At 44.6% G+C, this 72,089-nt stretch overlaps 1 long non-coding RNA gene across 1 annotated transcript; it reads right to left on the bottom strand.

Moving 5' to 3' along the window:
• Positions 1–36,076: 36,076 nt before the first annotated feature.
• Positions 36,077–53,516, bottom strand: LOC140454321 (uncharacterized). Its single transcript, XR_011952656.1, has 3 exons — positions 53,464–53,516; positions 41,466–41,593; positions 36,077–36,198 (listed from the first exon to the last, which is right to left on the bottom strand). It is a non-coding gene; the product is annotated as an uncharacterized lncRNA (long non-coding RNA).
• Between the last annotated feature and the right edge of the window lie 18,573 nt (positions 53,517–72,089).

The raw sequence follows: 72,089 nt of genomic DNA, 5'->3' as shown, positions 1-72,089 counted from the left end.
GAAGGGCCTGTTTCCACACTGTAGCGATTCGATGCACTCTATGCACAACAGGGACAGACGGAGAGAGAGGAGGAGGAAGACTTTGATTCCAAGTTCAATCTATTTACTTCAAAAACAACTTTGCACAGAGATACAGACAGAGGCACACACAATCTGAAATACTGACACTAACACACATAACACATGCCCACAGCGATACGCACGTAGATATAGACATTTACACACAAACATAACCCCATATGCAGACATACACAGTCTTTAATACAGAGATATATACATTTTTTAGAATAGTTGATTAGATTACTTACAGCGTGGAAACAGGCCCTTCGGCCCAACAAGTCCATCCCGACCCGCTGAAGCGCAACCCACCCAGACCCATTCCCCTACATTTACCCCTTCACCTAACACTTCGGGCAATTTGGCATGGCCAATTCACCTAACCTGCACATTTGTTTTGGACTGTAGGACGAAACTGGAGCACCTGGAGGAAACCCAAGCAGACACAGGGAGAATGTGCAGGGAAAATTAATTATTTTTTAGTTAATAAGTTATCATTGGTTAGCTGGAGAAGGCAGGAGAATGGGGTTCAGAAATACTTTAGCCGTGCTCAAATGTCATGGCAGAAAAGATGGGCTGAATGGTCTCATTCTGCTCCAGTGTTCATTGCTCATGTGATCTTTCCTGGAATTGTCTTTCCATGAGGTCAGTGGTGACTGAATTTGATATGTATTTGGTTTAGGAGAGTTAATTGGAATGGGGACAGGTTTGAGGGTCTCAGTGGTCAACATCTGTTTCTAATTGTCGACTCCTTAAACATCAAAAGAGAGGTGATTGGTTTGAGGAGAACACATTTTGAGAATAAGGACCTTTCCATTTCAGACTGAGGCAGGGATGCTCCTTTCTCTTTAGGGTTGTATAATCTGTGGTGTTCTCATCCCTAGGGAGCAGTGAAGACTGGATTACAGAAAACACTCAATGTTGATGAACTGGAGACTCCATGTTTATTGGGAACAGACATGAAAATGATATTAGTTCCAATCACATCAACAATACACATTCTGAATGGTGCAACAGACTCAAGGGGCTGAATATCCAGCTGCTGCTCCTAACTCATGTGTTGTTCTCTCAAGCACTCTGTAATGTTACAGAGGTAAAGAAAGATCCCATTCAGCCAGTCAGCATCATTATAATGAGACAGAAGGAGGCCATTCCGTCCTCTAAGGATTTTCGCATGAATAGATTGAAGTCATCATTCAACTCGCTAAGTTTATTACACAGTGTAGGATGAGGCCATCCAACCTTTCTAGCCTGCTGCCCAGCAACAAGGGACATCCAGTTAACTATCAGGTACTAAACATTCAGGATATTCAGGTTGTAAAGTATTAACTTTGTTGGAGTTCCTCGGGGAGCAGTTGAGATTATCAACTATTTACAATCTATACCAATGACGTGGAGGAGAGGACTGATTGGTTTGGAGCTCAGTTAGCTCATTTACCAAGATAGTCATTTAACTGGACATGGAGACTCTGCAATGTATACAGACGGGGAGGTTAGTGAGCAAACCATTGGCATAAACAGCATAATGTGGGTTAAGAGAGGTCAGTGTTGTGTTGAACAAAGAAAATAACAGTAACCTACTTAAATGGAGAGAAAATTGCAAAACTCATTGGAACAGAAGGATTAGTGCATTCCGGTACATGAGCCACATAAACCGAGTCAGCAGATTCAGCCAATAATTAGAAAAGGATATCGAATGTTGCTGTTTTATGTGAAGGCCATTGGGTATAATCATAAGGATGTATTACTGCATTTGAACATGACAATGCTGAGACTACGTCTGATGTATTGTCTCTCGTAATGAACCCCTAAACTGAAAGAAAAATATGCAATTGGTTTAGAAGCTATTCACTGATGTTTCACTTTTCGCTTTGCTAGAATGAAGGCCTGATGGAACCATAGTGTCATACAGCACAGAAACAGACTCTTCAGTCCAGCTTATCTGCACCAACCAGATATTCCAATCTGATGTAGTAATCTTTGCCAGCATTAGACTCATAATCCTCTAAATGGTTCTTATTCACATGCCCATCCATTGCCTCTTAAATGTTATAATTGTAAAAACCTCCATCACTTTCACTGCCAGCTCATTCCGTACACACACTACCCTCTTTACAGAAAAGTTACCCCTGCAGGAATCGTTGTAATCTTGCCACTCTCACCTATGCCTTCCTCCGCCCTTGGACCCCTCTGCCCTTGGAAAATAACCATATTCATGCCTCTCATGGCCTCAACATGGTCAGGGCACTTCAGGCCTGAGAATACGAGATGTTCACATTGAACCATAAAGGGCCCTGAGGAGAGTGCACTGGGCGTAGCTGAGGAATGAGAGAATAAAACTAAGGGTTTAATTTAATAAAACAATATATGCATTTTAACACAGTACTTTGAAGACATGAATTTATTGTACAATAATTATGACGCCACATATAAAAGTATATACAAATAATAAATTACAAATCACTCCTAAATGGAGCAGGTAACAGGGATGGAGTATGCAATCAGGGGAATGTTTAACCAGACATTACATGGTTTACGTTGGTGTTCAGGTAAGATTATTATATATTTCAGCTCAGAGAGGAAGAAAATGTAACTTGCCTGAGAAGCCACAGCCATTGCTCCATCGCTTTAGCTGTTCATCTCGACAATAACATATAGAACATCGAACATGGAACAATACAGCGCATAACAGGCCCTTCGGCCCTTAATATTATTCCAACCTGTGAACTATTCTCAGCTCGTCCCCCTACACTACCCCAAAATCATCCATGTGCTTATCTAAGGATTGTTTAAATCTCCCTAATGTGGCTGAGTTGACGACATTAGCAGGTAGGACATTCCATGCCCTTACCACTCTCTGCATAAAGAACCTGCGTCTGACATCAGTCTTAAATCTATCAACCCTCAATTTGTAATTATGTGTCCTCGTACAAGCTGACATCATCATCCTAGGAAAAAGACTTTCACTGTCTACCCTATCTGATTCTCTGATCATACTGTATGCCTCTATCAAACCCCCTCTCAGCCTTTCCACATAAGACCTTCCCTCCAGACCAGGCAACATCCTGATAAATCTCCTCTGCACCGTTACCAATGATTCTACATCCTTCCTGTAATATGGGGACCAGAACTGTAAACAATATTCCAAGTGTGGTCTCACCAGTGTTTGTATAGTTGCAACATGACATTGCGACTCCGGAACTCAATCGCTTGACAAATGAAACCTAACACACCTTATGCCTTTTTAACAGAAAGCAGAAAATCTATCAGGCATCTTTACCACTCATGGAGGGTTCCTTTTGAGGATTCATTGGAGTCTCCCCACTGCCAGCAGAGAAGGGAATTCAGCCAAGTCCAACCCCATTGCCAGCAGCATCTGTGTGGCAGAATAACAATTGAGACCATCTCATTTTTCCATTTGCCATGAAATTAACTATGATCTGGACAAAATTCTTCCAAACTAATATTCTGTAGAGTTTGTTATTTTTTCTCTGTTTAATTTCAGACGTATGTGTGTGTGTCTCAGATTTATAGGAAAATAAATAATGATACACATATCGTCAATGTCCAAACTATCTGTCATTTATCTTTCCATCGTTTCTTTGTGTAACTTTGCTTTTGTTTTAGATTATTTATTTTTACAAATTTTAGAAACATGCCTGACATGTTCCGAACACTGTACCTGACCCAGTATGAGACTGATATCATTTGCCATATCACATACTTGGTTACACTGATAATTTGTCGTGACAGATGGACAAGTGGGACTAGAAACAGATACAATGACTCTCCAACCTCGTTAGGAACAGGGATAAGGAGAAATTATCTAAGGACCGTTTGAGTTGGAATTCTCTTCCCCACAGGTCTGTGGTACCTGTGTGTTTGCATTTATTCAAAATTGTGTTAGATGGGCAATTTAGCATGGTCAATCCATTGAAAGTCTTTAGCCTGTGGGAGGGATCTGGCGCACCTGGAGGAAACACTTGCAGACAGGGGGAGAATGTGAAAACTCAATACAAATAGTCTTGAGTGTGGAAGCAAACCAGGCCCCTGGTACTGTGAGACAGCCGTGCAAACCACTGAGACACCATGCCCCCCACTCCCTCCCCCAAACCAGGCCGCTGGTACTGAGAGAGAGCCGTGCGAACCACTGAGAGACCGTGCCACTCCCACCCCGCTCCCCCCAATGAATCACTGTGCTAGGGAATACTGGGGAAAATGAAAATCTGTAATATAAACAGAAAACAGTGGAAAAACAGATGAGAAAGAGAAGCAGAGTTAGAATATTAAGCCTGATATTACCCTATTGGGGAAAATCTCATATTCGACTCAATAAGTTAAATCTGTTTCTCTCTGCTTAGAACCTGTTAAGGTTTTACAGCACTTTCAACTTACTTAGTCTTTTGGACTGTGGATATTCATCTGATCTGAAAGAGAACAGTGAAGCTGCCATTTCTGTTGGCTCTCGAGTATTTGATTATGGCTTCTGAATGAAGAATTTAAAAATATGAGAGTGACTACCATTACGCATAATGAAAATGCTGAACTCCATGACACTGACATCACACAATCAATCATCTGTAAGTAACTAACTGAATTAACGAGTCCAATTGTTATCAATGTCGTGTCATGCTTCTGATGTCACTGGCATCATACTCATCCAGCAAGGTCATACCTTTCCGAAATTTAGATAAGAGTGTACAAACATAAAATATTCTGGTTTTTTTCTTCAACAGGACATATTCATCCAGGGTTTTGGAAGGCACTAGCAAGGGCAGAGTTTATTTGTCGTCACCAGTAGCTCTGCAAAAGTCGCCAGAGAGCTGCCTACTTGACTCTCTTCAATACAAGTAATGCAAATCCACACAGAGCTGTGGTAGGGACATTCCAAGATTTTTAACAAATACTTGTGAAGGAAGAGCAAATTAGTTCCTCGTCAATATGACATGCAACTTGGAAGATAACTTGCAGAAACCACTTTTTCCATTGTTCCCATTTCCAGTGCAGAATTTTCTCTAATTAGATTAACCACAGTTTTGCTCAGGGTCTTTGATTCCACCCTCAGTCAAGTCCCGCTTCGATTGAAAGGGAAGTCACTCTGTCCTCAGCTTAAATTACATGGGAAGATCAGTTGAAATAATAAAGAGCAAAAGAGAAGAACACTGCTTGTTAGAACAATGTCCTCGCAATATTCAAAAGAAAATTGATACATGGTCTACGATTCTGTCAGAAGTTGTTTGTCCTGTTGGTGATGAGGCTGTTTGGTGGACAGAAGAAGCTCCAGTCTGTACCAATTGTGAACAAAGCTATCCTATTCACCGTGCATCAGGCAATGGCAAACATCCTTTTGTCTGTTGCTATTGGACATTGATCATTCCAAACCCACCATTGACTGAAGACCAGTAGAAGCACATAAATCAACAGATTCCAGCATCCAGAGTGAGAGCAAAAAGGGACAGGGAGGATCATGGGAAGTGGTGTGACATACAGTGCGAGAAGTGTAAAGGGAGATGGTCAATGGAAGGATACATAGCATCAGAATGGGCGATGCAAGCGAAGTAGGAGGGTAAAGATCGAATAGGAAGGGAGTATGAGGTGTGCCAGAAGGCGCATTAGTGGCAGGAAAAGCATAGAGCTGGAAAAGTGAGATTGATGGACAATCAACCATCACTGTTCAGGATAATTGGGATGTGGTTTCCTTTGAAAATTAAGAAAAGATTTCTCATACTTTTTTATTAACACTTGATTCTTGTTCATATTGTACATTCACTCTGCATTTCTGTATCTCCATCAAATGCAGACAGCATTTTCTTTTTCCCCAATGCATTATTGCAACATGATGTCACTTTTTAAAACAATATTCAAAACAATGGGTCCTTGTTCTTTTAATTTGCTTCCAATCCAACGTAGAAATGACAATGCGAATTGATCTTCTATAGTGTGTTTATAATGTAGAAATTGATTTGATCTTTACCCTCATCACTCTGGCTCTTTCAAACAAACTTAAGGAATGATCCTGCGTCCATCCTGCAGATGAAAAGAAAAATCTTCAGCTCTGACTATTGCAGCAAATTTCTTACAGAATAAGCTGCAGGTCCACATCACATTGAACTGTCGCAGTGCACAGTGCCAAAAGCTAGTTCAAAATTTATGATATATAAGTCTTAAAAATAATACATGCAGAGGGGTGGAATGTAAAAGCAGAATTCAGCTCCATGTCCAAAATATTATTTGTGGCTTCCTCATAAAAGACCTCAACTGCATCACGCTGTAAATTCACCAAAATATGAAAAACAAGAGACTGGAATTCCCAATTCTTCCTCTGCAACAGATCTGTAGAACACGTAGAAAATCAAGGTTTGTATAAATAGAACGTAGAATATTATAGCGCAATACAGGCCCTTCGGCTCTCGATGTTGCTCCGCCCCGTCATATTAATCTAAAGCCCATCCCACCTATACTATTCCATGTACGTCCATATGCCTATCCAATGACGACTTAAATGCACTTAAATTGGCGAATCTACTACTGTTGCAGGCAAAGCACTTCATACCCTTACTACTCTCTGAGCAAAGAAACTACCTATGACATCTGTCTTATACCTATCTCCCCTCACTTTAAAGTTGTGTCCCCTCGTGTTTGCCGTGCCCATACTTGGAAAAAGCTCTCCCTGTCCACCCTATCTAACCCTCTGATTATCTTGTGTGTCTCTATTAAGTCACTTTTCCACCTTCTTCTCTCTAACGAGAACAGCCTCAAGAACCTCAGCCTTTCCTCGTAAGGCATTCCTTCCATACCAGGCAACATGCTAGTAAATCTCCTCTGCACCCTTTCCAAAGCTTCCACATCCTTCTGAGAGTGTGGTGACCAGAACTGTACACAATACTCCAAGTGTGGCTGTACCAGAGCTTTGTACACATAACCTCCTGGTTCCAGAACTCAATCCCTCTATTAATAAACGCCAAAACACGGTGTGCCTTCTTAACAACCCTGTCAATCTGGGTGGCAACTTTCAGGGATCTGCGGACATGGACATCGAGATTTCTCTGCTCATCTACACTCCCAAGAATCTTACTATTAGCCCAGTACTTTGCATTCCGATTACTCCATCCAAAGTGTATCACCTCTCAGTTGTCCACATTAAACTCCATTTGCCACCTCTCAGCCAATCTCTGCATCCTATCTATGTCTCTCTGCAACCTACGACATCCTTCGTCACTATCCACAACTCCACCGACCTTAGTGTCGTCCACAAATTTACTAACCCACCCTTCTAAGCTGTCATCCAGGTCATTTATAGAAATGACAGGCAACAGTGGACCCAACACCAACCCTTGCGGTATGCCACTAGTAACTGGACACCAAGATAAAAATGTTCCATTAGCTACAACACTTTGTTTTCTTTCAGTAAGCAATTAGTGTTCCAAACTGCTATGTCTCCCATAATCCCATTCCTTTGCATTTTGTACAATAGCCTACTGTGGGGAACCTTATCAAACGCCTTGCTGAAATCCAATTCCTCCACATTAACCAGTTCACTCTCATCTACCTGTTTGGTCACTTTGTCAAAAAAATCAATAATATTCGTTAGACATGCCCTACCCTTCACAAAACCGTGCTGACTGTCCCTGATCAGATTATTCTTTGCGAGATGGTTATAAATCCTATGTCGTATAAACTTTCCCAACACTTTACCAGTAACTGAAGTGAGACTCACTGGTCTGTAATTACAAGGGCTGTCTCTCCTACCCTTTTTGAACAAGGGGAACCACATTTGTTATCCTTCAGTCCTCAGGCATTATTCCTGTAGACAATGATGATTTGAAGATCAATGCTAAAGTGCGCAATCTCTTCCATTGCTTCCCAGAGGATCCTAGGATAGATCCCATCCAGCCCAGGGGACATGTCTATTTTCACACTCTGCAGTATATCTAATATCTCTTCCTTGTGAACCTCAATCCCTTCTCATCTCGATGCAAGTATCTCTGGATCTTCCTCGCCAACATTTTCATTTTCAGTCGTGAACACTGTCGAAAAATATTTATTTCATGCTTCCCCTATCTCCTCTGACTCCACACACAACTTCCCACTATTATCATTGATTGGCCCTAATTTAACTCCTGTCATTCTTTTATTCCTGACATACCTATGGAAAGCCTTAGGATTAACCCTGATCCTATCCGCTAACAACTTCTCATGTCTCCTCCTGGCTTTTCTCAGCTCTCTTTTTAGGTCTTTCCTGATTTCCTTGTAACCCTCAAGCGCCCTAACTGAGTTTTTACATTTTGTCCTAATATAAGCCTTCTTCTTCTTCTTGACCAGGGATTCCACTTCCTCAGTAAACCATGGCTCATGCATTCTATATCTTCCTCCCTGCCTGAAAGGTGCATACTTATCTAGGACACACAGGAGCTTTTCCTTGAATAAGCTCCACGTTTTTAATGTGGTCATCCCCTGCTGTTTTCTTCCCCATTCTATGGTTCATAAATATTTCCTAATTGCATCGTAATTTCCCTTCTCCCATCTGTAACTCCTGCTCGGTGGAGTACACCTATCCCTTTTCATCACTAAAGTAAACCTGACAGAATTGTGATCGCTATCTCCAAAATGCTCACCTACTTCCAAATCTAACACCTGGTCAGGCTCATTGCCCAGTACTAAATCTAAATTGGCTTTGCCCCTTGGAGACCTGTCTACATACTGTGTCAGGAAGCCTTCCTGCTCACACTGGACAAAAACTGACCTATCTATAGTACTCGTACCTGTAGTGATCACAGTCAATATTTGGATAGTTGAAGTCCCCCATACCAACTACCCTGCCTCTCTCGCTCGTATCGAGAATCATCTTTGCTAGCCTTTCCTCTACATCTCTGGGACTTTCCGGAGGCCTAAAGAAAACCTCCCAGCATGGTGACTTCTCTTTTCCTGTTTCTAACCTCAGCCCATTCTACCTCAGTTAAGTAGTCCCCAGACATCCTTTCTACACCTGTAGTATTGTCCCTGATCAACAATGCCACACCTCCCCCTCTTTTACCATCTTCTCTGTTCTTACTGACACATCTGAATCCCGGAACCTGCAACAGCCATTCCTGTCCCTGCTCTATCCATGTCTCCGTAATGGCCACAAGATCAAAGTCCCAGGTACCGACCCTCACTGCCAGTTCACCCACTCTATTTCAGATGCTCCTCACGTTGAAGTACACACACTTCCAACCAGGTTCTCACTAGCCATTTTCAGATACTTGATTTTGGAACTCCCTACATTTATCCTCTTCTGTACCTGTCCTACAATTTTGGTTCCCATCTCTCTGCTCTATTAGTTAAATCCACCTTCATTGCTTTAGCGAATTTTCCACCTTGGATTTTGGTACTCCTGTGGTTTAGATGAAGATCATCCTGCTTGCAGAGGTCTCACATACCCCAGAAGGAACTCCAAGTATCTAAAAACCCAAAACCCTCCCTCCCGCACCATCTCTGTCGCCACGTGCTCAACTCCTTTCTCTCCCTATTCCTCACCTCACTAGCACGTGGCACGGGCAGCAAACCAGAGAAAACAACTCTGTTTGTCCTAGCTCTAAGTTTCCATCCTGACTCTCTGAGTGTCTGCCTCAAGTCCCCATCTCTCTTTCGAAATATGTCGTTGTTGCCAATGTGGATCATGACTTGGGGCTCCTCTCCCTCCCCCCCCGAAGAATCCCAGAAACACCATCAAAGACATCACAGACCCTGGCACCCGGGTGGCAACCAACCAACCATGAGTCTCACTCACCCCACAGAACCTCCAATCTGTCCCCCTAACTATCGAGTCCCCAATGACTACTACTCTGCTCCTCTTCCTCCTTCTCTTCTGAGCAGCAGGTGCCCCACTGCTTTCCCCTGGTAAGTCATCTCCCCCAACAGTATCCAAAGCAGTATACTTATTGTTGAGGGGAATGGCCACAGAGGATCCCTGCACTGCCTGCCAGTTTCGTTTTTGTCCTCTAACTGTCACCCATCTGTCTTTTTCTTTCATCTGGGGAGTGACTACCTCTTTGTAAGTCCTGCCAGTAACCCCCTCTGCATCCTGAATGATCAGAAGTTCATCCAACTCCAGCTCCAGTTCCCTAATGCAGTTTGAGGAGCTGGTGTTGTGTGCACTTCCCACAGATGTAGTCAGCAGGGACAGTAGTGGTGACCCTTACTTCTGACATTCGGCAAGAGGAACATTCCATTGCCCTAAACTCTATTCCCACTGTTCTAACTCCCGAAGTGACTACTAAAAAAAAGGATTAGGAAATTACATAGTTACCTTGTCAATCTGGCTGCCACAACTTTTTTTAGGTTAGAGGAGGAGGATGGATGGGAGATAATACCCGAGTAGTGTCTCGGGCAATGAAACCACGCAAAAATAAACTGATCTACTTACCCTTCCCAGAAGTCCTTTGCTCGCTCCTCCCTCACTGGGCTGAAGGTAAGAAGTTTAAATATACTTACCGGCCTTCCCGACAATCACCTTGCACCAACGTCACCACCTCCTGCCTCCCACCTCTCGCTGCTCCGAACTGTTGATGAAATGAATGTGGGAGATGGAGGCGGGGGCGGGGGTGGTGTTGGAGAATGATAAACAATTTTGTGGATGACACAACGATAGGCCGGATGGGTCACAGTGAGGAGGAATGTGTTAGGTTGCAGGAGGGTACAAACCGATTGTTCAGATGGCCAGATCAATGACCGATAAAAATTAGCACTAAAATTTGTGAGATGCTGCACTTTGGAAGAGGTAACAAGACAAGAGAGAACTCAAACCATGAAGATAGGATAGTCTTGCTTTTGGAGCAGAGAAGGGTGAGGGGTGAACCTGACAGAGGTGGATAAGAACATTAGAGGTATGGGCAGAGTGAACAGACAGCAGCTGTTCCCCTTAGTCAAAGGGTTTAAAACAAGGGACATATGTTTGAAACGAAAGAGAAGATATTGAGAGAGGATTTGGGGAATCCGTTTTGAACCCAGAGGATGGTTAGTGTGTAGAATGCATTGCCTGGGAGACTGGTTCAGGAAGGTAACCTCAGAAACTTTATAAAACACGAGCATCAGCACTGGATGGTGCAGACTCGATTGGCCTTGTCGTTATATATGATTCCATGTGGTGGCAGACATGAAAGCTCTGATACATTCTGAAGCACCAACCAACGGTACTTGTTGGTTTGTTGTGGCGAACTGTGCTCAGTAAGTGGCGAGATAACAAATCAACACCATCCCATGGAGTATCAGCACTTACTCAACCTAGGACAGCCCAGCCAATCTGTTAAAATATCCAGGATAAATCACATGCACAGTGCAAGCATCGTCCCTCCAAAGCATTAACATAATTCCAACTGTTTGACACCATTATTTTAAGGACACCAATAACATAAACACAGATTTCCCTTCACTACTATATAGACTTGTGTCTGTAAGGTTGCTATTTCTCAGAAAAAATAATAAACGCCATCCTATATATTCGCTTTGACAAGGATTCCTTTTTCCTCTTTTCCTGCGAGCTGTTCATCACAGCATGACGGCTTGTGTAACACTCCATCCACCACCAGTAATATTTACTCCCAGCTAACCCAGCACATGAGATGCACTGCTGGCACTCCCTCCCACCAGTCACTTGGACGGACCAACATCAACTGGACTGAAACGTCTCAAGGGCAGTTAATGCTGGTCTAGTTCCATTAAAATCCCAAATGAATTGAAACGACAATCTGAATTTCTATTATTATTGAAAAACTGAGTCTTTTTTTATTCATTTGATGAGTTTGGCACTGTCTTTATCGTTGTGTTATCTATGTCCATGATACAATTTTGTACACATATTAAAAGAACAAAAAACGGTCAGGTCACAGATAGAGTCATAGAATCGTAGAGATGTATAGCATAGAAACTGTCCCTTCGTTCTAACCTGCCCATGCCGACCAGATATCTCAACCCAATCTAGTCCCACTTGCCAGCACCCGGCCCAATCCCTCCAATCCATTCCTATTCATACACCCATTCAAATGCCTCTTAAATGTTGAAATTGTATGAGCCTCCAACACTTCCTCTGGCAGCTCATTACATAAACGTGGCACTCTCTGCGTGAAAAAGTTGCCCTGGCGTCTCTTTTCTATCTTTTCCCTCTCACACTAAATCTATGCCCTCTAGTTCTGGACTCCCGACCCCAGGGAAAAAAAGTCTTTGTCTATTTATCCTATCCATGCCCCTCATACTTTTATAAATCTCTATAAGGTCACACCTCAGCTTCCGAAGCTCCAGGGAAAACAGCCCCAGCCTATTCAGCCTCCTTCTGTAGCTCAGATCCTCCAACCCTAGCAACATCCTTGTCAATCTTTTCCGAACCATTTCAAGTTTCACAACATCTTTCCGATCGGAAGGAGACCAGAATTGCACGCAACATTCCAGTAGTGGCCTAACCAATGTCCTGTACAGCCGCAACATGACCCCCGAACTCCTGTACGCAGTACTCTGACCAATAAAGGAAAGCATACCAAACGCCTTCTTCATTATCCTATCTACTTGTGACTCCACTTTCAAGGAGCTATGAACCTGCACTCCAAGGTCTCTTTGTTCAGCAGCACTTCTTAGGACCTTACCATTAAGTGTATAAGAAGACATTGCAGCTTTTAAGCAAAAACGACCAGGGCATAGTAGGCGACAGGTCTTCAGATAACTGGGAATAATGTACATTGGTGTTTTCTGGCTGGAGTAGATGTATTGGGCTGAAGGGGCCTGTTTATATGCTGTATGACTATCACTTTAATTGTTGAAAACAAAGAATGTAGTCTCACTATTTGCATAGTTTGTGAGCATCAAGTGCTGAGGAATGCAATCTCCAAGGTCACACAGCACACCGACCTGAAGCTATCAAATGGTTCAGAACCCTGTTTCTCTCTTTGTAACGTACCTGTTAGTGTTCCTGCACCACAAGAATCCCTGGAGTGTATCACAATATTTTGAATAGAAAGTACACATTGGCACAGAATGCTGGCCTTGCTAATGAAGCTCACCTCACAACAAGAACTGAAAGGAATGAGCAGAATTAAAGCAATCCATTCGACCCAATGTGATTTCTAAAGCAGTTTCAAGGCAGGCTTTCACTTTGCCCTATGCTCCTGACATTTCTCCAAAATCATGAAACATCCCTGAGTGCTTTTGAGTGCTGTTTAAATGTCACATATGGGCAACTGTGCCCAATAATCTGAAAGGAAATGTCTCCATGTTCATGAGAATCATCTCATAATTTTTTCAGTAAATAAATTTAACAGAAATGCAGAAATTAGCATCAGGAGTAAGTCACCAATGCGATAAGATCGTGGATGATCTGATTGTGACATCAATCACGCATTCCTCCTTTGCCCTTACAATGTTAGTGCGTCATTCTTAGACAAGAATCTGACTGCTTCTGCCTTAGGAATGTTCAATATTTTATCCTCCATTGCTCTCTGGGAAGAGAGTTCACAAATACCCTCAACTTTGAGAGGATTAAAACATCCAACATCTTCTTAACTGAGATAACCTTCAGTTTCATAGTCCATCCACTCCTGGTAATCTCTCACACCCACCACCCCCCTCCCCCCCTCCACACAAGCTGAAATATTGTTCCAGAATTCAACTTGAAAAGAATGCCTGGAATATTCTGGGGTCACCAAGATCACATGTAGTTCGCCTAAACTCCAGCAGATCCAGAGTCAGTCAGTTCAAGATTTAACTTGAAGTAAACGACCCACACAGGAGTCAGTTGAGTGAATCTTCTCTGGACTGATTTGCGGGTCAGTATGACCATTGTTCTCTCGATATAGTCTCGCCACTACTCTGCAAAAGTGTAGAAAATCGACCCTAATTTTGAATGCATTCTGTTTCAGAAAATGTCTACATTTATCTTACCTCCCTCAAACCTTTATGCACACATGAAGTTTTTATTTTGTAATCCAGGTGCCCGCTTCTTCCGCGCCTCAAGCCAATCTCTCCATTGAAATAATACACTGCCTTTCGATTCAACCCGCCAACATTTTTGAGTGCACAGACATTACATCATACGATGCTCCATACAACAATATTTTTCTGTCCACTTGACCCAGCTTAATCTCTTTATAGACACAAGTCCTCTTCATAGGATTCTTTTCTAACAGTTTCAAAAGTCTACATTCTTCCAAAGCACACACAGAATATTTGGCCAAAGAAATAGATTGTGGCCACATTCCAATGGAATTGACAATGTAATATTTTTAGTTAATGTCTAAACTATGAACATATGACAATGGTAAAGTGTTTTGCAGTCCCATCACTTAGTTCCCAAAACTCAAAGTCGGGACAGATGGTGTAGAATCTGTGTGGTTAGAATTGACTAACGGCAAAGGTGAAAAATCATAGTTGGAGTTATGTACAGGTCCACGAACCGTAGTTAGGAGCAGGGGCGGATGTCAAATCAGGAGGTAGAAAAGATGTGTAGGAAAGGCAAAGTCACAGTGATTGGGAGGATCTCAATATGCAGCTGGACTGGGAAAATCAGGTTGGCAGTGGTTTGCAAGGAATGGAATTTGTGGAATGCCTATGAGATGGCCTTTTGGAGCAGCTTATGATGCAGGCAACGAGGGAACGGGTAATACTGGATTTAGAGTTGTGCAATGAGGCAGACTTGATAAGGGAGCTTAAGGTAAAGAAAGCTTTATGAGCCAGTGATCATAATAGCATTGGACCTACTCTTCAATTTGAGAGGGTGAAGGTAGAATCAGAGTTAACAATATTACCGCTGAATAAAAGCAACTACAAAGGCATGAGGGAGGAACTGTGGTAAATTGACTGGGAGAGTAGGTTAGCAGGAAAGACAGTGGGACAGCAATGGTGGGAGTAATTGGGAGACACAGCAGAGACTCATCCCAAGCTAAAAGAAGCATGGTATAGGGAGGATGAGGCAACAATGGCTGACAGGGGAAATCATGGTTCGGGTAAAAGCAAAAGTGAAATCAGATAACATGGCAAATGGCAGTGGGAAACCAGAGGATTTGGAGGTTTACAAATACCAATGCAGGGCAACAAAATAAGAAATAGTTGGAAGAAGATTAAATATGAAGGTAAGCTAGCCAGTAATATAAAAGACTGTAAGAGATTCTTTAGATATGTAAAGGGCAAAAGAGAGGCAGAACTGGACATTGGTCGTGGAATACAACGCTGGAAATATAGTAATGGGGAACAAATAATGGCTGAGAAACTGATCAATTATTTCACATCACATTTCACAGTGAACGACACGAATAGTATCACCAAAAGTTCAAGATAGCGAGGGGACAGAGCTTATGAGGAGAAGTTGCTCGAAAACCTAAATGGGAAAATAAACTGGACCAGCTGGACAATATCCCAGAGTTCCAACGGAGATAGCTGAAGAAATAATGGAGACATTTGTGGTGATCTTTTATGAATTTCTAGAATCAGGGAGAGGCTCAAACGACTAGAAAGTTGCAAACGTGACAGCCTCTTTAAAAAGGGAATAAGGCAAAAAAGGCAGAAAGTGACAGACCAATGAGCCTAACCTTGGTCATGTGTAAGATCCTGGAATCCTTTGTGAAGGATGAGATTCTGAATACTTGCAAGTGAATTGAAAAATTGGTCAAAGTCAGTATGGGGTAATTAAGAGGACGTCATGCCCCATATATCTGTAAGAGTTATTTGAGGATGTGAGACAAGTGAGACAAAGGAAAGTCAGTGAATGTTATCCACCTGGACCTCAAGAAGGACTTTGACAAGGTGGCACACAGGAGGCTGCTGAGTACATTAAGGCCCCATTTAGTTCGAAGTACGTTACTAGTGTGTGCAGAAGCTTGGCTGTCTGGCAGCAAGTAGAGAGTGGGGGTAAAAAGGTCCTTCTTGGGATTGCAACCGATGACAACTGTTGTTCCGCATGGCTCAGTGTTGGGACCACAACTTTTTAGTTTGTGCATTAACGATCTACATTAAGGAACTGAAGGTATTCTGGTGAGGTTTTTAGATGATACAAAGGTAGGTAGAGGGACAGGGCAGCATTGAGATGGCAAAGAGGCTGCAGAATGATTTCGACAGGGTAGGAGATTGGGCAAAGAAGTGGCAGATGGAGTACATCTTGGGAAAGCCTGATGTGATGCACTTTGTGAGGAGGGAGATAGGCATGGACTATTTTATAAATTGAGAAATAATTCTGAAGTCTGAAAAGCAAAGAGAGTTGCGGGTTCTAGTACAGGATTGTCTCAAGGTAAACTTGCAGGTTGAGTCAATAGTTAGGAAGGTGTTGCATCTGCCGGACAGTTTGCTTAAATTCTTCCATTCAGCAGACGAACTGAGTCAACTCTTACAAATAATAATACTTGTTCATTGAGCACACTCAAAGTTAGTCCAATAAAGGTTACTGTAAAGTAATGAAAAATACTGCAAACTGTCTTTATTTTAACTTAAGTTTGACTGATTGTGTACCACCACACTAGAACTTGGCCGGGCTCCACGTGGTGATGCCTTCTTATTCTTCCGATGGTCTTGGAGTTGTTTTCTTTCTCAGTGTTTATTCTCCAGTTGCCGCACTCTGTGCAGCTTTGAGGTGATTCTTATTTTTCCAAGTCTTCAAGCCCTTGGGAGGGTAAGGAGGATCTGCCAATGGAATGATCAAGTTCATTTACCCAGATCAATCAGACTCAACCAGGGTAAGGGGTCAGCATATTGATGGCCCAAGGGCCACATTCCATTGTACCATTGAAGTCCAATTTCAGGTGGGTATTGCAGGGTCTGTAGCTGTCGGGTTTTTTTTGCAAACAGTCTGTGAGTAGCTGCAGCTTGTCTGGATTCTACAGCATATGGATTAGCAAAGAGTTTACTCAAGGCTGGGATCCATTTCCCAGCATGCTTTAGCCATTGTTCATTTTTCGAACTCCGTGGTAAGTTTATTAATGGCCATCATGTGTTCATTGTTCCTGGTGGTCTATCTGGTCAGAAAGACAAATACAGTGATGGCATTCATTTTGAGAGGAATTTAATATTAAAACAGAGATGGATTGATGAGGTTTTGCAAGGCTCTGATCAGACCATATTTGGAGCATATTGCAATAGCATCATATAAGATATATCTAGACAGATACATGAATGGGCAGGAAGCAAAGGGATACAGACCCTCAGAAAATATGCGACAGATTTAGACAGAGGATCTGGATCGGTGCAGGCTTGAAGGGCTAAAGGGCCTGCTCCTGCGCTGGAATTTTCTTTGTTAGTCGTTCCTTATTTTTCATTCTAAATATTGCAAGTTTTCATCTTATTGTATGTTACAATTAATAACATAAAACATTTATGTAGTTGACAGTGCATGTTAAATTATTGTCATTTCTAAATTAGAGTCAGAGAGTCATAGAGATGTACAGCATGAAAACAGACCCTTTGGTCCAACTCAGCCATGCCGACCCAATATCCCAACCCAATCGAGGCTCACCTGCCAGCTCCCGGGCCATATCCTTCCAAACCCTTCCTATTTATATACCCATCCAGATGCCTTTTAAATGTTGCAATTGTACCAGCCTCCACCACTTCCTCTGGCAGCTTATTCCATACTTGTACCACCCTCTGCGTGAAAAGGTTGCCCATTCAGTCTCTTTTATATTTTTCCCCTTTCACCCTAAACCTCTTCCTTCAAGTTCTGGACTCCCCCACACCAGGGAGAACACCTTGTCTATTTACCCTATCCATGCCTCTCATGATTTTATAAAACTCGATAAGGTCACCCCTCAGCCTCTGACACTCCATGGAATACTGCCCCAGCCTATTCAGGCTCTCCTTACAGCTGAAATACTCCAACCCTGGCAACATCCTTGCAAATCCTTTCTAAACCCTTTCAAGTTTCACAACTTCCTTCCGATAGGAAGGAGACCGGAATTGCACACAATATTCCAAAAGTGGCCTCACCAACTTCCTGTACAGCCACAACATGACCTTCCAACTCCTGTACTCAATACTCTGACCAATAAAGGAAAGCATACGAAACGGCTTCTTCACTATCTTATCTATCTACGACTCTACTTTCAAGGAACAATGAACCTGTACTCCAAGGTCTCTTTGGTCAGCAACACTCCCTAGGACATCACCATTCGGAGTATAAGACCTGCTAAAATTTGCTTTCCCAAAATGCAGCACCTCACATTTATGTAAATTAAACTCCACCTGTCACTCCTAAGCCCATTGACCCACCTGATCGTGTTGCAATCCGAGGTAATCTTCTTTGCTGTTCAATGCACCTCTAATTTTGGTGTTATCTGTAAACTTACTAACTATACCTCTTGTGCTCACATTCAAATCATTTATATAAATGACGAAAAGTAGTGGACCCAGCACCGGTCCTTGTGGCACTCCACTAGTCGCAGGCCTCCAGTCTGAAAAATAACCCTCCACCACCACGCTCTGCCTTCTACGTTTGAGCCAGTTATGGATCCAAGTGGCTACTTCTCCCTCTATTCCATGATATCTAACATGACTAACCAGTCTCCCATGGGGAAACTTGTCGAACAACTTACTGAAGTTCAAATAAATCATGTCCACCAATCTGCCCTCATCAATCGTTATTGTTACTTCTGCAAAAAATTCAAAGAAGCTTGTGAGACATGATTTCCCACGCATAAAGCCATGTTGACTATCCCGAATCAGTCCTTGCCTTTTCAAATACATGTACATCCTGTCCCTCAGGATTCCCCCCAACAACTTGCCCACGACCGCAGTCAGGTCTATAGTTTCGTGGCTTGTTCTTACCAACTTTCTTAAACATTGGCACCACATTCACCAACCTCCAGTCTTCTGGCACCTCACCTATGACTAGCGATGATACAAATATCTCAGGAACAGGCCCAGCAATCTGTTCCCTGGCTTGCCACAGAGTTCTCTGTACAACTGATCAGGTTCCAGGGATTTATCCACTTTTATACGTTTCAAGACATCCAGCACATCCTCCTCTGTAATAAGAACATTTTGAAGATGTCACCATTTATTTCCCTACGTTCTATATCTTCCATGTCCTTTCCAACAGTAAACACTGATGCGAAATACCCATTTAGTATCACCCCCAACGCCTGCATTCCACACAAAGGAGTTGAAGCCGATCTTTGAGGGGCGCTATTCTTTCCTTATTTACCCTTTTGTCCTTAATGTCTTTGTAAAATCCTTTTGAATTTTCCTTAATTCTATTTGCCAATGTTATCTCATGTCCCCTTTTTCCCCTACTGATTTCCCTCTTAAGTATACGGGCGGCACGGTGGCACAGTGGTTAGCACTGCTGCCTCACAGCGCCAGAGACCCGGGTTCAATTCCCGCCTCAGGCGACTCTCTGTGTGGAGTTTGCACATTCTCCCCGTGTCTGCGTGGGTTTCCTCCGGGTGCTCCGGTTTCCTCCCACACTCCAAAGACCTGCAGGTCAGGTGAATTGGCCATGCTAAATTGCCCGTAGTGTTAGGTAAGGGGTAGATGTAGGGGTATGGGTGGGTTGCGCTTCGGCGGGTGCGGTGTGGACTTGTTGGGCCGAAGGGCCTGTTTCCACACTGTAAAGTAATCTAATCTAATCTATATTCATATTGGTCTTTTGTACTCTTCTAAGGGTTCCCTGGATCTACCTTGTCTGTACCTGTCATATGCTCCCTTCTTTTTCTTAACCAGACCCCCAATTTCTTTAGTCAAGCAGCACCGTAACAGAAATATACTGTCTCTGGACTTCGTTACCTAATTTCTGAATGCTTCCCACTTTCCAGCTGCCCCATTATCTGCGAACATCTGCTTCCAAACAGCTTTTGAAAGTTCTTGCCTAATATCATCAAAATTAGCCTTACTCCAATTTAGAACTTCAACTTTTAGATCTGGTCTATCCTTTTCCATCACTATTTTAAAACTAATACAATTGTTGGCAGATAGCTGAAGCTCACACACTTCGGTCAGAATTAAATCGATTGATTATATTTAAATGTGTCAGAATGATAATCCTATCTGATTGTTCAATCGTTTGCTCACTCTGAATATGCAATCAGTCAGAGGTCAACCACTTTATAAATGATATAGCCACAATGTATGCATTTGAATACTGGCATTTAGTGTGTAATTGTGATCACCAGAATAATCAGATCACATTTTCTTTTTGGTATAAAACAAAACGCACACTCTTTACTTTTGTATCATAAAAGGTTGTTACCTGTTTACATTTTAGTTCCAACAATATAGAACCAACTTAATTGTTTTCAGAGATGATGCAATTATTGTTCAGTTGAATAACTGTAGTTCATATCTCATCATTGCCCAATTCATAAACATGGCTAACTCCTGATCATTGTTCAGGTCAGTCAACCCAGCCCATTGCAATCAAAACCGACATTAAAAATGGATTCCAAAAGGCCTGAATTCAGGCACCGTGCTGCTGGACCTCACAGCTGCCTGTGACACTGAGTGAGATACTGGCCTGTTCCAGAATCTGACCAGAAAGATTCCAACCTGGGTCAGGACAATCATTCAAACATTCCTTAAAAGTAAATCATTTGGATTCCACCTTGGGCAGGAGGAAACTAGCCAACAGGCTATCAGTCATTATTCCTGATGAAGGGCTTTTGCCTGAAACATCGACTTTCCTGCACCTCGTATGCTGCCTGACCTGCTGTGCTCTTCCAGCACTGCTCTAATCCAGACTCTGGTTTCCAGCATCTGCAGTCCTGGTTTTTACCTATCAATGTTCTCAGTGTAGTTAAAAATACTGTCTAAATTAGATACCAATGTTTGATCAGGAACCAGATCTTACAAATTCATCTTCAGTCAGGGCATGACCCAGAGAGCAGTTGTATGGACATGGAGTGTCTGAATCACATGGTCTTGCTTATGGTGCTGACATCTGGCATGTTGCCCATATTTTCTACATCTGCTCCCTTGTCCAGACGCTGTGTGAACATGTTCACAATTGACAGTTTTCTGCAGCATCTTGTGTCTCACTGTGAATCCTCTGAAATTATATCCAATAAATGTACCTTCACATTCACCAGTATCAAAATAAAATTGTACCTGCCTGTGGATGGTCAGATATTAATACATTGGTCACCCAACAGAATGTATCTGAAGAAACCAGGAGCTAACGACAAACCAAAAATCAGTTTAATAACTAAACTTGGTGGATTTTGTCTGGTTGAGGTAACCACACATATTGTACTGGCACTCAGCTGACTGTAACCATGCACACCATAACTGGAAGTCTTGGCCTTACGCCCCTTCCAGCTTCCTGACCTCACACACCTCATTCCCTCACACATTCACCAACTGATGAGAATCCACCAGCTGAGAGAAACTTGGAACATAGAACAGTACAGCACAATAAGGGCCCTTCAGCCCTCAATACTTTGCCAACCTTTTATCCTAATCTAAGATCAGACTAACCTACATAACCTTCAATTCACTAGCTTCCATGTGTCCATCCAAGAGTCTTCTTAATTATCCCTAATGTATCTGACTCTATTTCTATCACTGGCCGTGCATTCCACCCCCACCACTCTCTATGTAAAGCAGCTATCGCTGACATCTCCCTAAACCTTCCTCCAATCACCTTAAATTTACGCCCCTGGTAGATAGCCATTTCTGCCATGGGATTAGACTCCCATGTCCAATCTTTGACTCTCAACTCTTGTACACATCTATCAAGTCAGCTGTCATTCTTCTTCGCTCCAGGGAGCAAATCCCTAGCTCTCTCAAACTTTCTTCTAAGACATGTCCTCCAGTCCAGGCAGCATCCTGGCAAATCTCATCTGCACACTCTCTAAGGCTTCCACATCCTTCCGATGATGAGGCAAACAGAACTGAACACAATATTCCAAATGTGTTTGAACCACAGCTTTATAGAGCTAAGCATTAACCTCACTGCTCTTAAACTCAATCCCCCGCTAATGAAAGCCAACACCCCATACACCTTCTTAACAACTTTATCAACTTGGGTGACAATTTTCTGGGACCTATGGACATGGACCCCAAGATCCCTCTGTTCCTCCCCATTGCCAAGAATTCTGCCTATATCTCTGTATTCTGTATTCAAATGCAACTTTCCGAACAAAATCACTTCACACTGTTTAAGGTTGAACTTTATCTGCCAATTATTAGCCCAGCGCTGCATTCTGTCAATGTCCTGTTGCAACCTACAACAGCCCTCCACACTATCAACAACTCCATCAACCTGCACGTCTTCGGTAAACTTACTAACCCACCATTCCACTTCCATATCAAAGTCATTTATAAAAATCACAAACAGCACAGGTCCTAGAACCGATCCCTGTGGAACACCACTGGTCACTGAGCTCCAGGCTGAATACATTCCATCTGCTACAATCCCTCTGTCTTCTATGGGCCAGCCACGCCCGTATCCAGAGAGCCACATTTCCCTGCGTCCCATGCCTCCTTACCTGCTAAATGAGCCTACAAAGGGGAACCTTATCAAACGCCTTGCTAAAATTCGTGTTCACCACAGCTACCGGTCTACCTTCATCAACATGTGTTTTTCACATCTTAAAATAATTCAATAAGGTTTGTGAGGCATGACCTCCTATCTCTAATCATATTATCATTTTCTAAATAATTGTAAATCCTGTCTCTCAGAAGCGTCTCCAATACTTTGCCCACCACTGATGTAAGACTGACTGTTCGGTCATTCCCAGGGTTATCCCTATTCCCTTCCTTGAACAAGGGAATAACATTTACCACACTCCAATCATCTGGCCCCACTCTAGTGGACAGAGAAGACACAACGATCACCACCAAAGGCACACCAATCTCTTCCTTCACTTCCTGGAGTAACCTCGTGTATACCCCATCTGGCCCAGGGGATTTATCTATCCTTATGTTTGTGCTTCAATCAGGCTGTACTTCCCCTCAACTTGTCTACACCCTGTACAACCAACTGATTGAATGCTTTCCATTTCAGTGCTATATACAGTGCTGCCTTTCTGAGCAAGTACGGTTCCCCAACGTCCTGCGAATCACGGAATCAAAGAAAACGTAATGCACCAATCCCTTCCTGATAAAGAGCTCATGCTCGAACCGTCGACTCTCTTGCTCCTGGGATGCTGCCTGACCTGCTGTCCTTTTCCAGCACCACACTTTTCGACTCTGATCTCCAAGAACTGCAGTCCTCACTTTCTCCATTACTGAGGGCTGTCCCTCTGCACACGGAGCAGGGAATTAACCATGAAAAATCATTGCATGTGGAGCTGACCGCTCAGTTCTGGAAAGTTTCACTTGATGAATACATTTTAAAAAAAAAGAAATTACAAATCAACAAATGTCCATTCAGTCCCAGAGTTACAATTTTGGTTCATGGTTTGGGCAGCCTGATAACAAATAGTGAATGATTGAGGAACTCCGGGGCACAGAGTATTCCAGGTGTTATATTCCAGCTTACATTAATGCTGGGAGTACTATCAAACAGACTGTTGTGATCATGGCATGAGTTGACATGGAACGTTTTTGCCATCACAGAGACCTGTTTGAGAGGGGTCAGGGCTAACAACTCAGTATTCTGTTGTACTGGAACTATAGTCAGGACAGGAGAGGGTGTTAAAGAGGAGGTGGTGTTGCATTATTAATTAAGGAACAGTTACTGCAGTAAGGAGGGACAGTACCTTGGACGTGTCTTGAAATGAGGCTTTATGGATCGAGGTTAGGGTCCAAAAGATGACAGACACAATGCTGGGGATATTTTAAAGAGCCCCAGAAAGATGAAAATGCAGAAGCAAATATATAACCAATTCACTGAGGTGTGAAGGAAAGCAAAAGTCCGAAGATGTTACAGAGATAGGAATGAAAGTCTGGAGATGTTACAGAGAGAGCAAAACAAGGTTCTAGATGTTACAGAGATAGGAAAGCAAGACTGTAGATGTTATAAAGAGAGGAATGCAAGGCTAGAGATGCAACAGAGGTAGGAAAGAAAGGCTGAACCTGTTACAGAGAGAGGATAAGAAGGATGGAAATGTTAGAGAGAGAGAGGAAAGCAAGGCTCTAAATGGTACAGAGAGAGGAAAGCAAGGTGCGAGATGTTACAGAGATAGGAAAGCAAGACTGAAGGTATTACAGAAATAATGTGGCCTGTGCATGCTAGAACAGGTTAGTGAGGTATTTTTGAACTCCTTCACAGGATATGGGGAAAGGTGAAGCAGCTGGAGTTTAGAGAGATAGAGAGGGGTGTAGGGGCTGGCGGAGTTTACAGTGAGAGGTGGGGCTGTAGTATGATATAAAGCTTGTAGTAATACGGAATGTTACTGAGATACAGATGGATGTAGCGGCTGGAGGAGATGACAGGGTAAGATCCAGAGATACACGTAGATAGTTTAAAAATTGAATTGTGCAATGTCTTAATGGAGAAAATATTGTAGAAATCTGTGGAATATACAAGGCACTTGGAGGAACTGAAGGAGTGAGACCTTGGACTGTCCAATCACAAGAGTTATAGATTGAGTGTCATACAGCACAGAAGAGGCCCGTCGATTGACAGTGACAGAAATGTAAAAGCCCTGCAGAAACTGGAAATCCCTTCTTCCTAACGTCTGGGGGCTAGAGCTAAATGTGCGAGAGGCGTCCTACAGACTCCTCAAGCAACAATGTGACATAACACAGCCTCATGTGTCAGATCAAACACAGACACGGAAACCTCCTGCTGACTCCCTTCCCTCAGCTGATGGATCAGTGTCCCTCTACATTGAACACTTGGAGGACACACTGACAGAGTAAATGAGCTGGAGAATGTATACTGGGTGGGCTATTTCAAATCACCACCAAGAGGGGCTCAGCAGCAGCATTCCTGATCGAGATGGTCGTGTCCAAAAGAACATAGCTGCGAGACTGGGTCTGCATCGGGTGGGGAGGGAGCGACTGACAGGGAGAAACATACTTGACCTCATCTTCACCACGGTTGCAGAGACATTGATCAATGCCTATATTGGGAACAATGACTACCGCACACAGCATTTCTGGAGACAAAGAGCCATTGTGAATAGTGTGTGTGTGTGTGTGTGGGGGGGAGAGGGGGGGGGTGGGGGGGTGGGGGGGGCGGTGCAGTGTGTGGTATGTGTGTGTGTACACACTTGAGCGCACATGTGAGAGATGCTATCACCATGCTAAACGGGACAGATTTCGAAGAGATCTGGAACTCAACACTGGCCTGTGTGAGGTGATTCGGATCATTACCAACAGCAGCAGAATAGTACTCCAGCACAATTTTCACTATCACTGCTTGGCATATGGTCCACTTTACACTGACCATCAGGCCAGGGGATAAACCCTTGTTCAATGGAGAATACAGGAGGACTGGCCAAGAGCAGCGCCAGGTCCACCTCACAATGAGGTAACGTTACCAACAGCACCCACTTACTCACCAAATAGCATAAACAGCTAGTGACAGACAGATCTAACCAAAAAATCTGACCTAATCTCCACAATCCTGTCACATGCAGTCAGGTTAAATGGTGGTGTCAATCAAACAACTCACTGGAGGAGGAGGATCCCCACATATCACCTTTCTCAATGATGGAAGAGCCAAACACAACAATAGAAAAGTTAAGGCTGAAACGACCACAACAATGTTCAAGCAGAAGTATCGATAGGAGGATCTATTTTAGTCTACTCCATATGGCAGTCTTCAGCTAATTCGATTCACTGTGTGTGGTAATTCCAAACGGCTGGAGGGATGGGGAATGCAAAGGCTGTGGGCCCTGATAACATTCCATTCAAGCTGTTCCTGCTGGGATACAGCACTGGCAACACCTGTCAATGTGGGAAACTATCCGGGTGTGTCCTGTACACACACAGACAAACCATCAGATAATCAATGACTGCCCCATTGCTCTAATCCCCATCAATAATAAAGGGATGGAAGATGTCACCCACAGTCGGATCAAGCAGCACTTCCTCAGCACCCACCTGCTCAGTGAAGCTCAGTTTGGGCTCTCATCCTTTGGGCTCATTGAAGTCTTGGTTTAAAGATGTACAACAAGAAAAAACACTGCTGAATTCTAGAGGTGAGGCAATAATGACTGCACTTAACATCATATAACTGTATTTGGCCAAGTGTCGTATCCAGGATTAACGGCAAAACTGGAGCAAATAGGAATCATTTGCACTGGCTGAAGTTATACCTGGTACAAAGGAAGGTGGCTGGGGTTGGAGTTGGAGGAGAGCAGCCATCTCAGCTCCAGGACAGCTCCGCAGCAGTTCCCCTGTGTTGATGATTGAGTAAGCCTGTAGATAAGAAATGGTAAAGTAAGGTACCATACTCTTACAGGATGATAGGGCTGCTCTCTCGTTAGACAAAGACGACTGGCGGTAATTTAACTGGACAGTCATAATGCCTCAAGTAAGCGAGATGTTGGGTAGGACAGCCCTTTTCAGTCACCTCAGTCAGTGCAGCATTGAACCCACACTGTTAGTATTAACCTGCATTACAAACTAGTCGTCCAACTGATTGAGCTAACCAAGTCCTCACTCAGCTCCTTGGGTTAGATATTGTAATATTATTCCATTTAGATATGTTGGTAAACACCTCTGGAGCAGCTGGAACTAGAAGCAAGCTTCCTAGCTCAGAGAGATGGACAGCATCAGTGAGCGATAAGAGTAGTCTCTGCCCTAGGCCCAATAATTTTCAGCTGCTTCATAAATGACTGAAAAATCACAAGTGGGGATGTTTGCCAATGATTATGCAACGTTCAACACCATTCGTGATTTACTCAGATACTGAAGCAGTCCTTATCCAAATGGAACAGGACCTGGAAATATGACAATCCCATTTCCATTACAGATGTGCCAGACAACGATGACTTCTAACAATGGAAAATTGAACCACATCCTCTCAAGTTCAATGCCACCACCATCACTGAACACACACCAATCAATATCGCGGAGATTACTGTTGACCTGAACTGGAATGACCATATGATTTCATTACCCATTTCTGTGAAGGGTATATGCTGAAACATTGCCTCTCCTGTACCTCAGATGCTGCCTGACCTGTTTTTCCTTTTCCAGCACCACTTTCTGAAGCATATTGGCTACAAGAATATGTCAGGGACTAGAAATCCTGCAGGAATTACTCACCTCAAAATTTCCAAAAGCCTGTCCCCTATTGCTAAGACACATGTTGAATGTGTGTGTGATTAAATACTTCCATTTGCCTGTGTGAGTGCAGCTTCACCCCTCATCCCCTGAGGCTCAGTAGCAGCAATGTCTGCCATCTAAACGTTGCTCTGCAGAAATTTACCAAGGCTCCTTACAACCGACCTCTGAACCCCCGACCATCGAGAAGGACAAGGGAAGCAGATACATGTGACCCCCACCGTGTTCGCGTTCTGTTCCAAGCTCTCTACCATCCTGATTGAGAAGTATATTGCCTTTGCTTCAGTGTCACTGTTTCAAGTTCCCTATCTATCAATAAATGCCGTTCCAATCACATTTAGTGAATAATTAACATTAAAAAAAATTGTCTAGACCTGGGTTTTGAGAGTTCCGGCTGGTTTTTCCAGGCAGTACCTTACTTGTTGTGAACAGCTGAAGGGATATGATGTTTTGAAACAATCTCTCAGTCTCTCAGAGGCATGGCCTACATACTGAGCACCACAGAATCTGGCATTTTCATCCCATATCACTGACCTCTGAGATAGACAGAAGCAACTGAAAACGTACTCATATTTGACTGGAACAGGTTTAAACACAGTGATATTGTTGCCACGAAAATGATTATGAGTGAATATTAGCAGGGAGAAAGTGAGGACTGCAGATGCTGGAGATCAGAGTCAAAAAGTGTGGTTCTGAAAAAAACTCAGATGTTCAGGCAGCATCTGAGGAGCAGGAGAATTAACTATTAGTTAACAATATTAATACAAGGGAAAATACAAAGTCCTTGTACAAAGTCCTTGTACTTAATAAGTTTGGTCTTGGGTGTGGCAATGAGACTCATCATTTCAATGCTACTTACTGTGAGTTTTCATCATATTGTTGTTATAACAGTGTACTGAATAAATGGTTGGATTTTGTGCTTGTTGGACAATCTAAAAGTTGGTATTATGAAAGGATATCGGACCTTCAGGAAAGAGACTTTACTTAATGGCTGTTAACGGTGAGAACAAAGCTGCAAACACTTACACAGTAATAACCAGCTCAAGTCACACACAAGGTCGTTGGGCTGGAATCACGCTGGCCATCAATGGAGCTGCACAGTTCTGTTTGGATACTGACATTGTGGAGCTAATATACACTGGATATGGTTTATGAGGGATTCAATGTAAGATGCCATGTGCTGCAGGAGTCCATCACCTTTATAACACCTTCATTCAGGATCAGGTCCAAGGTGCAGAATTACAGAGTTTAGGTGGCACACAAGAAGAGATATACTTGCAAGACATGGCTGTTTACAGGTCGTTGTTATAAATATTGAACTGTGTCTGGACCAGCGCCATGCGCTAGTCCATTGACCAGTCTGCCCCACTCACATCTCCCCGTTGTTCAGGTATGTCTCTAACCAGTCTATTGTGAGGGATTGCGTGAGTAACTGCCCAGCTCCAGTTTGGAAGCTCTCTGGACAGATTTTGGAGATGGCCAGTGTTTTGGAGGTCGTGGTGAGGCCCAATAACACTGTGTCTGAATTCAGGCTTTTCATCAAAGTTATTTTCAACAGCTTTGCTGCCTGCAAGATAGTGTGTTCACTGATCTGAACATGAATCGGCTGTTTACTACAGTCACCGAATTGTGTAATAGTTAGCTGTGTGCTCTGGTAATTCAATTATTGTTCACTTCAACAGTTCTCAACTGAAAAATAATGATGTTTGGTTTATTTTAAAATATGCAAGAAATAAAGTGATATTAACGCTTCATTACAGAAAATGTGAAAGTGACCTGTTATATATTTCCCATGTACTAATCAAGCAACAGTCAGATATTGTCCGTAAAGCAGGATTCTGTGAACAGGACTTTGTCCCAGGCAACATCACCACCCTCTCTGGTAGGTTCTGTCCCACTGACAGGACACAGCCAGGCAGAGGGGGACAGCTCCTTGGTATATAGTCAATATAGGGTGGCATGGTGGCTCAGTGGTTAGCACTGCTGCCTCACAGCATCAGGCAGCAGCAGAATCATACTCTGTACAGCTCAATCACTCTTCAACTTCACAGCCAGACAGACCTCCCACTGTACAGTAACCATCACGGCCCATCATATGTCCCACTCTACGGGAACCATCAAGAGTGGCATGGTGGCTCACAGCGCCAAGGTCCTGAGTTCAATTCTGGCCTCGGGCGACTGTCTGTGTGGAGTTTGCACATTCCCCCCCCCGTGTCTTCATGGGTTTCCTCCCGCAGGCCAGGTGAATTGGCCATGCTAATTTTTTAAGTGTTTTAGTCAGAGGGAATTGAGTGTCCGTGGGTTACTCTTCACAGGGTTGATGCAGACTGGTTAGGCCAAAGGGCCTGTTTCCACACTGTAGGGAATCTAATCTACTCTGCAAGGTTCAAGTCAGGAATATGATGGAATAATCAATTGTCTGAATGAGTACAGCTCCAACAGTATTCAAGTATGGACTTACTAGCAACAGGCAACACAGTTGCATGGGGAGGATCATGTCTCACAAACTTAATTGAATGTTTTGAGGAAGTTACAAAATTGATTGATGAGGGCATGGGGCTGAATGTTGGCCGATTGGACCTTAGCAAGTCCTTTGATATGGTTCCTTATGGCAGGCTCATGCAGAAGGTGAAGTGAAGTGGGATCAGCGGTCAGTTAGTAAGGTGGATAGAGAACTGCTTGGTCATAGAAGACAGAGTAGTGGTGGAACAGTATTTTTGTGACTGGAGATCTGTAAATAGATTGGCGGAGTTGCAGATTGGGTGGATGATTGCCAGAGAATACAGCAGGATGTTGGTCAGCTGCAGACGTGGACAGAGAAAACACTGATGTTACTTTATCTGGACAGTTGCGACGTGATACATTTTAGAAGGTCGAATGCAGGAGAGAAGAATAAAGTGGATGGAAAAACTATTAATTGCATCAACATCCGAAGGATCTAGGTGTACAGTTCCACAGTTCCCTGAAAGTGGTAACACGGGTGGAGAGGGTGATCAAGAAGACTGACGGCAAACTTGCAGACAGGCATCGGAGCATGCAGTATGAAAATTAGCAGTTCATATTGCAGCTGTAGAGAAACTTAGTTTGAGTTACATTTAGAATTATGTGCTCAGTACTAGTTGCCACACGATGCTGAAGTGTTGGAGAGGGTATGGAAAAGTTTTACCAGCATGTTGTCTGGTTTGGTGGGTATTACCCAGAAGGAGAAATTGAACATGCATGGTTTATTTGCACCTGGGTATCATTGGCGATGGGGCTACCTGATAGATATTTACAAAATTATCAGAGGCATAGATAGAAGGACAGCTAGAGGCTTCCCCCCACCAACCCCCCCACCCCCCACCCAGAGTACAAATATCAATTACTCAGGACCGTAGGTTTTAGGTAAAAGGGAGAAAGTTCAGGAGATGTGAGCGGTAAGGTTTTTTTCTGCTGTTCCAGACAGAACGTGAAAGTGCCTGGAATGCACTGATAGAGGGGAAGAAGCCAATATAGCAAGGTTTAAGAGGGATCTTGGCACAAGTATGAATAAGTAGGGAATAGAATGACATAGAAGGTATTGGAGCAAAAACTTTTGTTTTAACTTTAGAAGGTCATCCTGTATCAATGCGGGCTTGCTGGGATGAAGGGCCTGTTCCTGTGCTGGACTGTTCTTTAAGACAAGATTTGAGCACGGGAGTGGCGAGATGCTCATTGAATGACTACTGATTATCAACAGCCACATTATTGTGGATCCCTCCCCTCATCATCTTGAAGCTTCAGATCGTTTCCCATGTGGGGAAACTGAATATTGAGAATTTGACATGAATGTCAGAGCTGGTACCTGGTGAAGCCACCCTGACCCTCGCTCCTGCAGACTTCTGTCTTGGACACCAACGTCTCAGGGGAAACTGCATGAACAGAAGCTGCATGTCCTCCACACCCACCAATGCTGACATCTGACACATGCCAGCCTCACCATGCCATCCCAGCACATCTCCGACCCACTGACAGTACACTTCTGCACTTCAATGCTGCAGCTCATGGTGCACTCACAACTCTCATTGCAATGCTGCTACAAGGACACTGTGCTCAGGGACACACACCCAGCTCATGGGCTGTCCCTCTGGGCTGCTCACTCCGTATTTGTCCGCACACAATCCTGCTGCAAGGACACTGTGCTCAGGGACACCCACCCCACTCATGGGCTGTCTCTCTGGGTTGCTCAATCCATGTTTGTACACATTCACTTTGAACTGACTTGAATGCTCACAGCATTATTGCCTTGCCTTACCCTGCCTTTAGCAGCGTTTTTCCTCAGCTACAACTACCAGGATCACCCATCTGCTGTGTTGTCTTGGTGTTTAGCAGAGACACAAACCCAGGAAGCTTGATATCATTGTCCACAGTCAGTCATGGTGCCCAGCAGTGAGTCAGGGGGAGTCTCAGATCCCAGTCTGGGAGCTTGGACATGGTCAGTCACGGTGCCCAGCACAGTGAGTCAGGGGGGAGTCTCAGATCCCAGTCTGGGAGCTTGGACATGGTCAGTCACGGTGCCCAGCACAGTGAGTCAGGGGGAGTCTCAGATCCCAGTCTGGGAGCTCGGACACGCTCAGTCAGCCTCTCGTGGTTGTTAGGGTCAGGATCCTACCCCTGTGAGGGGGTGAGGAGATGAATGTTAGGCTGCCCCACATCCCTCTTCGCTCTTTGTGCCCTAGTGTGGGGGATGGTTCCTTCTGGAATGTGAGAATTACCAAGTAGGATTAGGGAAATGGAAGTGGTTAGTACAGCTGTTAGTGCTGGCACAGCTGGGGGGAAGGTGTCGAGGTGTTCTGAGTGAGTGAGTGGGCAGCACAGTCACCAGGCAGAGTTGGGCAGAGGGGCAGAGAAGAGATTACAGAGAGACTGAGAGAAGGTGCTGCATTCACTGAGGGTGGGAGAAAATGAGCCTTGGTGGGAGGTGGGTGCAGTAACAGAGAGAGAGTGAGGGTGAGGTCACAAATTTCAGATGGTGGCACATACCCTGGTGGAGTGGAGGAGGTCACTGACCTCCTTCCTATACTGCTGGGTATTCACCCAGAAGGCTGGTACCTCACTGACATAGGGGTCAGCCCCGGACGAAGCTGGCAGGGTCTGGTGTCATAGCTTCCCCTGCCAGCCCTTTAGGAAGATGATGTCCCTCTCCTGCACCATGCCATCCACCAGAAACTCAGGGCTTGGCCACAAAGTGGGGCCCCAGTTTTACCCCCTCTGCCATGTCCAGGACAGTTTCAGATTCACAATCCAAGAGTAAAATGACTTTTTAAAGATGGCTCTGGGAAACTGGGAGGCAGGTGCATTCTGGGATATCCTGGCAGAGGACAGTTGTTGTGACAAAGGGGAAAAAACATCGCGTTAGTGTCAGATGAGAGGAAGACCACGCGGGCAGGGAGGGTAGTAAATGAGGCAGATTGGGGATGGTATCATGAGAAAGTGCAATTCACCTTGTGGAGAGAAACCCTCCATAAAACCTGATTAAAATGAGACTTGACCAAATCATTAAATGGTTTAGGCCTCTGTCTGTCTGGATCAAAATAGGGATGAAATATTGGGAGCAACAAACTTGGAGTGGACAAATATACAGGAGATTCAAATCCTTAGAAAGAGGCAACACAATGTTCCAGACTGTTAAAAGGAGCTGGGGAAAATCCCCGGCCTTATAGTTACCTACATTATCCAATCCTCACTGGATGCAGGGATGGTGCCGGAGGCCTGGAGAATGGCTAATACCGCAACTTTGTTTAATGTAGAGCAAGGGACTGACTGAATAGGTCGCAGCTGGAATTCTGAGACAGTGGACAAACGGTCACTTAGGAAGTCCCAGGGCCTCCAGGACAGTCGGTCTGGATTTGTTCAAGGAAGATCATGTGCAATTAATCCGACTGTGTCGGTTTGTGGCACTAACCTGTAACTGCATGTGAATTTCTTGGATTTGACGAGAGATCCCATGGCAGACTGTTTAAAAACAGAAACTATAGGATCCAGGGTAATGGAGCAAACAGCCCAGAGAAGTGCAAGGCAAGGCATTTGGGGACATCAACAAGAGAGAGGAATACACAATAAATGAGAGTATGGTCAGTGTGGGCAGGTAAATGAAGTCGGTAAAAACAATGACTGCAGATGCTGGAAACCAGATTCTGGATTAGTGGTGCTGGAAGAGCACAGCAGTTCAGGCAGCATCCAAGTAGCTTCGAAATCGACGTTTCAGGCAAAAGCGCTTCATCAGGAATAAAGTCAGTGAGCCATGAAGTAGGCTGGACACATCAATAATCTCGTTAATGGAGCAAATGGCATCATTTCCTCTGTCAGCCAAAGTGCAGAATTTCAGAGCAGGAAGCTTATGCTGGAACTGTATAAATAATGAGCTCAATCACAGCTTGGGGACTGTGTGCATTTCTGGTCACCCCATCACATGGGAGGATGGAATTGGACTGGAAAGGGAATAGAGGAGATCCCTTACCCTGTGACAGTAGAAGTGCAGTTATGGGGAAAGATTGGAATGGAGGATACTGAGAGGAGATTTGATTGGGGTGCACATAATGTCAGGAGGCTGGATAGAAAGGGAGAGAATACCTTGTTCCTGTTGGAGAGCTCAGTTATCTGTGGCGAATACTTAATGTATGTGGTTGAAATAGTAGAGACGTGATGAAGAAAGTGGTGATTTCACCCAGAGCTTGGTCGGGATCTGGGAGTCACACATGGAAGCGGAGTGGAGGCAGAAACTCTCAAACCATTTGAAAAAGGTGTCGGGATCTGCACCTGAAGTCCTACACTGTCTGGGGAGTCAGAACTTGGGCTTTAAAAAACAACATTACATCTTGTCCAACGCAGACAGTGGACAGAGGTATCGCCTCTATACTGTGCTATTTTCTGAAGTTTGCAAAGGTGATCAATATCTGATAGGATTAATATGCAGGGATGAGGGGTGAGGGCAGGGAGGAGCAGTGTGTAAATTGATGAGCATCACAATAATACTGATCCCATCCTTTATACACAATGCTACTTCACTGTGTTGGCCTGTTTATCCTTCCTGTAGAAATGAGGAAAAGGTTTGATTATCTAGGTCTGTCGTGGTCACACTACAGTCCCATCTCCATCTGATCTGGTTCACACTATTTAAAGCTACCATTTCACTGGCCTTGTTGAAAAGTTCCCAGCTTCATTCTTGCCCCATTGAAGACTGTTGTCAGTCAACTAATGTTTCTCACTCTCAATTATTGCATTTCATTCGCTACCACTATCCTGAACTTTACAATAAAATGATTGCTGCGCCCCAAAATGTTCCCCTACTGACACTGGATCCACTTGCCCCACCTCTTTCCCAAGGACCAGATCCAATAGTACATGCTCTCTTGGGTTGGATACATACACCTGCAGTCAGCTCTCCTCCATGTAATCCAGGAACACTTGACCCTCGTGACCTTTCACCACCAGTATCCCTGTCTATATCTGGAAACATTAATTTCCTCAGTATAACTAATCTGTAGTATTGTCATCGCTCTCAAATGACCCTGCGTATTTATTGTCTCCTTCATTTCTTTGGTCCTGGCAGACAGACTGTACCTCACAGTTTAATTGCATACTTTTTGTTCTGTAGCTCCAGCCAAATTCTGTCCTTGGATGGATCCTCTTTCTCTTGGACGCCTTAACTAACGCTAATCTAAACCAATACTTCTACCTTCATTCTTTCCCTTCCCTTCTATCATTTTGGAATCCTTTATACCCAGCAATATTTAACACACAGTTCTGCCATTCCTTGAGCCAGCTCTCGGTGATCAGTACATCAGATTTCCACACACTAATCTACATCTGGAACTCCCTACATTCCGAGTATTTATGTTCATGCAGAGTACGTCAGATTAAGGCTTCCTTTCTTACTCCATCTTCCACTGATAAACTTGTTGTTGTAAATTAGTACCAACTGTAGCTCCCATTATTTTGAGAATCTTGATAGTCTCCTCTACTATTCCTTTTTGGATCCTAAGCACACATCAAGTTATTTTCAATCCCTCCCACACAGCCCACAATGAATTCAGTCCCAGCTCTGTCACATTAGCCCATCCAGCTTGTCCAGTTGCTGCCTTCCACAGAACCAGTCCCAATGTCCCAGGAAGCTGAAGCCCTTCCTGCTACACCATCGTTCCAGTCATACTCTCATCTACCTAAAAAAGAACCACAACAACGAGCACCCGAGCTACAAATCTTCTCCCAAACTTTGAATTTATTATTGGCTCACAATTTCACTTCTCCCTCTTATTTCTGTGCTCAACCCTTATTTCAGAAGTTAAAAAAAATTGCTAACTTACAGCAATTAACTGACAGTTGCTAATACCGGTGTATTTATCAGCCAATGAACTTGCAGATTTTTCTGTGATGGCTCTTGCACTTCTTTCAAACTCAGTGCAGGGAGGTCCCAGCAGCAGAAAGTTGTCTCTGTGACTCCCAGGTACGTGTAATCTTCCAGCTCCCACTCCACTCTGCTCCCTCACAGGGTCACCGTCTCCGTGACTCCCAGGTATGTGTAATCCTCCAGCTCCACCTCCAGTCCACACCCCCACAGGGTCACCGTCTTTGTGACTCTCAGGGACGTGTAAACCTCCAGCTCCCACTCCACTCTGCTCCCTCACAGGGTTACCGTCTCTGTGACTCCCAGGCATGATTAGGCCTTGATCCACAGTGTTGATTTATATCCTCCCACTTTGCTGCCTCTGTAACTCCCAGGTGTGAGTTAGCCTCATGCTCCTGCTCCAAGTTGTTCTGTCACATGGTCACTCCCTCTGTGATTCGGTGCTGATTTCGAGGCTCCTGCTCTGCTGTTTCTCCAACTCCAAGTTCCCAGTTGGCCTCGATCCTCGTTGCGGATGTATATTCTCCCGGTTAGTGCTGCTCTCTCTCAGGTTCCCTCCATTTGTGACTCCCAGGTAATGGTAGGCCTCAAGCCTCAGCTGAGGTTTATAACATCCCATTCCGCACTGCTCTCTTATAGGATTGCTGTTGTGCCTGGAAGACAGTGGGAAAGAGGAGGATTAGACAGAGCAGAGGGTGTTACAGTGATTGAGCGAGCTGTATGGGATGGAACAGGTTGTCTGGGGAGCTAGGCAGACCTGCAGCAACTAAAGAAGTTTGCTGGAAGATACAGTGAGAGTTTCAGGCATTGAAGAAGCCAAAGGAAATAGAGAGATAGTGGCTTGTTCATGACGGTGCTTTGTAGAGCCTAAAAGGCTTTTTCTGAGCTGCTGACAGAAATGTGTAGACTCCAACAAATGCAAATTGACAGCCAGCAAGTGGTGTAAGATACTGGAGACTGTTGAATGTTACAGAGTTAGAAGACTTGCAGCAACTGGGCGGAATATACACTTTTGGAGAACTTGTGGTGTTCAAGGACCCTCAGGACATGAGGAGGTGCAGAGAATGGGAGCGTTCCAAATATGGGATTATAGGGGCTGGAAGTTCTTAGTTGGATAAGGAGGATGGAAAGTGCCAATTTAGCACACGCAACCATTGTAATTATAGAGATTTAGGAAGGGAACCTGTGCTGTCATTGAATACAGTCATGTGGAGAGTTACAGAAGCTTAAGGGTTTACAAATTTAAAAAGGGATAGAGTTGAGGTGATCAGAAGTTTAAACAAGAATAAAGAAATTTTAGAGATGTCAGGCACAGATGGGAATGGATGAGGTGAGATATTGTGAGGAACTACAAGAGTTATAAGTCGGGGAGGATGTCAGATATAAAAGGGAGAGCTGCATTGTCTGTATGCAGTTACAGACGTGAGGAGTGTTGTAGCGCCTGCTGGAGGGGACACAGATAATAACAGTTCCAACTGCTGATGCAGTGGCTCAGGAAGGCAGCTCCCCACCACCTTCTCAGGGACAACTCCAAATCAACAATAAATGCTGGCTCAGCAAACAAAGCTCATCTTCATGAATGAATGAATAAAATATCTACAAGTAGCACTGAGATCACTCAGGAAGTCTCTTTCAACAGCATTTCACAAACCTGGAACAACTATATCCTGGAAGGACAGGAGCTCCAGGTGCACAGGAACACCAGCATTTCCAAGGTGCCCTCCAAGGCACGCTCCATCCTCCCAGCACTGTGTCTGTCCCTACACCCAAAGGACTGCAGTGGGTCAGGAAGGCAGCTCCCCACCACCTTCTCCAGGGAATTACAGATGGGAAGGTAATGGGGAAACTCTGCTGTTTACAGCCAGACAGAAAAATAAATCCAGCAGTGGGTGTGAAATGAAATTTCCGTTTCACAACAACATGCTGAGCATGGAGAGAGGATTTGTCTGATTGGCACAAGGCAGAGAGTGTGAAGAAAGGGGTCTCTTTTTCACGATGGGAACTGGTGATGAGAGGAGTTCTGCAGGGGTCAGTGTTGGGACTACACTCTACACGTTATTCATTCAGAGTCTGAACAAAGGATGTGAAGGGGTACGAGAAATGGGTTTCCAAGAAAGATCTCAGGGATGGAATTTGTGTCATATGAGGAGCAGGTGAAGTCTCTGGGTCTGCACTTGATGAAGTTTCAGAGGCAGTGGCAGAATCTCATTCAAACTACAGAATACTGAGGGGCCTGGATGGAGTGGACGTGGGCAAGATGTTTCCACGAGCCGGAGAGACCAGAGGCCAAGGGCACAGCTTCAGAGTGAAGGGACGACCCTTTAGAATAGAGATGTGGAGGAATCTATTCAGCCAGAGGGTGATGTTTCTGTGGAACTCACTGCCTCATGGGGCTGTGGATGCGAAGTGATTCAGTGTATCTTACTCAGAGATAAGCAGGTTCTGGATGAATAAGGAGTTCAAGGGTTACAGGGAGTGAGAGAATGGGATTGAGAAACAATTCATACACAATCAAATAGTGGAATAGACCTGATGGATTGAATGGTCTAATTCTACCACTATACATGATGGTCTTATGGACTGTGTAATTAGTATTTTTGGCATATCGTTTAACATACATTCCAGTACTTTCGTGATTATTGCTGTCACCTCTTGGTTTCAGATCAACTGCAGAAAGCTACGCTATGGTGTAACTTGGGAATCCTGGTGTATAAATCTCAGAAAGGTAGCATACAGGGCCAGCATGACATAGAGAATGTAAATGGAATGCTGGCATTGATTTCAAAGGGAATGGAGAATAAAAATAGGAAAGGCTTGTAACAACTATAGAATACTCCTGTCAGCCCGCACTGAGAATACTGTGAACAGGTTTGGTCCCCTATCTGGAGGGAAAATGTCCTTGCATTGGAGGCAGCCCAGAGAAGGTTCACCAGGCTGATCTTCAAAATGGAGGGATATTGATGAGAAGAGGTGGACAAGGTTGAACTTGCAGTCATTAAAATTTAGAAAATGAGGCAAATTTATTGATACACCAAAGATTCTTGTGTTCTTACAGATTCGGTACTGAGACATTTTTTCACTGAGCAAGGATCTGTAACCGGAGATAAAGGGGAATACAGACACCAGAGAAGCTAACAGAGAAAAGCTGGGCTGTAGAGACTGGAGGATGTTACAGAGTTTGGTGATTTGTGATCAGGTGGTTATCGGGCTGAAAGATGTCAAATAGAGTTACAGGATTATCGGTTCTGAAGGATTTACAGAGATTGGGAGGAATATAGGAACTAGAGATTACACAGAGGCACTAGAGAGTAGATAGATGGGGTGGTATTGGAGCTACAGGAGTTTAAAGAGAAACGGAGGATTGGAGGGACTGGGGAGTACACAGTTGGAGCTGCAGGAGTTTATAGAGACCGGGAGGATTGTTGGTGCTGGTAATTACACTGACATGGGCAAGAATTGGAGCTGCAGGAGTGAGTGAGATAGGGAGGTTTGAAGGGGCTGGATCAGTTCGCACAGCCAGGGAGAAGTGTAGGGATTGGAGGAGCCAGAGATGCTGAGGGTTGTAGGGCTGCAGGAGTTCAGAGAGTTATTGAGGACTGTACAGGCAGGTTTACAGCATTCCCATCAGTTACACAGAGATGTGGAGTGCTGTTCTGGAGTGGGTTACAAAAATCAAGAGGGTTGCAGATACTGGAAGATATTACAAAGACAGTAAGCTGTAGTATTTGAGGAGGTTACAGCGACAGGATGCGTTGAGGAGTTGGAGGCTGCTACAGGTGTTAAACATGCTGCAAAGGACCAAAACCTTACATCGATCGGGGGATTGGAAGCTCTGGAGATAAAGAATGAGAATTGCAGTAACTGAAGAATATCACAGAGATGGAGAGTAACATATGAGTTTGAGGAGTTATAACATGAGATGGGCTGTATTCAATGGAGTCAGGGAAAATACAGGGAGATCTGAAGGGACAACAGATGATCAAAAGGACGGTGAGGCTTCTCACTGTCGGATTGGGTCAGTTTACGCAGGTATGGGATATTTTATGGAATTGTGTTACTTACAGAGATTAAGAGAGTTGTATAGAATTGAGGAAAGAACAGAGATATGGAAGGCTGTAGTTAATGAAGACTTTTGTTGATGTCAGATGCTGAGGTTCTGGAAAGAATATGGACCGGCAAGCTGTACAATCTGTTAGAACTTACAGAGACAGGAACAGCAATAGATCCTGGAGACACAAACACAGATAGGGAGTATTGCAGACACTGGAGGAGGTTCTGCTTTAGGGATGGTTGTAGGGGAGTGTAACATTTACACAGATAGGGGTGTAAGAGCTGGAGAAGGTTATGGAGATGATTAGATTGGTGGGGAGACCAGAGGAGTTTACATTGGCAGGGCGGGTGATAGCGACGGGAGGATGTTACAGAGATAGTAAGTCTTGTAGAAACTGGTCGGGAGAGTCACAAGCATTGGATCTGGTTCCACAGATCGGTGGTTTTACAGGGTCCTGAGAGGATTACGCAGATAGGGAGGTTTGTAGGATGTCCACATTTTCAGAGTGTTTCAGGAATGGAAAAGTTTACACAGTTAAGGAGGGATGTTGGAGCTTTGGGAGTTCACAGAGACTTGGAGGTTTGAAGGTGTTGGGGCTGATTATGGACAGATGGATATATTTAGGGGCAGTAATATCGCACGCAGAGGGAGAGTTTAGATTAGATTCCCTACAGCATGAGCACAGGTACTTCGGCCCAACAAGTCCACACCAACTCTCCAAAAAGTAATCCACCCAGACCCACTTCTCTCCGACAATGCACCTAACACTATGGACAATTTAGCATGGCCGATTCACCTGAACTGCACATCTTTGGACTGTGGGAGGAAACTGGAATACCTGGAGGAAACCCACGCAGACACAGGGAGAAGGTGCAAACTCCACACAGACAGACAGTCACCTAACGCTGGAATCGAACCTGGTTCCCTGGTACTGTGAGGCACCAGTGCTCACCACTGAGTCACCGTGCTGCCTAAATTGCAGAATTACACAAAGGGAGAGTGTTTGAGGTGCTGGGAGGACTGTAGGGAGTGGACGAGCAAACAGAGATGTGGAGTGTGCTGTGGCTTGAAAAAGGTCTGGAGGTGTTCATATCGGTAATGAGGTCGGTAGGGTTGTGAGAAGGTTACGGTGGTTATGTGGTACTATAGGCCAGGAGGCAGGAGTGTGATCGGACCAGCAGAAGGTTACAGTGATATCATGTTTTCTTGGGGCTTGAGAAAAGTACACAGGTGGGTGTTTTGCTCTAGGCTGGAGGATTTTACAGAGACGGGGTTACTGTAAGTATTGTGCAAAACTATAGAAATGGGAATTATTGTACTGAGTGCAGGATGAGATTACTGAGATTGGGCATGCTATCGACATTGGAGCAATTTACATGCAGGGAGAGTCATCAGCATCGGAGTAGGTTTCAAATATACAGCGGGAATTTGGGAGGAGTGGAGGTTATAGAAATAAGAAAATTTCTAGGAATTACAAGCATTCAAGACATTGGCACAAACAAGTTAGACCAAAAGGCATGTTTCCTTGTTGTATGACTCTATCACATGACAATAGATAGCATGAGGAGGGAATATAGAACAGCAAGATCCCAGGTTTCAATACCATCTCTTTAAGGGAGGCCTGCTTTCCCCTCTGTTGCACTGATCCTAACTAAGACATCACAGGCCTGAATTGATAATTGTCAACTTATTGTATTGACACAAGAAGGCTCTGCACAGCAGAGATGAAAATTAACAAGACGGTGGGGTTTGAGCCTGGGACCATCATGCTCTGTGTTTACCCTTCAACACTGTATCTGTGTCATGTCTTCTAGACCAAAGTTCAATCCCTTAAATGCACTCTGCTCTGTTCACTGTGAGAGATCTTACCTCGCTGCAGGATTTACTGAAGGCTCCAGATCTCACTGTCCATCTCTCTGGCTGACCAACTGTCTTCAGTGTGGTGATGGACGAGACAGGAATTGGGAATTCTGTTGACTCAAGAGCATCCTGAGTATCTACAGGAGATAGAGAAACAGACAAAATAGGAATCTAGACTGATGCAGTGAGGGTTACACATGGAGAATGGCACTGAGTGCAACAGAGATCTGGAAAATCGCAGTCTCCATCCCTGGTCTGTGTTGCCTCATCTCCCTGGAGTGGAGAATTCTGTTGGCTCAGTTAATGCTGTCATTCCATTTGCCTTGTTGCAAATGCATGGCGCGTGTCACTGAGAGATGGCCTTTGAGGGATGGTTAGAGGTCACAGATTGGGAGAGATGTTTGGGGGCGCGACAATGTTGCAGGGTTAAACATATTTACAGTTGCTACAGATTGTTCGCAGGAGAAAACATTTTATTGTTTGGGGGAAGTTAGAGAGATAAAGCGTCTTTGATTAGACTTCAGAGATAGGGATGTGTATAGGGTTGTGGATCGTTACATGGACTATGTTGATCAGGGCGTAGAAACATTCACATAATTCCAGGATGTGGTACATTTAACAACAGTTGTGGGATCTGGAGAATATCACAGTGATAGGGAGGATGGTATGGACTGGAGAATATTATAGGGAAAGGGTGGGTGGTATGGACTGGAGAATGTTGCAAGCACATGGAAGATGATATAAGCTGGAGAATGCTGCAGCAATAGAGAGGAGTATATGGACTGGAGGATGTTGTACAGACAGGGATGAAGTTGTAGACTGGATACAGTTAGAAGGAGAGGTGAATTTATTCACTGGAAGATATATCAGAGAGAGTGAGTGAGTGCTGCAAGATATGACAGGGATAGGGAAGCTTGTCGAGACTGGAGGAGAGAGTGATAGAGAGTCTTGTGAGAGACCAGATTCACTTATGAACATAGGATGTGCTACAGTGAGCAGAGCCTTTTGCAGATATAAATGAGGAAACAATGGCCAGATAACAGTCACACCTATACATAGGTATATAGGAACTGAAGGAATTGAAGAGATTACACAGGCTAGGAGTGTTGTATACAGTGGAGGAGATTAACCTGATAGGGAAGCTTTTAGAGACTCAACAATGTTAGGAAATAATGGGGGTTACAATGGTGAGAGCAGGTTTCAACAATTCGGAGGATATAGACCTGAAGGAGCTTTAACAGATAGCGATGGTACAGTAAAGGGAAATGTAGTGGCTTCCCTTTCATAAGCAATCCATAAGCACTTAAAACAGCCTGTTTGACATGTGCATTATCATTCGACCATTCATCAGACAGCGCTGCAAATACTTCACTGGTTCTGCCTACCAGCTTAGATTGAACTCGCATTACCCAGAAGACCTCGGGCCACTCTCCCTGTCTGTGCAACTTTTCAAATGAAATACAGAGTTCCTTGACAGTAGAGTCACAGGTAGTTAGGATAGTGAAGAAGGCGCTTGGTATGCGTTCCTTTATTGGTCAGAGTATTGAGTACAGGAGTTGGGAGGTCATGTTGCGGCTGTACAAGACAGTGGTGAGGCCACTTTTGGAATGCTGCATGCAACTCTGTTCTCCTTCCGATCGGAAGGATTTTGTGAAACTTGGAAAGATCCAGAAAAGATTTACAACAACGTTGCCAGGGATGAGCTATAGGGAGAGTTTGAACAGGTGATGGTTGTTTATCCTGGAGAGTCGGAGGCTGAGGGTGACCTTATAGAGGTTTATAAAATCAAGAGGGGCATGGACAGGGTAAAGAGACAAAGGCTTTCTCCTGGGGTGTGCGAGTCCAGAATTATAGGGCGAGGTTTAGGGTGAGAGTAGAAAGATAGAGAAGATAAAAAGGGGCAACTTTTTCACGCAGAAGATAGTACATATATGGAATGAGCTTGCAAAGGAAGTGGTGGAGGCTAGCACAACTGTAACAGTTAAAAGGCATCTGGATTGGTATTTGAATAGGAAGTGTTTAGAGGGAGATGGGCCGGGTGCTAGCAGGTGGGACTACATTGGGTTGGGATATCTGATCTGCAGGATGGGACCATGAATGGGTAGTGGAACCTGGAGGATGTTATGATTTGAACCACAGGTAATGTTTGATTGGATCTTTCAGCCAATCTTACAGATGGTACAATTGCAACATTTAAGAAGCATTTGGATGGATATATGAATAGAAAGGGTTTGGAGGGAGATAGGCCAGGTACTGGCAGGTGGGACTAGATTGGGTTGGAATATCCTGTCGGCATGGCTGGGTTGGAATGAAGGGTCTGTTTCCCACGTCCCTTCCAACATTTGTACCATCCTCCAAGTTCTGCAGCCCTTCATACCTCGTAACATTGGCCAGACTCTCCAACTCCTTCTTCCTCTGCAATGTTCCCCAGAAGGGCACTGGAGGATGGTGGGGGTTACAGAGATATGGAGGGGCATCAGGACGGGAGGATTTTGCAGAAATTAGGAACATATGGACTTGAGGAGGTTTCACAGTTTATGAGTGTTGTAGGGACTGGAGGAACTTACAAAGATAGGAATAGTTTTAGATTGGAGGATTCTGCAGAAAACCTTTACGTGGTTAAAGGCAGAACTCTTAGCAGCGTGCAGGAACAAAGGGATCCTGTGTCCCTCAGGTTCCCACCCAAGTTGACAGGCTGTTAAGAAGGTGGATGGTGTGTTGGCTTTCATTAGCAGGGGGATTGAATTTAAGAGATGTGAGATTTTGCTGCAGCTCTACAGAACCCCAGTTAGACCACACTTCGAATATTGTGAACAGTTCTATTCGCTTCATTATAGGAAGGACGTGGAAGCTTTAAAGACAGTGCAGAGGAGATTTAGCAGGCTGCTGCCTGGACTGGAGGGCATGCCCATAGAAGGTAGGTTGTGGAAGCTAGGGCTTTTCTGATCACAGCGAAGGAGGAAGAATGGTGACTTGATAGAGGTGTACAAGGGAATGAGAGGCATAGATAGAGTGGATAACCAGAGACTACTTCCTATGGTGAAATGGCTATCACAAGGGGACATACGTTTAAGGTAATTGGCAGAAGGTTTAGCTTAGATATCAGAGGGAAATGGGCCAGGTGCTGGCAGGTAGGTTTAGACTGGGTTGGAATATCCTGTCGGCATGGAAGGGACTGGTACGTTATTTACACAGAGTGTGGTGGGTGCGTGGAATGGACTGCCAGCCGTGGTAGTAGATTCAGATACATTACAGACATCTAAGCAACTCTTGGATAGGCACATCAATGATAGTAAAATGTCAGGTATGTAGGTTCGTTTCATCTTCAGAGTAAGATAAAAGGTCAGCACAATATTGAGGGCGGAAGGGCTTGTACAGGAATGTGCTATTCCATGTTCTAAATAGCAAGGGTTATGATGGCAGCAAGAGGTTTCGGGAAGCGGGAGAGGATGCGATCTGAATGAAGTGACACAAATAGGAGGCGTTGCTAAAGTTGTATAAGGTAACAGAGACAGCAATGGTCTGATCTGGATCAAATGACCAGACTGCGAGAACTGTGGGGACTGGAGGTGCTTTCACAGGGACGGAGGAGCATAGAGCCACAGGAGGTTACAGAAATGTGTAGAGCTGTCGGGCCTACAGGAGTTCATGGAGATGGGGAGGTTGGGAGGAATGGAGCAGTTTACAGGGATAAGGATGTTGGTAGGATGGGGTGTTTTACACAGACAGGAATGTTTCAGGTGAATGGAGCTGAGTACAGAGGTAAAGTGGGTTGTACAGATTGGAAAAACAACTAGACGTATGGAGGGTAGTCGGGACTGAAGATGTTTATAGACACAGGAAGGCTTAGGTTCTGCAGGTTATTTAGACAATGAAGGTGCGGAATCAGACAGATTCTCCAAGTGATAAAGACAGCAATTTTGGTTGGAGACAGTTTAACAGATTTCGGAGCATTAGTAACCTCCTCCAGTTTGGTCAGAATGGGAAGGGTTGTAGGGGAGGGTGATGTTTACACATGTAAGAGCTGGAGAAGATTGTGGAAATGAGTAGATGGATGGAGACACTGGAGGAGCTTACATTGACAGGGTGGGTGCTGGCAATGAAAAGATATCTCATCGATAGTGGGTCTTGTAGGAATTGTATTGAAAGAGTCACAGGCATTGGAATGACTTCTGCAGATTGGGAGTATTACAGGGACTGAGAGGATTGTAGAGTCTCCACAAATTGATCATGTCTTTAAGAATAGAAGAGTTTATGTAGATATGGATAGCTCAAATTCAATGCATGCGGTCTTCATTTCAAGAACAGAGCCTTATTATCCCCCATCAGCCAAGGATCCCTAACCCTGCCAGCATTTCCCTTTACACCAATGGGACATACTGGTCCTGGATTCTTGAGATCACGCTTTGAAAAGCCTCCCATTTGCCAGTTGTTCCTTTTCCTTCAAACAGACTCACCCATTGGATTAGAATCATAATGTGGAGGTGCTGGTGTCGGACTGGGGATGTACAAAGTTAAAAATCACCCGACACTCGGTTCCAGTCCAACCAGTTTATTTGAAAGCACTAGCTTTCAGAGCACTGCTTCTTCATCAGGTGGTTGTGGAGCACAATCCTAAGGTACAGAATTTATAGCAACAGGATGGCAGTGTCATGGAATATAATATCAAACAAATTTAGTTTAAGCCTTTCATCTGTTACAGTGATCACCAGCGCTTCCAAAGCGAGTTGGATTATAACTGGGCGTTGTGCAATTTTAAATTCACAGCATTGACGCTGGCCAGATCCTACAGAATGGCCCCAAACCTGGCCCTGTTCCAGTTTTCCTCTTCAATCTGTGGACCTGCTGATCTTTTTCCATAACTATGTTAAAACGAAGACAGTTGTGGGCACTGGACCCCAAGTGCTCTCTGAATGACACTTCAGTCACTTGCCCGACCTCGTTTTCTGAGGGGAGGTCCAGTGTTGCACCTGCCTGAGTAGAGTAGGGCCCTCTGCATATTGATTTAGGAACCTTCCTTGGACACATTTGAAAAATTGCTCTCCGTCCAGGTCTTTTTATACTCGAGGTGGCCCAGTCAGTACAGGGAATATTAAAATCTCCAGCCTGCACTCCTCTATTATTCCTATAGTTATCTGCAATCTCTCTACACATCTGCTCCTCTGGTATCTGTTGGGTCTACAACAGTCTACAATACAATCCCAACAAAGTGACCCCCCCCCCCCCTTCTTCTTTCTAACTTCTAACCATGTGGAATTTTAAATGAATATAGGTTTTAAATTTATGGATTGTTAAATCCAATTTAAGTATTGATAAAAATCCAAACCCTTGACCTTCAGAGAAAGACAACAGTTCACTCTCATGTGGTCTGCACGACATCCCCACAGCAAAGTGTTTGCCTCTCAATGACCCTGTGAAATGGGCGAGCCAGCTGCTTAGCTCAAGGGCAGCAAGGGATGGGCAATAAAGGCTAGTCAGACAGAGACACCCACATCCCATACCTGATTTTTAAAAAATCCATTCAGATTGGTCCCAGCACAGTTCCAGTGGAACAATGTCCTGGCCAATCACGTTGGTAGATTAATGGACAGGGCTTTAAACTGACAGAGAGGATACTGGGACAGGCTTCAGGTGAAAGGAGCTTTCCAAATCCAAAGAGAAAACGTGAAGCATCAGAGCAGCATGGGAATGTGACCGAAGACAACAGAAAGGAACAGGATGGGACAAAGTTTAACTAAAACTGTAGAACAGTAAATCCATTTGTGACAGGAAATTGTGGGAACGAGTAAGTTATGTTTTTTTTTCTTAATGGACAAAGTCTCTGCAACCAGGTAGATGGATTTGTGACACAGAGATAAAAGGGATTTCGACACCAGAGAGATGTGGTTACAGGGCGAACAAAAGGGGGAACAGAAATATTCAATGGTTCACAACCTTGTGCAAATTCAGGCAAAATGGACGACACTAGCAATAATGGGTAAGAAAGGCATTACAGAGAAAGCATTTGGCAACAGATCATGAAGTAGAGTCAGTCTGAATGTAAATTCTGGCTCCTACTTGCCAAGGACACAAGCAGCAGAACAGTTTTAGACCACCCACCGAACAGCATTTCATGGCTCGTCACTGCAATAAATAGGAATTTATTGGAATTTTTAATACAGGCATGGTGAACATTTAGTGAAACGTCAATATTCGCAAAGTCTGGGACAATCACACTGACAACAGTGATATTGGAAGAGGAGTTCAGAGAATTTTCTTTTCAGTGTTTCTTAGAATAACACATTGTGCAACTGGCGAGGGACGTAACTGTCTCAGAGAGACTGTTGTGTGATAAAACATCGTGAATGAGTAATGTTCACCTGGAGAGATCCTCAGGGAAATTGTGATAAAGTGCAGTTTAAAGAAATATAAAGTTTTAAAGTTAATCACAGAAAGGACAACTAGAAACAAAAATAGCCAATTACATGGGTATGAGAGGAGAACTGACCAAGTAAACAGGCTAAACACACTGAAACATGTGTCTGGAAATGAACAGTGGAAAACATTTGAAGGAACAGTGTAAAACACTCAACAAAAGGACATTCCACTGAAACAGACAAAACCTCAGCAGGAAATCCCCACCAATCCCTCAGGCAGGACAAAATGGATAATATTAGATTATGAGGCTGAGAAGATCACCACAAAGTACTTAAAATCCTGAAGTGAGAGAGAGTTTTAGGAGTAAGTTTTAAAGGGATTGCAATGGGTCTGCTAGCAGGAGGAGGGCAATGGGAAGGGGAATCGTTATCAGGGTTTATTGACACGATAGGAACAGGGAGAGGTGAAGGTGCTGGAGGTGGTGAGAGAGTTACAGAGAGTGGTCAGGGCCTGAACGGTGTTACAAAGCCAGTACGAATTGCAGCAGTTGGAGGGGTTTGCAGAGGTAGTGAGGGACATATGTATTTTTATTTATTCAATCATGGGATGTGAGTGTCACTGCCTGGACCAGCATTCTTTGACCCCATGCGTATTACCCAGAGATTGTTGGGCCCTGGTGGCTAAATATAATACTTTGCTGGCCACAGGTGAAGGGCTGAATGACTGGAGGATCGCTAATGTGGTTCCTTTATTCAAGAAAGGCAGCAGGGATAGGCCAGGTAATTACAGAGTAGATAGTCTGACAGCAGGGGGAGGGACATTATTGGGAAACAATTGTGAGGATGAATCAACACTTGCAAAGGTAAGGATCAACTCGGTTTAGTCATCTCGATTTGGCAGAGGGAGATACTGTCTGAGGAATTCAGTTCAGTTTTATTGAAATGGTGCTTAAGTATATTGATGAAGGCTGTGCAGATGATGTGGTTTACACGGACTTGAATAAGTCCTTAAACAAGATCCAACATGGAAGGCTGGTCCAAAAGGACTGGGTTCCAAGGCTAGTTGGCAGATTGGATGCAAAATTGGTGGATAGAGTATTTTCACCAGCGGGTGTACCACAGGAATCTGTGCAGGAACCATTGAATATTAATAACTCGGATGTGAAAGCAGAAGGTATCATTAGTCGGTTTGCAGATGACATGAAAGGTGAGGGTGTTGTTCACAGTGAGGGGAATGGTCTCCGTCTGCAGTCTGATGTTGATTGGATGATAATCTAAGCAGAGTTTAGTTCTGATCGAAGTGAGGTAATACTCTGTGGAAGCTACGATAAGCGAAGTACAGACATAATAAACGGTAGGTCCTTGTGGAGTACTGAGGAATACAGGGACCATGGTGGACAAGTCCATAGATCCCTGAAGGTGTCAGCACAGGGAGACAGGGTGGGAAAGGCACCTCAACTGCGAGCAGGAGAGGGACCCATATCCTGGTGGGGTGAATTGCTAGAGCTGCTTGAGAGGATATAACCCAGTCTGCCAGCGTATTGGACCTTAAATAAACGTAAGGGCAGAAAGTAGATTGAGGCAGGTACACAATTTAAAGACAGCAATTTCAGCAGACAAGGCAGGCAAGAACATAGCAGGGAATGTGGGAAAACTGGTTATTAAACTACATTTATTTCAATGCAAGGGGCCAGACAGCTAAGGAAGATGAACTCAAGGCATGGATTGGAACATGGGACTGGGATATTATAGTTATTACAGAAACACAGCTGAGGGAAGGGCAGGACTGGCAGTTCACTATTTCAAGGTAGAGATGCTACAGGAAGGGGAGGCAAGAGAGGACGTGTGGGAATGGGTTTTGATTGCATGAATCATCACAGCAGTACTTAGAGAGGATATTCCTGTGGGATCGCCCAGTGAAGCTATGTTAGTGGAACAGAGAAATAAGAATGGGTCATCACTTTGATACGATCGGACTGCTGACCCTGAATAATCTGTGGCAGACTGAGGAACAAATATGTCGGGACATCTTAAATATCAACCATAATAATAAGGCTGTTATGGTAGGGGTTTCTGAACTTTCCAAACCTAGACTGGGACTGCCAGTGTTCAGTGTTTGCAAGGGAGGTATTTGGTAATTGTGGTCCAGAAAACTCCCAATCAATATGTAAATGGCCTGAAAAGAGAAAGGGGCAAGACCTGACCTCCCTTTGGGAAACAAGGTAGGGAAAGGGACTGAGATGTGAGTGGGAAAGCATTTTGCCAAAGTGACCACAGTTCTATTAGTTTGAAAATAGCTTTGGAAAAGGACAGGCCTGGTCCACAAGTGCAAGTTATAAAATGGAGCCTGACCAATCTTCATCGTATTAGCCAGGAACTTTCAAAATGTGATTGGGGAAGGGAATTATTTACAGGGAAAGGGAAGTTTGACAAGTGAGAATATTTTAAAAGTGAGATAAACTGATCGATCAGCGCTCGTATTTTCCTGTTTGTGTGCAGGTCAATGCTGACAGCATTCAGAAACACTGGCTGTCTATTGAAGGTCTGGTCAAGGAAAAGGGGGCACATGTTAAGTATAGCCAGCTGGATCAAGGGAATCCCTGAGGATATACAGGGGCTGTAGGAATACACTTTGAGTAGAAAACAGGAATGGAGGAAGGCTAAATTAAATAGCCTCAGCAGAGAAGGAAAGGAGAATCCAAAAGTGATTGTATCAGTATATGAAGAGTGTATAAGTAACTCGGGACAAAATAGTGTCAAGTAAAGATCAATGAGGCCATCGATGTTTGGAACTGCAGGATATTTGCTAAGATCGTAAACTATATTTTCACTCCAGAACTTACTGTGGAGAAAGACTGGGGAACTCAGGGAACAAGAGTAATACATTAGACCACACTTGGAGTTCTCTGCAATTCCAGTCTCTCTGCTGCAGGAAGGATGTTGTGAAACTTGAAAGGGATCAGAAAAGATTAACAAGGTATTGCCTGGGTTGTTGCTGAATAAGCTGGGGTTACTGTCACTGGAGAATCGGAGACTGAGGGATTACCTTACAGAGGTTTATATGAACATGAGCGGAATGGATAGGGTAAGCATTCAAGGTCTTTTCCCAGAAGGTGGGGAGTCCAAAACTAGAGGGCATAGGTTTAAGGTTAGAGGTGAATGGTTTACAGAGGGACTGAAGGGACAGCTTCTTCATACACATGGTGATGTGTGTATGGAATGAACTGAGAGAGAAAGTAATGGAGACTGATACAATTACAACATTGAAAAGGTATCTGGATGGGCATCTGAATAGTAAGGGTGTAGACGTATATGGGCCAAATGTTGGAAAAGGGAATGGATTTATTTAGATCTTCTGGGAACCCTGGACGAGTTGGGGACCGAAGGGTCTGTTTCTATGTTGTATATCTCTATGACTTGAAAAGAGTGCATGTTATAAAAGAGGTGGTGCTGGAGGTTTTAAAACACAAAGCTATGGCAAGTCCCAGAACCTGATTAAGTGTATCACAGGACACGGTGGGATGTTAGGGAAGAAATTGTGGAGCCCCTAGCAAAGGTATGTGTACTACTGACAGCCATGTGTGATGGGCTGGCAGGGTGGAGGGTGGCATCATGGACAGTGAAGGAGGTTTTCTGAGATTACAAAGGGATCTTGATGAAGGGAGTGAATGGGCTGAAAAACTAGAGATGGAATTCAATCTGAATAAATACGATGTAATGCATTTGGTAAAACAAACAAGGGTAGAGCTTATACAATTAATGTTCGGGCCTCTGTTCGTGTTTTAGAGCAGAGGGACCTCCGGGTTCAGGTATATAATTCTTGAAGTTTGAGTTCTGAAAAATGGCTGGATAGGCTGAGTCTTTTTTCACTGGAGCCTGGAGGTTGAGACATGACGCTATAAATGTTTATGAAACAAAATGAGGTATATAGATCAATTTAATGGTAGTTGCCTTTTCCTCAGGATGGGGGAGTCTCAAGAGGAGGGGCCACATTTTTAAGGTTAGAGGAGAGAGATGTTCAAAAAAAAGATATGGGGCAATTTGCTACACAGAGGGTGGTTTGAGTGTGGAATGAACTTCCTGAGAAAGGGGGTGATGTGGGTACAATTACAACATTTAAAAGATATTTGGATAAACAGGTGAACAGGGAAGGGTTGGAGTGATATGGGCCAGCAACAGGCAGCTGGGAAGAGTTTAGTTTGAGATGATGGTGGGTATCAACTGAAGGGTCAGTTTCCATGCTGTATGGGTCTATGACAAGAATATGGTTTGATTCCATTATTGAAGAAAGGATCAGGGCTGGGCCCACTGATGTGCATCACCTGCATAAACAATTTGGTTGAAATTATAGGAGTGATTGTGCGAAAGTTTGTTGATGATCAAATGAATGGTGTCGTGGGCAGTAAATACGGTTATCAAAGGGGATCTTGACCAACTGGGCCAGTGGACCAAGGAATGAAAGATGGAGTTTAATTCAGGTGTTGGATTTTGTTAAGACAAACCAGGGAGGACTAACACAGTTAATGGAAGGGCTCTGGGCAGGGTTGTTGAACAGAGAAAGAGAGAGAGAGAGAGAGAGAGAGAGAGAGAGAGAGAGAGAGAGAGAGAGAGGGAGAGAGACCGGGGGTGCAAGTTACATTGTTCCTCGGAAATGGCATCACAGGTGGACAGGGTGGGGAAAGCGACATTTGACACATTTGCCGACATTGGCCAGCACTTTGTTACATACGTTGGAGATATTTGTAATACTGTCCTAAATATTTCCCTTGGGCAGAGGAGGCCACGGGGCGACCCTAAGAATGGTGAATAACCAAGGGTAGGTGAGTCCAAAACTAGAGGGTATAAACAGGAGGTGAGAGAGCAAGGATTTAAAGAGGGAGCTGAGGGGGAACATTATCCACAGAGGATGGTGCAGAGACCGAACAGACTGCCTCAGGCACATGGGAGAAACAAGAACAATTACAGCATGGAAAAGACAGTTGGGCAGGTACATGAAGAGGAGAAGGTTTGAAGAGATAAGGGCCAAATGCAGGCAAATGAGACTCATTCAGTTTAGGTAACATGGGCAGCATTGCGGAGTTGGACCACAGGTTCTGTTTCCGTGCTGTATCGCTCTGTGACCAGTTAAAGAGGATTACAGTACTGAAATAAAGCATGTTGTAGACACTGAAGCAATTGACAGAGATAGGGATGGTAGTCTGGAATGCAGTACGTTTCAAATATGTGGAGGGAGTATCGGGAATGGAGCAGGTTACAGGGACAATTACTGTTATAGGAGTTAAAAAATGACTGAAGACAGTGGTGCACAAGCCATGCCATAGATACAGTGTTGCAGAGTAATGAGTCTTAGTGCAGTGTTGGAGAGAGAACACAGAACAGAAAGATCACAGGCAGCATTCCCAACCTCTCGTCGGAGGCCTATTCACCCCTCTGTTGTCCTGATGCTCACAAAGACAGCACAGGCCTGGATTGATAACTCTGAACTCCCGAAGCTGTCTCAGTGCAACATAAGTTAAAGTAGACGTGGTGATTGAGCACGGGGTGTGTCTATACTGTGCTCCCCATCCAGCACTGTATCTTTGTCATGTCTTGTTAGCGATGTTTGGAGCCCTCTCATTGCTCTCTGCTCTGTGCACTGTGAGTGATCTTACCTCACTGCAGGATTTATTGAAGGCTCCAGATCTCCCTTCACTTTGTCTTTCTGGCTGAATAACCATCTTCAATGAGGTGATGGATGAGACACACAGCAGTTGGGAAGTCTATTGAGTCAGCAACTTCCTGAGTACCTACAGGAAGAGATAGACAGAATGGGAAATTAGACTGATGCAGTGAGGGTTACACAAGGAGAATGGAAATGAGCCCCACAGATATCTGGAAAATCCCAGTCTCCATCCCTGGCCTGTGCTGTTGCGTCTCTCTGGAATGGAGAATTCTGTTGGCTCAGGATCTGGAGTAGCTGCAAGAGAGAGACACTGACAGAGGCAGCAATTAGACCCTCACAGTGAGGGATACCACATGGAGAGAGACTGAGTGATACCACCAGAGTGCTGGAAGACTTCAGGATCACACAATCATGTTGGAAGAATCGGTTTAGCTTCATGTGTCAGTGCTCAGGGATGAGCAACCAGTGAGCAGGTGAAGTCCCAATCCCTTAGATTAGATCCCATACAGTGTGGAAAAAGGTCTTTCGGCCCAAAAGTAACCCACTCAGACCCATCTCCCTCGACCTAATACACCTAACATTATGGGCAATTTAGCATGGCCAATTTGCCTGACCTGCACGTCTTTGGACTGTGGGAGAAAACCGGAGCATCGGGAGGCAATTCACATAGACACGGGGAGAATGTGCAAACTCCACACAGTCGCCCCCGGCTGGAATCAAACCTGTGACCCTGGTGCTGTGAGGCAGGAGTGCTAATCACTGAGCCACCGTGCCACCCAATTGTCCTTTCGACAACGAGATCAGATTATCCTCACGTGGTACCCACATACCTCACGTGGCACGACATACCCACAGCAAAGTGTTTGCCTCTCAATTACCCTCTGAAATGGCCAAGCAAGCTACTCAGCTCTCGGGCAGCTAGGGCTGGGCAATAAAGGCTGGTCAGTCAGAGACACCCACATCCCCTACCTGATTTATAAAAAAATCCAATAAGTTGGTCCCACTGGAACTGTGCTGGGACCAGGGTCCTGGTCAATCATGTCAGTAGGTTTATGGACAGGGCTTTAAACTGACAGAGAGGATGCAGGGACAGGGTCCAGGTGAAAGGAGCTTTCAAAATCCAAAGAGAAAAGGTGAAGCATCGGAACAGTATGGGGATGTGGCTGAAGACAATCAGAAAGGAACAGGATGGGACAGCGATTAACTAAAACTGTACATCAGTGAATAGGTTTGTGACAGGAAATTGTGGGAAAGAGTCAATTATGGTTTTTTTGAATGGATGAAGTCTTATCAATAAGGCAGATGGATTTGTGACACTGAGATAAAAGAGGTTTAGACACCAGAGAGATATGGTTACAGGGTGAACAAAAGGTGGACGTAAATGTACAATGGATCACAAACTTACGGAAACTCAGGCAAAATGGGTAACACTAATAATAATGAATAAGAAAGGCATTACAGAGGAAGCATTTGGTCAGAGATCATGAAGTAGATTCAGTCTGAATGTTAATTCTGGCTACTACTTGCTAAGGACACAAGCAGCAGAACAGTTTTAGCCACCGAACAGACATCACTGCATTACACAGGAACTCATTGGATTTTTTTTTTAACAAACACATTGTGATAATTTTAGGAAACATCAATATTCACAAAATGTGGGACAGTCACACTGGCAAGAGTGATATTGGAAGAGGAGTTCAGAGAATTAGTTTTCAGTGTTTCTTTGAATAACAAACTGTGCAACTGGCGAGGGACATAACTATCTCAGAGCGACCACTGTGTGATGGAACTTCGTGAATGAGTAATGTCACCTGGAGAGATCCTCTGCGAAATTGTGATAAAGTGCAGTTTAAAGAAATAAAAAGTTTTAAAGTAAATCACAGAAAGGACAAGCTACAACTAGAAACAAAAATACCCAATGACATGAGTTTGAGAGGAGAACTGACCAAGGTAAACAGGCTAAACAGACTGAAATATGTGCCTGTAAATGAACAGTGGAAAACATTTGAAGGGACAATGCAAAATACTCAACAAAAGGACATTCCATTGAAACAGACAAATCCTCAACGAGAAATCCTCATCGGTCCCTCACTCAAGTAAAAAGGATCATATTAGATTATCGGGCTTAGAGGAACACCAAAAAGTACTTAAAATCCTGAAGTGAGAGAATGTTTTAGGAGTAAGCTTTGAAGGGATTGCAAAGGGTCTGCTCGCAGGAGGAGGTCAGATGGAAGAGGGAATAATTGTCAAGGTTTTATGTCACAAAAGGAACAGGGAGAGCTGAAGGTGCTGGAGGTGGTGAGAGTGTTACAGAGAGTGGTCAGGGTCTGAACGGTGTTACAAAGCCAGTACAGATTGCTGCAGCTGGAGGGGTTTGCTGAGGTAGGGAGGGACATATGTATTTTTATTTATTCATTCATGGGATGAGGATGTCACTGATTGGACCAACATTCTTTGCCCCACTGCTAATTACCCAGAGTATAGCACAGAGTCAGCCATATTGCTGTGGGTCTGGTGTCACGTGCAGGCCAGACCAGGTTAGAATGTCAGAAGTTCTTCTCGAAGTGAACAAGCTGAGTGAACAAGATGAGTTCTTCTGACTGATCAACAATGCTTTTATGATGACCTGACCAATGTCCTGTACAGCCACAACATGACATCCCAACTTCTACTCTCAATGCTCTGCCCAACGAAGGTAACCATCCCAAACGCCTGCTTCACAAGCCTGACTACCTGTGACACCAATTTCAAAGAACTGTCTACCTGCATCCCTGGGTCTCTGACTGACAACACTACACAGGGCCCGAACATTAACTGTACAGGTCCCACCCTGGTTTGTTTCACCAAAATGGAACACCTCACATTTATCTAACTAAACTCCATCTGCTATTCTTCAGCCCACTATCCCAGTGTACTATGTGTCCTGTTGTATCACAGATAACTTTCTTCACTGTCCACTTTACCAACAATTTCAGTGACACTCAAAAAACTTACTTCCCACAAAACCAATATTCCCATCCAAACCATTTATCCAAATGACAAACAACAGGGAACCCACTTCACCGCTGGTCACATGTCTCCAGTCAGAAAGGCAACATGTCTCCCATCACCCTCTGTCTCCTACTATCAAGCCCAATTTTGTATCCAGTTGACTAGCTCCTCCTGAATGCCATATCCTTTTACATTGATCTGAGCTTATTACCCAGTTTACCAGACAGAACGTAGAACACAGAACAGTACAGCTCAAGAATCTTTGGCCATGATGCCATGCCAATCTTTTACCCGACTGTAAGATCAAACTAACTTACATACCCTTCATTTTGCGGTCATCCATGTGCCTATCCAAGAGTCTGTTAAAATGTCCCGTTCCACCCACCCACCACTCTCTGTGTAAAGAACCTACATCTGAAATTTCCCCTTACCCATCCTCCAATCACCTTACAATTATCCTCCCCTGTACCATGTATGCCATGGGATAAAAAGGTCTCTCACTGTTCACTCTATCTTTGCCTCACACCATCTTGTTCACCTCTGCCAAGTCACACCTCACCCTTCTTCACTCCAATGAGAAAAGCCTTAGCTCCCTCAACCTTTCTTCATAAGACATGCTCTCCAGTCCAGGTAGCATCCTGGTAAATCTCCTCTTTACCCTCTCTAAAGCTTCCACATCCTTCCTGTAATGAAGGGATCAAAACTGAACACAATATTCTAATTGGGATTGAAACAGGGCTCTATAGAGCTGCAGCATAACCTTGTGGCTTTAAAACTCAATCCCCCAGCTAATGAAAGCCAATACAACATATTCTTTCTTAACAACACGATCAGCTTGGTGGCAAATTTGATGGATCTCTGGTCATGAAATCCAAGATCCATCTGTTCCTCCACACTATTCAATATTCTGCCTTTACCCCTGTATTCTGCATTCAAGTCTCACCTTCCAAAATGCAGAACTTCACACTTTTCCAGATTTGACTTCATCTGCCACTTCTCAGCCCAGCTCTACATCCAGTCAATGTCCCATTGCAACCTCCAGCAGACATCCACACTATTCACCACTCCACCAACCTTCGTGTCATTATCAAACTTTCTTACCCACTCTTCCACTCACACATCCAAGTCATTCATAAAATCACAAAGAGCAGAGAATTTTTGACATCTCCCTGCAGAAAACCACTGGTCACTGAGCTCCAGGCTGAATGATTTCCATCTGTCATCACCCTCTGTCTTCTAAGGGCCAGGAATTCTGTATCCAGACAGGCAGGTTTCCCTGTATCCCATGCTCTGTACTTTCTCAATGAGCCATAAATGTGTTTTGTCACATTCTCAAAGGATTCAATAAGATTTGTGAGGCATGAACTGTCCCTTACAAAGTCATGACGACTTCCTCTAATCAAACTATGGTTTTCCAAGGAATCATAAATCCTGTATCTCAGAGTCCTCTCCAATAATCTGCACATCACAGACAGAAGACTGACAGGTCTGTGATTCCCAGGATTATCTCTATTCCCTTTCCTGAACAACACATGACTGATTCACCTAACCTGCACATCTTTGGGCTGTGGGTGGAAACCGGAGCACCTGTCGGAAACCCACGCAGACATGGAGAGAATGTACAAACTCCACACAGACAGTCGCCTGGGGCTGGAATTGAAATCGTGTCCCTCGTGCTGTGAGGCAGCAGTGCTAACCACTGAGCCACCGTGCTGCCCCATGTAACTCTCTAGAGCCCTGCTTCTGATCCTTGGTTCCTCAAACTTAAGTTAGCTTCCTGCTTCCTCTTGACTAGATGTTCTACATCACTTGGAACCTTGTCAAATGCTTTACTGAAGTTCATGTAGACAACGCTGACTGCTCTGCCTTCATCTATCTCTTGGTCAATTCCTCGTTGAGTCAATCCGGTTTGTGAAACACGGTTTCCCACTCACAAAGCCATGCTGACTATCTCTAATCAGCCCTTGCCTTTCCAAATATATGGAGCTCCTTTCTCTCAGAATCTCCTCCAACAACTTCCCCATCACTGGACTCACTGGGCTGTGATTTCCTGGCTGCTCCCTGAAGCCCTTAAGTGATGGAATACCCTCCAGTCTTCCGGACCTCATTGTGTCTGTTGATAATATAAATATCTCTGTTAGGGACACTGCAATCTCTTCCCTAGCTTCCCACAATATACTAGGATCGACCTAATGAGCTGCTGAGGATTGATCTACCTTTATTTGTTTTAAGATTCCACCTTTTTCTTTGTTGAGGATTCTTTCAAAGACATCACTATTTATTTCCCCAAGTTCCCGAGCTTCCATGTCTTTCTCCACAGTAAATTCTGACATCACTATTTTGTCTAATATCTCACCCACCTCCTGACAGTTAAGGTGCCCTATTCTCTACCAAGTTACTCTTTAGCCCTTATTGAAACCTGTGTAAAGGTTTCTGAAAATTCAAATAAACCGTATCCTCGGTACAGCCACTCCTACACCCGTATCTATTCTGCCATTTATATTCTCACCAATAAAAATAAAATCCAACATGCTCAAAAACACATTCTCTTTTTATTAAAAGTGTTCCTAAGGGTCCAGTTATTGTTCATTGACATATCCTTTCAAACATATTTCAGCTCCCGACCGACTGTCATTCTAACACTGTTTGGTTTCAGACTGGCAGCAGAAAGGGTTATGGAAGTTCGTGTTTATCAATCTGAGAAATGTAGCTTACAGGTTCAACAGGTAATAGAGGTTTTGGAAATAGGGAGGGTCGTGGGGACGCAAGGACATTATGGAGATAGGGAGTGATGTGGGGACTGTATGAGATTATGGACACAGATAGTGCAGTGGTGACTGAAGAACATTATGGAGATAGGGAATGCTGTGGGGCCTGAAAGGGGCCAAAGAGATCTGCAGGGCTGTTGGGCCTGAAGGAGGTTTCACAGATCAGGGGGATCATGAGGATTGAAGGAGGTTACTGTGAACGGGAGGGTCGTTGGGTCAGGATGTGATTATGGAGATAGGGAGGGTTGTGGGCCCTTTTGGAGGTTATGGAGTTAGGGAGGTTTGTGAGGAATGATTCAGGTTACATGGATAGGAAGAGTCGTGGGGACTGAAGGAGTTTATGGAGAGAGGGAGGGCTGTGGGGACTGAAGGAGGTTATATAGATAGTAAGTTTATAGAGAAGCACAGGAAAGAGCAGGTATCGGCCATTTGACTACAGAGTCGGTCCCACCATCCAATATGATCACGACTGATCATTAACCCAGTGCAGTATTCCTGCTTTCACACCTTACTCTGGTATTATAGTGACTACTGGCATTTAGTGATACAGCGGGCTGTAGTAACTGGGATGGGGGTGGGTGGGGGGGGGGGGGGGGGGGGGGGTGTCTTACAGAGATAGGGAGGCTTGTGGAAGCTCGGACAGGTGACAGATACAGGGTGGGTTTTAGGAATGGGAGGACTTTACAGGGATTTGGAAGAATGCAGGGATGGAACGTGATAACGATCACAGGGAGGATTTGGGGAGCTTAATCTGAGACGGGTACAGCTGAGAACAGAAGCGAATCAAACAAACAGTCAGGGACAAGGTAGGTCTAATAAATTAAACTGCATTTATTTCAATGCAAGGGGCCGAACAGGGAAGGCAGATTAACTCTTGGCATGGTTAAGAACATGGGACTGGGATCTCATAGCAATTACAGAAACATGGCTCAGGGATGGGCAAGACTGGCAGCTTAATGTTCCAGGATACAAATGCTACAGGAAGGATAGAAAGGGAGGCAAGAGAGAAGGGGAGTGGCATTTTTGATAAGGGATAGCATTACAGCTGTGCTGAGGAAGGATATTCCCAGAAATACATCCAGGGAAGTTATTTGTGTGGAACTGAGAAATAAGAAAGGGATGATCAGCTTATTAGGATTGTATTACAAACCCCCCAATAGTCAAAAGGAAATTGCCAAACAAACTTGTAAGGAGATCTCAGCTATCTGTAAGAATAATAGGGTAGGTATGGTAGGGAATTTTAACTTTCCAAACATTGACTGGGACTGCCATAGTGGTAAAGGTTTAGATGGAGAGGAATTTCTTAAATGTGTACAAGACAATTTTCTGATTCAGTATGTGGATGTACCTACAAGAGAAGGTGCAAAACTTGACCTACTCTTAGGAAATAAGGCAGGGCAGGTGAGTGAGCTGTCAGTGGGGGAGCTCTTTGGGGCCAGCGACCATAATTCTATTTGTTTTAAAATAGTGATGGAAAAGAATAGACCAGATCTAAAAGTTGATGTTCTAAATGGGAGAAAGGCCAATTTTGACGGTATAAGGCAAGAACCTTTGAAAGCTGATTGGAGGCAGATGTTCGAAGCGAAAGGGACGGCTGGAAAATGGGAAGCCTTCAGAAATGAGATAACAAGAGTCCAGAGAAAGTATATTCCTGTCAGGGTGAAAGGGAAGGCTGGTAATTATTGGGAATTCTGGATGACTAAAGAAATTGAGGGTTTGGTTCAGAAAAAAACAGGAAGCATATGTCAGGTATAGACAGGATAGATCGAGTAAATCCTTAGAAGAGTATAAAGGAAGTAGGAGTATACTTAAGAGGGAAATCAGGAGGGCAAAACGCAGACATGAGATAGGTCTGACAAATAGAATTAAGGAGAATGCAAAGGGTTTTTACAAATATATTAAGGAAAAGAGGGTAACTAGGGAGAGAATAGGGCCCCACAATGATCAGCAAGGCGGCATTTGTGTGGAGCCGCAGAAAATGGGGGAGATACTAAATGAATATTTTGCATCAGTATTTACTGTAGAAATGCATATGGAAGATATAGACTGTAGGGAAATCGATGGTGACATCTTGCAAAACGTCCAGATTACAGAGGAGGAAGTGCTGGATGTCTTGAAACGGTAAAAGGTGAATAAACCCCCAGGAACTGATCAGGTGGACCCGAGAACTCTGTGGGAAGCCAGAGAAGTGATTGCTGGGCCTCTTGCTGAGATATTTCTATCATCGACAGTCACAGGTGAGGTGCCAGAAGACTGGAGGTTGGCAAAAGTGGTGCCACTGTTTAAGAAGGATGGTAAAGTCAAGCTAGGGAACTATCGAACGGTGAGCCTGAACTCAGTGGTGGGCAAGTTGTTGGAGGGAATCCTGAGGGACAAAATGCACATGTATTTGGAAAGGCAAGGACTGATTAGGAATAGCTGACATGGCTTTGTGCGTGTGAAATCATGTCTCATAAACTTGATTGAGTTTTCTGAAGACGTAGCAAAGAAATTTGAGGAGGGCAGATGATAGATGTGATCTATATGGACTTCAGTGAGGCATTCGACAAGGTTCCCCATGGGAGGCTGATTAGCAAGGTTAGAACTCATGGAATACAGGGAGAGCTAGCCATTTGGATACAGAACTGGCTCAAAGGTAAAAGACAGAGTGTGGTGGTGGAGGGTTGTTTTTCAGACTGGAGGCCTGTGACCAGTGGAGTGCCACAAGGATCGGTGCTGGGCCCTCTACTTTTTGTCATTTACATAAATGATTTGGATGCGAGCATAAGAGGTATAGTTAGTAAGTTTATAGATGACACCAAAATTGGAGGTGTAGTGGACAGCGAAGAGGGTTACAACAGGATCTGGACCAGATGGGACAATGGGCAAACTGGCAGATGGAGTTTAATTCAAATAAATGCGATGTGCGGCATTTTGGGAAAGCAAGTCTTAGCAGGACATATACACGTAATGGTAAGGTCCTAGGGAGTGTTGCTGACCAAAGAGACCTTGGAGTGCAAGATCATAGCTCCTTGAAAGTAGAGTCGCAGGCAGATAAGATAGTGAAGGCGGCATTTGGTATGCTTTCCTTTATTGGTCAGAGTATTAAGTACAGGAGTTGGGAGGTCATGTTGTGGCTGTACAGGACATTGGTTTGGCCACTGTTGGAATATTTTGTGCAATTCCGGCCTCCTTCCTATCAGAAGAATTGTTGTGAAACTTGAAAGGGTTCAGAAAAGATTTACAAGGATGTTGCCAGGATTGGAGGATTTGAGCTACAGGGAGAAGCTGAACAGGCTGGGGCGGTTTTCCCTGGAGCTTCGGAGGCTGAGGGGTGGCCTTATAGAGGTTTACAAAATTATGAGGGGCATGGATAGGGTAGGATAAATAGACAAAGTCTTTTCCCTGGGGTCAGGGAGTCCAGAACTCGAGGGCATAGGTTTAGAGTGAGAGGGGAAAGATATAAAAGAGACCTAAGGAGCAACTTTTTCACGCAGGGGGTGGTACGTGTATGGAACGAGCTGCCAGAGGATGTGGTGGAGGATGGTACAATTGCAACATTTAAGAGGCATTTGGATGGGTATATGAATGGGAAGGGTTTGGAGGGATATGGACCGGGTGCTGGCAGGTAGGTCTAGATTGGGTTGGGATATCTGGTTGGCATGGACGGGTAGGACCGAAGGGTCTGTTTCTGTGCTGTACGTCTCTATGACCCTATCACTCATAGAGGTTGTAGAAATAAACTGTGTGGTCGCGTCTGGAGGAGATTAAAGGTATAAAGGTTTGTAGTTACTGAAGGAAATTACATCAATCGGGACCAGCAGAGTTTACAGAGACTGAGTGCGTTTTAGAGACAGGAAGAATTCATAGTCATCATTAGAAATGCAGAAACTAATTTATGAGAAAAGCAGGGTCACTCTGCTTTGTGCCCAGAGACAAGGAGGAGTCTCACAGCTGGAGGAGGTTACTAAGGTACAGAGCTTTTTTGTTGTCGTGACGGGAAGGTTACAGAGATCATGAAGGTAGTAGGAGTTCAAAAAAGTCACAAAGACAGGGAGGTTTTTCAGGTCTGGAAAGGACTACACTGACCAGGATGGCTTAAGGAACTGAAGAGTTGTTTTTCTTCAGTTAAGGAGAGATGTGACAGAACCCGGGATTAAAGGCAAAGGCAGAAACTTGGAGAGTTTTACCGATATGAGGATCTTACAGGGATAAGCAGGATTGTAGGGGCTGATAGAGAAAGGGGAAGTGGTATCTATGAAACAGACAATGGAGAAACTGACAGACATAGGGAGGGTTCTGTGGAACAGATGAATTTACAGACAAGATGGTGATAATGAAACCTGAGAATTTTCTCATGTTCCTTGCCCAGCATTGTTCCTACATCATGCCCTTAGGGTCTGAATTAAAGTCCACTAACTCCTCCCTGTGCTGTTTACTGTGAGTGATCTTACCGGCTGCAGGATTTACTGAAGGCTCCAGATCTCCCTCTCCATGTCTCTCTGGCTGACCAACTGTCTTCAATGTGGTGATGGACGAGACAGGAATTGGGAATTCTGCTGAGTCAGGGACATCAGGAATACCTACACAAGACAGAGAAGTCGACAGAATGGGAAATTAGACTAATGCAATGAAGGTTACACATGGAGAATGGCACTGAGTCCCACAGAGATCTGGAAATTCCCAGGCTCCATCCATGGCCTGTGCAGTTGCTTCCCTCTGGAGTGGAGAATGCTGTTGGCTCAGGATCTGGAGTAGCTGCAAGAGCGAGAGACACTGACAGAGGCATCAATTAGACCCACACAGTGAGGGATACCACATGGAGAGAGACAGTGATATCAGCAGAGTGCAGGAATGTATCAGGATCACACAATGGTATCATCAGAACTGGTTCTGACCAGTGAGCACTGCTACCAGTACTCAGGGAGGACTGAGCTATTTTATTGGGATAGGCTCCTCTGGTACCAGATTATGCAGTGTGCCATAAACGGACACAGATGAGGAGGGGGACAGGTCTGAGGTGAATGGAAATTCCCAAGTCCCAAGAGAAAGGTTGAAATATTGGAACACCATGGAGATGTGAATGAAGACCAAAAGAAAGAAACAGTAAGGGACTGAGTTTAATTAAAATACGACATTGACAAAGAGATTTGTGACAGGAAATTATTGGTTAAAATAAAGTAAATGCCATTTCCGCCCCTCACAATTCCTCATACACCACAAGTGACATCACTTCCGCCCCTCACATCATCGCTGATGTCACACACTCAGTGACTTCCACGCCCCCCCACTGCTGTGTTTGCCACCACTTCCACCCCCACCAACGCCACTCACCTGCATTCTGCTGACACCACCCCCAGGTCCCACATCACCATCCCTGCCCCCAGAACCCTGAGGGGAACACCACCCCTGCTCATGACTCCATCCCCATTCCCCCTAACACCACACCCACTCCAGTTACAGGCTCCGTCGTCTCCCCCAACTCCACACCTACGCTTGGTCCCAGCTCCCAGTCCTGCCGAGTTTTCACCAATCCCCTGACCTCCCCCTCACTGAGGACAAATGATCAGTCCTCAGCAAAGGCCTCCCCTTTATCCCCCTCCGTCCACACATCAATGAATTTAATACACGCCGTGACATCGAACACTTCTTCCACCCCCTCCACCTCAGAGCTTACTTTTACAATGAAGACTCCCACCTATTTTCTGAGGACCCCTTTGCTGCCCTCCAATACACTCCATCCACCTGGACACCCCGCGCTGGCCTATTACCTGCCTTCGATTTCTTCATTTCCAGCTTCCACCGAGACATTAACTGCCTCAACCTATCTACCCCCTCCCCCACTCCAACCTCTCACCCTCACAACGTGCAGCCCTCCACTTCCTCTGCTCCAATACCGACCTCACCATCAAACCAGCAGATAAAGGGAGTGCAGTGGGAGTCTGGTGCACTGACCTCTACACCGCTGAAGCCATGATGCCAACTCAAAGACACCTCCTCCTACCACCTCCTCTACCATGACCCACCTCTAATCACCAAACCGTCATCTCCCAGAGCATACAGAACCTCATCACCTCAGGAGGAGATCTCCCACCCACAGCTTCCAACCTCATTGTCCGGGAACCCCACACTGCCCGGTTCTACCTCCTTCCCAAGATCCACAAGCCTGACCCCCCTGACCGACCCATTGTCTCAGCATGCTCCTACCCCACCGAACTCATGTCTACCTAGCTCGACATTGTCCTATCCCCCAGTCCAGGAATTACCCACATTCGTTCAAGACACCACTCACACCCTCCACTCCTCCATGACTTCCATTTCCCTGGCCCCCAATGCCTCATCTTCACAATGAATATCCAATTCCTCTATCCTCCATCCACCATGACCAGGACCTCCAAGCCCTCCGTTTCTTCATATCCCGACGTCCCCAACAGTACCCTTCCACCGACACTCTCATTCGTTTGGCTGAACTTGTCCTCACCCTTAACAATTTTTCCTTCGAATCCTCCCACTTCCTCCAGACCAAAGGGGTAGCCATGGGCTCCCGTATGGGTCCCAGCTCTGCCTGTCTCTTTGTTGGCTACGTAAAACAGTCCATCTTCCGTAGTTACAATGGCACCACTCCCCACGTCTTCCTCCGCAACATTGATGACTGCATTGGCGCCACCTCATGCTCCCTCAAGGAGTTTGAGCAATTCATCAACTTCACCAACACATTCCACCCTGACCTTAAATTTACCTGGACCATCTCTGATACCTGCCTCCCCTTCCTGGACCTCTCAATCCCCATTAATGAAAACCGACTTGACACCGACATTTTTAACAAACCTACTGACTCCCACAGCTACCTAGATTACACATCTTCCGCCTGCAAAATTCCCAACCCCTGTTCCCAATTCCTCCGCCTCCGCCGTACCTGCTCCCAGGAGGGCCAGTTCCACCACAGAACACACCAAATAGCCTCCTTCTTGAGAGACCGCAATTTCCCTTCCCACGTGGTTAAAGATGCCCTCCACATCTCGTCTACATCCCGCACCTCCGCCTTCAAACCCCACCCCTCCAACCGTAACAAGGACAGAACGCCCCTGGTGCTCAGCTTCCACCCTACCAACTTTCACATAAACCAAATCATCCGCCGCCATTTCTGCCACCTCCAAACGGACCCCAACATCAGGGATATATTTACCTCCCCACCCCTCTCCACTTTCCGCAAAGACCATTCCCTCCCTAACTACCTGGTCAGTTCCATGCCCCCCAAAAACCCACCCTCCCTTCCTGGCACCTTCTCCTGCCACTGCAGGAATTGCAAAACCTGCGCCCACACCTCTCCCCTCACCACCATCCAAGGCACCAAAGGAGCCTTCCACATCCAAAGTTTAACCCGCACATCCACCAATATCATTTATTGTATCCGTTGCTCCCGATGTGGTCTCCTCTACATTGGGGAGACTGGACACCTCCCAGCAGAGCACTTTAGGGAACATCTCTGGTACATCCACACCAATCAACCCCACCGCCCTGTGACCCAACATTTCAACTCCCCCTCCCACTCTGCCGAGGACAGGCAGGTTCTGGGCTTCCTCCACCACCACTTCCTCACCACCCGACGCCTGGAGGAAGAACGCCTCACCTTCCACCTCGGAACACCTCAACCCCAGGGCATCAATGTGGAATTCACCAGTTTCCTCATTTCCCCTTCCCCGATCTCACCCCACCTCCAGCCTTCCAGCTCAGCACCGCCCTCATGACCTGTCCCAGTAGCCTATCTCCCTTCCCACCTATCCATTCCACCCTCATCTCTGACCAATCAGCCCCATCCCCTCCCCCATTCACCTATTATACTCTATGCTACTTTCTCCCCATCCCCACCCCCCTCTCATTTATCTCCCCACTCTGCAGGCTCCCGGCCTCTGTTCCTGATGGAGGGCTTTTGCCCGAAACACCGATTTTCCTGCTCCTCGGATGCTGCCTGACCTGCCGTGCTTTTCCAGCACCACTCTAATCTAGACTCTGGTTTCTAGCATCTGCAGTCCTTGTTTTTACCTTATTGGAGGAAGAGACTACCAAAGTAAGGCATGTTGTAGACACTGAACCAAGTTACAGGAAGAGAGATGGTAGTCTGGAATGCAGTACATTTCAAATATGTGGAGGGACTATCAGGAAGGGAGAAGGTTACAGTGATAGGGTCTGGTATAGGAATTAAAAATTATTGAAGACACTGGACCACAAGACATGCCATAGATACACTGTTGGTAAAAACAATGACTGAAAATCAAAATCAAATACTGGATTAGTGGTGCTGGAAGAGCACAGCAGTTCAGGCAGCATCCAACGAGCAGCGAAATCAACGTTTCGGGCAAAAGCCACTGTTGCAGAGTAGTAAGTTTTAATATAATAGAACTTACATTGGGGTGGTGATTGAGCCTGGGGTGTGTGTGTGTACTGTGCTCCCCTCCAGCACTGTATCTATGTCATGTTGTGTTAACAGATGTTTGGAGCCCTCTCATTGTTCTTTGCTCTGTGCACTGTGGGTGACCTTACATCACTACAGGATTTATTGAAGGCTCCAGATCTCCTTTCCCTTTGTCTCTCTCGGGCAGACCAACTGCGTTCAATGAGGTGATGGACGATCCACCCAGCAGCTGGGAAGGCTATTGAGTCAGGACCTTCCTGAGTACCTACAGGAGACAGAGAAATAGACAGAATGGGAAATTAAACAGATGCAGTGAGGGTTGCACATGGAGAATGGCACTGAGTTCCACAGAGATCTGGAAAATGGAGCGATATTAAGTAATAGTCCCAGATTGCTGGAAGATGTCAGGATCACACAATTGTGTCGGAAGAATGGGTTTAGCTTCATGATGCCCTGGTATCAGTGCTCAGGGATGAGCACCCAGTGAGCAGGTGAAGTAATGGCCTAGTGGTATTATTGCGAGAGAATGTATCCAAAATCTCAGCTAATGTTCAGAGGAGGCAGGATTGAATCCCACCATCTGAAAAGGAGACATTTGAAATCAATAATTTAAAAAATAATAATTAACAATCCACAAATAAGTATGAAACCATTACTGATGTACAACAAATCCAAACACTTGTCCTTTCGAGAAGGACATCTGCCCATCCTCACGTGGTCAGCACGACATACCCACAGCAAAGGGTTTGCCTCTCAATGACCCTCTGGAATGGTCGAGCAAGTTACTCAGTTCAAGGGCTTCTAGGACTGGGCAAGAAAGGCTGGTCAGACAGAGACTCACACATCCCATTCCTGATTTTTAAAAAAATCTATTAGGATGGTCCCCCTGGAACTGTGCTGGGACCAGTGTCCTGGCCAATCATGTTGGTAGGTTTATGGACAGGACATTAAACTGACAGAGAGGATGCAGGCGAAAGGAGCTTGCCAAATCCAAAGGGAAAAGGTAAAGCAATGGAACAGCATGGGAATGTGGCTGAAGGCAATCAGAAAGGAACAGGAAGGGACAGAGTTAACTAAAATTGTACATCAGAAAATAGATTTGTGACAGAAAATTGTGGAAGAGTGTATATTATGTTTTTTTTTGAATGGACAAAGTTGCTGCAATAAGGTCGATGGATTTGTGACACAGAGATAAAAGAGAGATTTAGACACCAGGGAGACATGGATACAGGGTGAACAAAAATATTCAGTGGTTCGTAATCTTGTGCAAACTCAGACAAAATGGGCAACGCTAACAATAATAGATTTAAAAAAAGGCATTACAGAGAAAGCATTTGGCCGCAGATCATGAAGTAGAGTCAGTCTGAATGTAGATTCTGGCTCCTACTTGCCAAGGACACAAGCAGCAGAATAGTTTTAGCCACCGAACAGCATTCCATTGTTCATCACTGCATTAAACAGGAACTCATTGGAATTTTTTAACAAAGGCATTGTGATAATTTTGGAAAACTTCAATATTTGTATAATCTGGGCCAATCACACTGGCAAGATTGTTATTGGAAGAGGAGTTCGGTTCATTTTTTTTCAGTGTTTCTTTGAAAAACACATTGTGCAACTGTTAAGGGACATAACTATCGCAGAGCGACCGTGTGATGAAACTTAGTGAATGAGTAATGTCACCTGGAGAGATCCTTCGGGAAATTGTGATAAAGTGCAGTTTAAAGAAATATAAAGTTTTAAAGTGAATCACAGAAAGGACAAGCTACAACTAGAAACAAAAATAGCCAATGACATGAGTTGGAGAGGAGAACTGACCAAGGGAAATAGGCTAAACAGACTGAAATATGTGCCTGTAAATGAACAGTGGAAAACATTTGTAGGGACAATGCAAAATACTCAACAAAAGGACATTCCATTGAAACAGTAAAAACCTCAGCAAGAAATTCCCACTGATCCCTCACTCAGGTCAAAAGGGATCATACTAGATTATGAGGCTGAGAGATCACCAAAAAATACTTAAAATCCTGAAGTGAGAGTGTGTTTTAGGAGTAAATGTTAATGGATTGGAATGGGTCTGCTCGCAGGAGGAGGGCTGTGGGAAGGGGAGCCACGGTCAGGGTTCATTGACACAATAGGAACAGGGAGTGGTGAAGGTGCTGGGGGTGGTGAGAGTGTCACAGAGAGTGGTCAGGGTGTTACAAAGTCAGTACGGATTGCTGCAGCTGGAGGGATTTGCAGAGGTACGGAGGGACATAGGTATTTTTATATATTCATTCATGGGATGTGGGTGTCACTGCCTGGAACAACATTCTTCGGCCCCCTCTGCTAATTACCCAGAGGGTAGCTCAGAGTCAGCCATATTGCTGTGGGTCAGGCGTCACATGTCGGCCAGACCTTTTTAGAATATTTGATGACCTTCCCTAAAGGAGGTTAGTGAACTAGATGAGTTCTTCCTCCTGATCAACAATGTTTTAACGGTGGCCCCACCAATGTCTTTTATAGATACACCATGACATCCCACCTCTTACTCTCAATGCTCTCCCGAATGAAGGTAACGACCCCAAACGCCTGCTTCACCAGCTGTCTACCTGTGACACCACATTCAAAGAACTGTGTACCTGCATCCCTGGGTCTCTCATTGACAACACTACCCAGGGTCCGAACATTAACTGTACAAGTCCCACCCTGGTTTGTTTCACCAAAATGGAGCACCTCACCTTTATCTGATTAAACTCCATCTGCTATTCTTCAGCCCACTATCCCAGCAGTACTGTTCATCCTGTTGTATCACAGATAACCTTCTCCACTGTCCACTTTACCACCAACTTCAGTGTCACCCAAAACAATTACTTACCAGGAAACCAATATTCCCATCTAAACCATTTATCCAAATGACCAACAACAGGGGATCCACTCCACCGCTGGTCACATGTCTCCTGTCAGAAAAACAACATGTCTCCCATCACCCTCTGTCTACAACCATCAAGCAAATTTTGTGTCCAGTTGACTAGCTCCTCCTGAATGCCATATCCTTTTTGCAATTATCTGAGCTTATTACCCAGTTTACCAGACAGAACACAGAACGCAGAACAGTTCTCCCAAGACCCTTCGGCCATGATTTCATGCCAACCTTTTATCCAACTGTAAGATCAAAGTAAACTACATATCCTTCATTTTACTATTATCCATGTGTCTGTCCAATAGTCTATTAAATGTCCCGAATGTGTCTAATTTTACTACCACCATTGGCAGTGCATTCCAACCACCTACCATTGTCTATCCTCTTATCCATCCTCCATTCACCTTAAAATTATGCCGCCTTGTAATAGCCATTTATGCTATAGGAGGAAATGTCTCTGACTATTCACTCACTCTGTGCCTCTCATCATCTTGTTCACCTCCACAAAGTTGCCCCGCCGCCTTCTCCAATGAAAAAAGCCTTAGCCCCCTCAACCTTTCTCCGTAAGAACTGCCCTCCATTACAGGCAGCATTTTGGTAAATCTCCTGTGTACGCTCTCTAAAACGTGCACATCCTTCCTGTAAAGGGGACCAGAACTGAACACAATATTCCAAGTGTGGTCTCACCAGGACGCTATAAAGATGCAGTAAAACCTCACGGCTCTTACAGTCAATCCCCTCCTAAGGGGAGCCAACACAACATATGCCTTTTTAACAACCCTACCAACGTGCGTGGCGATTTTGAGGGATCTATGGACACGGACCCCATGATCTCTGTTGCTCCGCACTGCCAAATATTCTGCCTTTCACCCTGTATTCTGTATTCAAATTTGACCTTCCAGAATGAATCACTTCACACTTTTCCAGATTGGACTCCATCTGCCACTTCTAGCCCAGCTCTGCGTCCTGTCAATGTCCCATTGCAACCTACAACAGCCCTCCACATTACCCACCACTCCACCAAGCTTCATGTTATTGGCAAACTTACTAACCCACTCTCCAACATCCACATCCAAGTCATTTACAAAATCCACAAAGAGCAGAGTCCCAGAGCCGATTGTTACAGAACCCCACTGGTCACTGAGCTCCAGGCTCAATACTGTCCATCGTCTGCCAGTCTCTGTCTTCTCTAGGCCATCCAATCCTGTATCCAGACAGACAGATTTCCCCGTATCCCAATTTTCCTTCTTTTCTGAATGAGCCATCAACATATTCTGCCATATCCTCAAAGAATTCAATCAGGTTTGTGAGGCACGACCTGACCCCTCACAAACCCATACTGACTGTGGCTAATTTAACTCTGGTTTTCCAAGTAGTCATAAATCCTGTTTTTAGAGTCCTCGCCAATAATCTGCACACCACAGCCATTCGACCAAATCTGTAATTCCCAGAATTCTACCTCCGTAACATGGCTCGGACTTTACAAATCTTCCCTCCTCTGCCATGTTCCCCAGAATGGTGGGGGTTACAGAGATAGAGAGGAATATCAGGACAGGAGGATTTTG

The sequence above is a fragment of the Chiloscyllium punctatum genome, chromosome 29 (assembly GCF_047496795.1).
Source record: "Chiloscyllium punctatum isolate Juve2018m chromosome 29, sChiPun1.3, whole genome shotgun sequence".
In the NCBI taxonomy this organism is placed as follows: domain Eukaryota; kingdom Metazoa; phylum Chordata; class Chondrichthyes; order Orectolobiformes; family Hemiscylliidae; genus Chiloscyllium; species Chiloscyllium punctatum.
Note: the sequence above shows the minus strand (reverse complement) of the source record. Positions and strands in the feature narration are given on the sequence as shown.